Source organism: Vanessa cardui, chromosome 25 (genome assembly GCF_905220365.1).
Source record: "Vanessa cardui chromosome 25, ilVanCard2.1, whole genome shotgun sequence".
Lineage (NCBI taxonomy): Eukaryota > Metazoa > Arthropoda > Insecta > Lepidoptera > Nymphalidae > Vanessa > Vanessa cardui.
The window spans coordinates 9,562,568-9,634,656 of NC_061147.1; the positions used below are offsets into that span (position 1 = coordinate 9,562,568).

Genomic DNA, 72,089 nt, shown 5'->3' on the forward strand with positions numbered 1-72,089 from the left:
ATTAGACTATTTAATTGACAACAGGCCCACTACGTCCTGAATGCCATAACATAAACATTGGGTTGACAACAGGCCCCACTACTTCCTGAATGCCATAACATAAACATTAGGTTGACAACAGGCCCCACTACGTCCTGAATGCCATAACATAAACATTAGGTTGACAACAGGCCCCACTACGTCCTGAATGCCATAACATAAACATTAGGTTGACAACAGGCCCCACTACGTCCTGAATGCCATAACATAAACATTAGGTTGACACCAGGCCCCACTACGTCCTGAATGCCATAATATAATCATTATTTTGACAACAGGCCCCACTACGTCCTGAATGCCATAACATAAACATTAGGTTGACACCAGGCCCCACTACGTCCTGAATGCCATAATATAATCATTATTTTGACAACAGGCCCCACTACGTCCTGAATTCCAATGACCTTCCGCGTTGCATAGGTCATGTTTGGATTCTATATAACGTGTATTAATTAATTATTTTAAAATATTATCTAAATTAGCGATATTCTGACTGTAACATGACTTACTACGCGGAGGGTTATATTATTTAATATGGACGAAATGTTACTGTGGATAAAATGTTAATAAGTAATTCATTGAGTTAATCAGTGTCACTAATATCACTAGACGATGACATGTCTTCGGTATGAGGCCTCTTAAAATTAAGCCAAGGAGCAATTTTATCTATAGACACGATTGTGGTAAAGCGTCGACCACATTTTCTCGTTAGTGGAGTGTCTTCCACTTGAAAACGGTCATGGTCTAGAATAGCCGTAATTTTGTAAGGGCCCTGAAATCGCGGTACTAACTTTTTACTTTGTCCAGTGGCTGGTACCTGTCGTTCTACCCTAACTAAATCGCCCACTTGGAAATCAACGGGCTGACATCTTTTTTGTCATATGTGTTTTTCTGTTGTTTTTGATATGAGTCAACGTAAGTTTTGATTTCCTCCCTAATTTCGGATCTATCCCTTTTTAAATTATTATCAATGTCTTCGGATAATTCATTTTGTAATCTGCTGTCATTTTCTCCTAAGGGTCTTATACCGAACAACGCTTCGGCAGGACTACGATTAATGCCCTTATTGAGAGTGTTATTCATACCCCATTGGACTTCGGGCAGGAGTTCATCCCATTTATTGTCCGATGTTCCCACGCACTTGGCCGTAAGAGCATCAACAATAACTCTACTGTATCTTTCTACCTGTCCGTTGGCCCGGGGCGTAGCAACGGCGTTAAGTATATGTTTGACGCCCTTGTCAAACATATACTTTTTGAAGGATGTACTTGTAAATGACGTACCACGATCAGATATTAGTCTTCTTGGTACCCCAAATAACCCAAAATATTCTTTCAATACCTTTATAGAAGTATGAGATTTAGTATTCCTAACTGGTTTTAGGAAAATAAATCGAGTAAATGCGTCGATTATAACCAGTATGTGTATATTTCCCCGACTACTGCGGACAAACGGTCCCACATGGTCCACATGGATTGTATCGAAAGGGATGTCGACTTTCTTTATAGGATGCAAAAACCCTGGCTGCTTACCTCCCCTTGATTTGGCGTATGTACATTCCAAACATGAATGGACATATTTTTTTGACAAATTTCCTCATCTTAGGGAACCAGTAAGCAGCCATGATCTTTTATAAGGTTTTGTCAAAACAGAAATGGCCAACATCATCATGGTTCTGCTTGACAATCTGCCAACGAACACCTTTCGGCACAACCCACCTGTCTCCCTGTGGCGTAACTCTAAATAACCTATCACCCTTTAACTTGTAATTGGTTTTTATATCCATCACATTATCTAAGTCTGAGTTTTTGAGAATGCCAACAATCCTTTGAATTTCAGAATCTGCACTCTGAACAGTTACTAGCCAGTCTGATTGGGATCCCTTAATTGCGGAAATTTCAAAAACCTTATTAGGGGAACCATGTATTGGATTCCGACTTAGAGCATCGACATGCGCCATAGCCGCACCCGGCCTGTAGTCAATACTAAGATTAAACTCCTGCATTTGTTCCCACCACCGTGCGACTCGTGGGATCATATCTTTCTTTTGAAAGGTTGCGCGTAAGGAATTGCAGTCAGTTATAACCTTGAACGGGATGCCAATAAGATAAACCCTAAATTTCTGCAGGGCTGATACGACTGCGAGTGTTTCCAAGTCGTATGACGAGTAATTTTGCTCTTCAGGTGTTGTCTGTCTACTGTAGTAGGCAACGGGTTTTAGAACATCATTATCGTCACGTTGCAGTAGAATACCGCCAAGTCCTAGCTTACACGCATCCGTGTGCACTTCAGTCTGAGCTTTCGAATTGTAAAGAGCCAAGGTCGGTTTCGTTATTAACTTCTCCTTCAAAGTCCTAAAAGCAACTTCCTGCTCTGCTCCCCAAATCCAGGCCATATCCTTTCTCAGAAGATTTGTCAAAGGTTTAGCAATTATAGAGAACCCAGGTACAAATCTTCGAAAGAAACTAGCTAGCCCCAAGAATTGGCGAACGTTATGCTGACTGGTGGGGACAGGAAACTTCTCAACGGCTTCAATTTTTTTTGAACCAGGCCTAATACCCTCACTGGACACCTCAAAGCCCAGATAATCGACGGACTGTCCAAAAAACACGCATTTAGGTAGTTTGAGGGTAAGGCCTGCGTTAGAAAACAACATCAGAGTATTTTCTAATCGTGCTAAACCTTCAGCAAAGTCTTTAGCGGGGATTATTACATCGTCTAAGTATGCTAGAGCTTCTTTATGACGTGAAGAACCTAATACCTGATTCATGATGCGCTGAAACGTAGCCGGCGCGTTTGCTAGACCGAAAGGCATTCTATTAAATTCGAAATGTCCATCCGGTGTAACAAATGCAGTCTTGTACCTATCCGCTTCACAAATCGGTACTTGATAATAGCCGGAGGCTAAATCTAGTGTTGTATAAAAACGATGTCCCGAAAGAACATCTAATTGATCGTCTATAAGCGGCATGGGATAGTTTTCCTTAACTGTGCGCTTATTGAGGGCACGGTAGTCGATGCAAAGTCTATATTCACCCGTCTTTTTGCGAACAAGAACCACAGGGCTGGCGTAAGGTGACGTAAAGGGACGAATTATCCCATTATCTAACAATTCGGTGATCATGTCTCGAACTACACCCTTTTCGTGAATTGCTAACCTATACGGCCTGTAAACCACAGGGTCGTTGTCATTCAACGTTATGGACATTTCACCGACCGATGTGGTACCTAGTTCAGCTAAGTTAAAAGCAAAACATTTTCTGTACTTATTCAACAAGGCTACCAGTTGCTCCCTTTGAGATCGAGTGACTTGTTCACCAACGCGGACGTTTTCAATATCGATCTCCAACATTGCTTGTTCATTTACAGTTGACACTCGCATTGAGTGAGAGGAAGGGACTTTAGTGTCTTCATTAGCTACACGGGCCCGTGCCAATAAAGAACCCCCTTTTAATGTAACTGGCTGGCCCTTTGCTACGTTTACTACCAGTTTCCCTATTCCCCCTCTATCAACTTGAAATAACCCAGAATATACTGAATAGGTCGCGTTAGACTTCAATCTTAGACCACCTTCAACATATACATCTCCAACAAATGATGAATCTGTGTATATATCAATAATCGTAAGTCCGGAAATTACAACGTCATCTTTACAGAACAACTTTATCTTTTCGCTGGTTATGTCATCGCTTGTTTCGTTTAACATAAGTAACTGTTCATTATTTTTGTAGACAACCACATGTGGTTGTTCTGTGAAGGACTGTCCTATCATAAGGGGTACATCCATGGCACAGTCTGGAACTATATAAAGATCTACGTCACCCTCTATCTGATCAATAACAACACTAACTCTACACCGCCCTAATGCGTGAACGACAGAACCACCAAACCCCTTTAATGATGGTAGTGAGTCAGTATAGACTTGTTTATTTATGGTTTTAAAATCAATCTCCCTAATCATACAGCATTCACTGCCGAAATCAATAAACGCCCTAAACGGTATGCCGTCCACTTCGATCGTTTTCATATATTTACTCCCTGGACTATCAGTATTAGCCACGCAGCAGCGAACTGTTTTATCAGTGGCTGCTGGTGTTGTTACTTTAGAATAGCATTGTTCTGCATCGTGACCCAGCTTTGAACACTTAGAACATTTCTTTATAGGTAAGGTGCACTGAGAGGAAACGTGGCCATCTTGTTTACAGTTATAACAACGCGGCTTATTAGTTCGAGCTACAGTTTCGTGAGATCTCGAATTAATTGTATTTTTAGCTACTTTACGATCAGGAACTGGTTTTATATTTCGGGTGTTACGTAGGTATGCCAATAGCTTATCAGGATCATTGAATTGAGCTGCTTCAGCTCCTAATCGTATAGAACGATCGTCTATGCCGTGTAAAATACATTCAACAGCTAGCCTACCCGTTATTGGTTCGTTAACCCTATTAACGAGCGCTACTTTGTCGTAAAAATACTCCTCAAGCGAATCCCCGAAACGCGCTCGTCGGGCAAGCATGTCGCTAAGCATCTGTCCATAATTCTCCTTAGATGGAAAAGCTGCTAACAACTTTGCTTGCTACTCCTCCCAAGAAAACAGAACCGATGTCAAGCCCTCGTACCACCTCTGAGCTAGTCCCCGTAACTTAGGTAAAGCATAATGTACTAATTGCTTTTCAGACCATCCGTATATAGATGAACATTCATTAACTTTATGTAGCCACATAATCATGGTTTGTTCTTTCTTCGCGGGGTCGAACTCAGGGATGGTATTGTGCATATTTCCTATCTTATCTAAAGAATCATTACGCCCTAACGATTTCAATGCAGTAAGCAATAACTTAAAGTTATTACCGTCGGTAGTGGAAGAAGGCGACTCATATTTCTCCTTAGTGCTAACCTCTGGCTGTTTCGATCGACTGCGCGTACGTTGACTCGCCTGCCTGCGTGAACGGCGGCTCGTCCGGCTGCGCGAATGGCGACTCGCTCGGCTACGCGAACGACGGCTCGCCCGGCTGCGCGAACGGCGGCTCGCTCGGCTGCGCGAACGACGGCTCGCCCGGCTGCGCGTACGGTGGTTCGCCTGGCTGCCTGAACGGCGGCTCACGCGGCTGCGTGAGCGGAGGCTCGCTCGGCTGCGCGAACGGCGGCTCGCCCGGCTGCGCGTACGGTGGTTCGCCCGGTTGCGTGAACGGCGGCTCGCTCGGCTATGCGAACGTCGGCTCGCCTGGCTGCGTGAACGGCGGCTCGTTCCGCTGTGCTGACCCGATGCTCTGTGCATTGCCGGCCGCCTCTCAGGACTGTGCGACCGCAACGCGCCTCCGGTGGGTCGCGAGGGAGAGTACAAACCCAATGGACCGGAAACGTCTTCCACTGGAATTTTGAAAAAATCTCGAACAGTTTATCTATCAAAATAAATATTGAACAAATTAATAAGTACAAACAATTAAACAATGGTTGTAATTATTGATATATGTGTCACATTAAGTATTACTGTTATAATAAAAGCTGTGTGCTAGTGACATTAATTAGTTTCATTTAGTTATCCATCTAAATCATTTGTACACTATTTAATCTCAAAATCAAACTAGCAGTCTTGAGAATGAATGTCTTTCGCAATCAATACACTCTTCAATCGAGTGAGCAATATGTAATTTGATTTATGTAAAAAAAAATGTATAATTTCAAATGTAAGTAAACCATATTAAAGAAAAAAAAGAAAAGAAAAAAAAACAAGACGTTCGTTTGTTCTTAAATTCGTTTAACATCCCAGAATTAACAATAGGTTCATATCCCACTTCTGAAATGTTTACGACATTAGCCCCTTTCAATCGATAGCGCCTTTAAATCAAATTACATATACATGGTAATGCTTTCGTCTTACAGAGTTCGATTGTAAGAGGCTAACTGTTAAGCTACTACTCAAGGTGGCACAGCTTGAACTGATAAATCAGTGGAGCCCCGTGGACTAAAGTGCATTATTTAATATTGAAATAGTTTAATTTATATATCATTAAGTTAAGATCATTGAACTATAGGGGTCCACTTTTATCAGTTCAGATTGTGGCGGGAATCTTTTATAGCTAACAAAGAAAACACAATTTAAAATGTACTTACTCGTATATTATTGCAAACCTTTTGTTTTACAAATACACACGCCTCGTATATTGTTGTACACGTTTTATATTCTTAAGTTTTAACTGCGATTTTTACAAGTTTACAACAATAACCACCAAAGATGAACTTCCGAAGTTGACGCCATCCAGAATAATCATTTAACTTGCCCGCCAAGAAAAGAATTGGCGGCAACCGGAAGATTGTCTTTGGTATTACCATTTACAAAAATACATTACTTGCAGATTATTTATCACGTATTACCCAAAATATCCTAGATATTTAATAGATTATTTAACAATTGCTAACAGTTGATTTTTCAAATTTCTTATCAAATCTTCAGCAATTTATTAATCTGCTTGATCTTTACTATGGCTATGTTAATTCAAGCTCACAATGTTCCAATTCTAATACGTTTTTCTGATATTTAAAATAAACTTTAATAAATAGTAATAGACTAATAGGTAATTGCAAGACTTGCAAGACTCTTGCTGCAAGACCAAGACCAAGACCAAGACTGGGAGTGCAAGACCAAGACCAAGACCAAGACCAGGTGTATTGGCGCAAGACCAAGACCAAAACCAAGACCAGGTGTATTGGCGCAAGACCAAGACCAAGACTGGTCTTGGTCTTGCATTTGGGCAACACTATATGTCACTATATAAATTTACTAATCGATACATATATTATTTATCCGTTTATTGTATATAATTCTTTTACCGCCCATCCACGAATCTGGCTCTCTTCTGCCCTGCTCGTGCAAAATCCACCGCCTTTTGTTTTTCTGGTGCAGTACCAGTCGCCGCACCACGCCACGAGAGGAAGTGACGGGAGTCCAACAATACGGTGTCGATAACCGAATCACTAATAAATGTTACTTAAAATAAAAACGTATTTAAAAATTAAAGTAAAAATTGAATTAAATATTTTAAATTTCAATTCAAATAATTGAAGCAATTTAAAAATTCATGACACGTGATTCAGAAATATAAATAAATTTAAGAATGCCATCTAGGCGTCACCGATGAACTCAACATGACAATTTTATATTAAGAAAACTTTAACATTCACAAAAGAGGTGTAATGGTTTGCGTGTTTAATCCTGACGCAAATAATATTATTATAATAATAATTTGAGCCGAGGTGGTCCAGTAGTTAGAACACGTGCATCTTAAACGATGATTTCGGGTTCAAGCCCAGGCATGCACCACTAAATATGTATGTGCTTATTTTTGTTTATAATTCATCTCGTACTCGGCGGTGAAGGAAAACATCGTGAGGAAACCTGCATGTATCTAATTTCATTGAAATTCTACCACATGTGCATTTCACCAACCCGCATTGGAACAGCGTGGTGGAATATGTTCCAAGACCTCTCCTTAATGGAAGAGGAGGCCTTATATGCAAGGCCATTAGCCCAATAGTGGGAAATTTACAGATTGTTACCTTACTTTTTTTTATAATTTGTAATGTCATATAACCAAATAAATTCGCCGTTTGAATGATTTTTTTTTGTGTTTAAATTTTTCAATGCTATATTTAAATGTGCCGTACTATGTCAATTTTATCACATTTAAAATTTTCACAGAAATCGGAACATAAAAATAGTAATGTCTTTCACCCTTATCCAGCTCCTTTAATGCTTATATAAACAACGTATTTCCAAGACATAGGGCAATGCAAAAATAGTGGCAATGCCCCAAATTATTAAGAAAATAGCAGTCTCACGCGGTTTCGCCCGCGTTTTAGTGTGCTGGTTGTCATATTTCAAAAACAGTAGCCTATGTTCGTTCTTGGAGTTCAAGTTTGTTTCATACCAAATTTCATCTAATTTGGTTCAGCGGCATAGTCGTAATAGAGCGACAGAGAGTCAGAGTTGCTTTTACATTTATAATATTAATAATAATTAATAATATAGTTTGATTAAGAAATTACAAATATCCCTATTGGCCCCTGTTGAAGCTTATGTTAGGAGTGATCACGTACACGGTCAGGATCGTTTCTGTGACTTTTTAAATCGGTAGGCGCCCTCTAAACCATTGGGCCAATGAATATTTCCAAATTACTAGAAATATCTGAAAAATAAACACATCTGCATCAAATTAAAATCAAAAAGATACTTATACTTAATTCAAGTACATAGTTTTTTTACAAGCATTTCGTATTCGTCGTTTAATAGAACTGTAAACCAACCACCGTGTTCTAAATGTAGAATCAAAGAAGAACTGGGATGATACCTAGTAGATCCTCTTTTCCAATACAAATATTGGATACAAATATTCCAAAGAATATAAAGTAATGTCAATTAAATAGAATATTGACCTGACCTCAAGCTTGAGTCAAAGATAATATGTTTGTATATCAGCATGTATTGTTATCATTAATGAATTATTTTTCTTGTAATAGACCCAAATCATACATAGCCTTCTGATGTTTTGATAAATATTATAAATAAATATCAATTGAACAATCAAAGATAATAAGATTTAGACATAGACAATATATTTTATACTAATTAATACAACAACAACAACAGCAGGAGCAGCCTGTAAATTTCCCACTGCTGGGCTAAGGCCTCCTCTCTCTTTGAGCAGAAGGTTCAGAATATATTCCACCACGCTGATCCAATGCGGATTGGTGGAACACCCATGTGGCAGAATTTATATGAAATTAGACACATGCAGGTTTCCTCACGATGTTTTCCTTCACCGCCGAGCACGAGATGAATTACAAACTTGTAAATTAAGCAAATGAATATTCAGTGGTTCTTGCCTGGGTTTGAATCCGCAATCATCGGTTGAGATGCACGCGTTCTAACCACTGGGCCATCTTCGCTAATTAATATATTAAAAATAAAACAATAAAGGTAGTTTAGGTGACAATAAGGCTATAAACAAGCATGCTAGTAAGAAGCATACTCAGTTTCGAAGCAAATTGCTACGGAATCCGACTTACCGGACCGGGCACGTCCGAATTATTTATGGTAACCATTGAAGCGTCGGTTATCATGCTAGATGACAGACCAAGTGAATATTACGCTATTATAGACTATCATTAATCCCACCTGACATTGTCGAAATGATCTCTGCTCCCTGGATCGACTGAAAGCCATTAAGCAACTAACTGAATCGATTTTCAACCATTCACTTGAGTTTACTGAGCGTAGAAATAGGAAAATTATAAAATATATTATCATAAATCACACATCACATTAGAGTCTTGAAGATTGTTTCAATACTATATTGCCTATGTATTATATACAAAAACCTTCCTCTCGAATCACTCTATCTATTAAAAAGAATCGCATCAAAACCCGTTGTACAAATTAAAGATTTAAGCATATATATTATATATGGAGAGACAGCGGTAAGCAGCTTTGTTTTAAAATATGTAATGAAGAACTGACTCCATTTAATCAAGAGAATGAAAATCAAAATATACTTTATTCAAATAGGCTTTTACAAGCAATTTTGAATCGTCTCTAACCAAACTGTATTTAGTGAATCTACCACAGGTTCAGAATACAGATTCTACGGAAAAGAAACGGTCAGACACGCAGTAGTTACTATCTTCGTGTCATAAAAACAATTCTAAAGGAATTTTATATCAAAAATAAAAATCTTTACAGAATTTATACTTATTTTATTTTTTTTATTTTATGGTATAGGTTGGCGGACGAGCATATGGGCCACCTGATGGTAAGTGGTCACCATCACCCATAGACAATGACGCTGTAAGAAATATTAACTATTCCTTACATCATCAATGTGCCATCAACCTTGAGAACTAAGATGTTATGTTCCTTGTGCCTGTTGTTACACTGGCTCACTCACCCTATAAACCGAAACACTACAATACTGCGAACTGTTGTTTAGCGGTAGAATAACTGATAAGTGGGTGGTACCTACCCAGACGGGCTTGCACAAAGCCCTACCACCAAGTAAATACTATACGTATTATATCTATACGTACTTATAGAATCCATAGAATAATCTCTTATGGCTAAATTGAAATTCAAAACTACCATCTCATGAGCGACACGAAACTCATCGTTTGAATGAGCAATAATCCTCATATTCACCATTTCATATTTCCTTTGTATCGTATTGAACAGCTTACACTGCGGAATATATACGGACGATTTAGGACACTTCTAAAGCAAAACAGCAATGTATGCCACACATACAAGTGACTCAATGTTCTTGTAAACCGGTAATATATATATAAGAGGTCGTTAGCAATTTCCAAAACAAGTTGATAGAAGTGGGAAGCTCCTCATCCAGGTCTTGTTAACTAAAAACGGGTTTTGGGAGTTATATGTTCTTAATCTCTAATGTGAATATATTTGTAAACTATGTGCATGACGCTATCTTATTGTGTGTTGCCTTTTCTATACGCTCTCTAATTTATATTTGAATTTAAGAAAAAGTAAGGTACTCCTTATTACATGAGGTTTCTGCGGTGAAAATTTGGTCAAAATCGGCCTAGCCGTTCCAGAGATTAGAACAAACATACAGACAAAAATTGTAATTTTTTTTATTTTGTTGTAACGTGTACATATGCATTTGGTAATAAGCGGTTATTCTATGGTTCGTCCAAACTTACCTTTTCTTGCCTTTTCTTTCTATTGTCTATGATTTTATTTTTCATAATAATTTTGACAATGTCTTTTAATTATTATACTCATTAATTTATCTATTGGGATGTCATATAGGGAAAGCAACTTCGTTCCATAGGGGTGTCCCAAAACACTTTTCTTCTTAATTATAAATTTACGATAACGATTTACGTTATTGACACTGGCTGAACCGAGCTATTATAAATTAATTCAATGGCGATTTACGATATTGACAAGTGGCTGATTCGAGATGGTCACCATTTTTTAACAATCAATGAGCTCATGCTGATTTCTGTAGCAAATAAGTGTTACATACGGACAAAAGTAAATATGAGTTTTAAAGGCTTAAATGATGACATCGAATCACTGACCGTGAACTACATTTGGGCTAGAGGCAGAACTGTGGTGAACCCACATTAGTTTTAGTTTAAGATTTGCCGAGCTAGTGTGACATAGTCTTAAATCATTCATCGTGTAGTACTTTAATACGCCGTTGCCAAGTGAATAATAAATATTACAGAATTTTAACCCACTTCAAAAAAAGTATCAAGATATTTTTTCACTGTATAAGTTCTGTGTAAATCCTCATTTGCAATCCATCTAATCTATCATAACTGATAATTGTACAGGTTTCTGAAGTGATGTCGTGACATTTTTTGAGCCTACATTGCAAATACTTGCTGAACTCTACGAAATAAGTAATGATGTACTACACTATTTTACACTTAAAAAGTCAGCGATAGTATGTGTCTATTTCTTAGGGATAAACCACAATAACCAGTAGCGGATTTACCAATAGGCTAGTGGAGCCTAGGGCGGCAGATTTAGGGGGGCGGCAAATTTAGCCCATATTTGTTATTATCTTACAGAAATAAAAAAAAAACTTATAATTATATATATATACACATTACGTCTGAAATCTGTATACTCGTCACTACATAGCGGGTTGGAAAAATAATCTAGTAACTGACAGAAATATCATACCAATAACGGGAAAAAAGCGATGTAATGAGTACGATAGAACACAAATCATATATGCAAAAATAAAGTAGAAGCGGCAAAACTTGAATAGCCTACTAGGAGCTGATTTGTAAATCCACCACTGGCAATAACTATTTTTTATCCTTTATATATCCTACTGTTCTATATATATTTAGTATCTGTATTGCACCCGTGCGAAGCCGGGGCGCTGATATTCAATATAATGTTAATGTAACATATGTCATGTACCCGGAAGCTGGGACGCATAGTATATTATAATTACACACAATACCAGTAGACAAACTCAATGACAGGTTGAATGCACGACTTAGTTAAGATCAACATGATCTATTCACTAAGTCGGATGCTAATCGCTAACGAAATAGTAACCTGGTCAAATCTGTTCTGGATTAGCAATCAGCTGGATGAGTTAAGGCAATGTTGGCTGAGTTAATTTAAGACAAGATAGGACCGAAAATTTAACCCATTTCCTTCAGAATACTGGGTGATGGAAAAGTAACAACAAACAACAACAACAGCTTGTAAATTCCCACTAAAGGCTAAAGGCCTTCTTTCCCTTTGAGGAGAAGGTTTTTGGAACATATTCCACCACGCTGTTCCAATGCGGGTTGGTGGAATACACATGTGGCAGAATCACACTTACCTGGGTTTGAACCCGCAATCATCGGTTAAATGCACGCGTTCTAACCACTGGGCCATCTCGACTCTTTGATGGAAAAGTAAACAGTTTGTTAATGTTCCTGGTGTTCCTGTGTTGTGGTGTTCCTTATTCCACCATTCCACACGAAGACAATTTTACACGCTACACTGTGTTTAGCTTTCGAGTGAATTCAAATTCTATACACATTTTTTGTATTAGTAATCTTTATTGATAATGTAATGTAAAAGTATGTTTATCTTATCTTATTTATCTTGATAATGTAATCTTATTAATAATTTTCATCTCTGAGTACAGCTGATTTTTTAATGGTTTCCTTGATAGAATCTGTATTTTAAAACCGCGCTTTAAGAATTAGTAAATTGCCAATACATCTATATTTAGAACTAATGTCTTGCGCCTTTAGTTACATTGGCTCATTCACCCTTCAAGTCGAAACAATGTTGACTACTGTTTTTTTTATGTTATAGGTTGGCGGACCAGCATATAGGCCACCTGATGGTAAGTGGTCACCATCGCCCATACACAATGACGCTGTAAGAAATATTAACTATTCCTTACATCGTCAACCGTGCCACCAACTTTGGATCTAAGATGTTATGTCCCTTGTGCCTGTGGTTACACTGGCTCACTCACTAAATATTATATATGAATAGTATTAATATAGGTGTTAATAAAGAAGGCTTCAATGTAAGTATTTCTTTATAATTCAATTAACTTTTAAAGGATCTAAATCTAAATTTAAAACCATTAAAACGGGTAAAATCCTCGCGAATTTCCTTTAAGCCATAGATTTTTACCAGTTTAAAAATTCAACTTCAGCCCACTCGGCGCGATATGAGCTCGTTGAGAACAAAAGACCACGTTAATAGGATTTCTGTTATGAAAGAACTCAAAAAACTCTGCTTTCATTGCGAAGTCAATTACGAACTTACTTTTCTGGGTTGCTGAAGTGGCGCTGTTAATTGATTGAAGCGCTGCTTTGGCGAGACACGCGGCTCGAGTTTCGTGTAGCTTTGTCTTCCCAGATCTATTAACTGTTTCATTTTAATACCATCGAGGATTTAATGTAAGTTCGATGACATTGTCACTACATATTATAACTGTCTGTCTGTTTGTATGTTAGTGGTAAACTACAAAACTACTCGACGGATTTTCATGCGGTTTTCACTTATAGATAGAGTGATTCACGAGGAAGGTTTAGGTATATTATATATTAAGGTTTTTCGTGTAAATAAGTTAAAAAAGAACAACAATTGTTAAACATGTCGGAAAAAAGAAACAAAAATATATAAATATAAGTTCTAAAACAATCTTTTTTCCATTCGTACGAAGCCGCTAGTCATTTATATTTGTTTACGAGCAAAATCATCGCCAAACATAGTTTTGTTTGGTATTTCTTTTTCCTTTCACCGATGACTGGAAAGGAAACATAGTAATTATTGCGCATCTGATGCACAATTAATACTATTTTGGAAATTAGAACTGCATTAGTAGGATATATTATAACATGCTGCGAGCCGGTGAGCTGAAATGGCCCAGTGGTTAGAACGCGTGCATCTCAAACGATGATTTCGGGTTTAAGCCCAGGCAAGCACCACTATATATATGTGCTTAATTGGTGTTTATAATTCATCTCGTGGTCGGCGGCGAAGATAAACATCGTGAGGCAACCTGCATGTGTCTAATTTCATCTAAATTCTGCCACATGTGCATTCCACCAACCTGCATTGGAACAGCGTAGTGGAATATGTTCCAAACCCTCTCCTTAATGGAAAAGGAGGCCTTAGCCCAGTAGTGGGAAATTTTACTATTTTATTATAACATGAGATTTTACCCATGAAGTAATTTTGTTACATTTCACGGCTTACCCAAAAGGTATTTTAAATAATAGAACTAGTAGACTATCAGAAAACAACTGTCAATACTTGCTTTTGAGCTTTCAAGTATCAGTTGACTAAATTCGCAGAAGTACTAAACAAGACAATATTGAGAGTTTAAGGTGAGGTGACCCAGTGAGTGAAACCGTAACGATTGCGGGTTCAAACACTGGAAAGTACCACTGAATTGTCACGTGCTTATATAATGTTTTAATAATACATTTCATGGGCGGTGAAAGAAAACATCATCTATCTGCATGTTTTGTAGGAACTTCTGAGATATTTATATCAATTCACAATGGAGCATTGAAGTGTTAAAAGGTCGAAACGTTCTCTTCGAATTGAGAGAAGCTTTGAGCCCAGCAGTGGGATATACAGGCTGTTACTTTTACTTTACTTGATATAAATATCAGTGTTAATATAACTTTTTTAAAAAATGTCTGCTTATTATCCATATTAATGTGAAAGAAACTCTGTCTGTCTATCTGTCGCTATTTTACGACCAACACATCACATCACAATTACCCTAAAACGGAACCGAAGCCACGGGCGATAACTAGTAGGACATAAAACATAGTGTATGTTTAAAGTCCGCACGAACAAAGTCATGTAACTCTAAAATAGTATCTTTTAAAAGAAATAAAAGTATACGAGGACTGAAAGAAAATATCATATTTTATCGACACGAAATATCGGAACGTTCAAAAACCTCAGCCTGATAACCGGTATCGCTGACAATCGGGCTTCTTTCTGTTTGGCAGCATCTTTGTCTGTCTGTCTGGCGTGGTGCCAACCGATGCCAACTAATGGCCCGCACTCGGGATATTGAGTCGGACTCCTTCATGAAATTTAAATGTCTCCAATACAGTTGGCGACGGAAGTTGAAATCGGATTTGAAAAGATTTTAACAAGACCGTTACGGTTTATTAGGGAAACTAATTAGTTTAAATAGTTATATCAAACTAGCTATCCACCAGGCTTCTAATGAATGCAATTTATTATAATATTGACTGTTGACTTCCACGCAGGATATATTAATTTAAATAATTGTATTGACTAACATGACTTTGTATTTTTTAAATGTTGAAAAAGAGTAACTACTGAGTTTGTTACGCGTTCTTCTCGGTAGAATCTACTTTCCGAACCGGTGGTAGCTTCACTTAATTGTTAATTGACGATTCAAAAGTGCTTTTAAAAGCCTACTGGAATAAAGTTTATTTTGATTTAATTTTGATTTGATACAATAGATAAGCATTCTACCAGAAATAAAAAAATTAAAAATTGAATTGCATATTTTAACCTGTACCTACAGTGCAAGTTAAATAAAAACTTGTAATTAATTTTCAATTGGAAGTTATAATATATACCATCCGAATAGGATTTTTTTTAAAGTGTAGTTCGATTTGACTATTTAATTTATTTATGAGGAACTATTAACATTAAGTCCTTAAACATATACAAATATTTATTAAAAATAGTTGCTACATATTGTAAAACAAAGTACCCCGGCCGCGTCTGTCTACGGTATGTTAGCGATAAACTGCAAAACTACTGCGTGGATTTTCACACAATTTTCACTATTGGACAGAAGGATTCATAAGGAAGGTTATGTATAATTTATTAAGGTTTTTGTCTAAATAAGTGTAAATAGAACCTTTGAGAGTCGAGATGGCCCAGTGGTTAGAACGCGTGCGTCTTAACCGATGGTTGCGGGTTAAAACCCAAGCAAGCACCGCTGATTCATGTGCTTAATTTGTCTTTATAATTCATCTCGTGCTCAGCGGTGAAGGAAAACATCATGAGGAAACCTGCATGTGACTAATTTCATAGAAATTCTGCCACATGTGTATTCGGAGAGGAGGCCTTAGCCCAGCAGTGGAAATTTACAGGCTGCTGTTGTTGTTGTTGTTGAACGACCTTAAATGTTAATATATTTTTACACATAAGTATGTCATAAGTAGGGACGGGTTGCTGGTTACTGTACAAATCTTGACCGCGTGGAATGGCTGCAAGAAAAAAAACATAGATTTATTCCTTCACCAATTGAAAATCGAACAATCGAAGGCAGATCAAATTTATACAGAACCATTGCCTTCACTTGCTCTGCGAACCACGTCAGTGTAAGCATTAAAACATTTCAAACATCTGGCAATAAGTGAGAGTTTTCTGACAAAAAATCCAATTACTTTTTATTTCTCCAACTCCTACGCCATCTTTATCAGCCAATTATAAAATCATAAAGGTATCTGTGAAATATAAATTAACTTTAAATATGTATCTTATTTTTATTTGATGTAAGGGCTTTGTGCAAGGCTGTCTGTATTTAGTTCTATTGTTTTCCAGTTAAATGGATGAGTCAATGTAACTATTAAAACTTACATACATTTTATTTCCCAAGGTTGGTGTATTGGTGATCTAAGGGGGGGTGCATGTCAGTCACTTCCTCCGTGATGCACCCTGGGCAACGGGGCCGTCTTGAGCTTGCTCGTCAGCCACGGCTAAGACTGGCGGGAGGGAAGCCGGCTGCTCTTGGTACGTTCCTGGTCGGCATCAGGGCGGACCATGCGAGTGGCCTCGTTGGCTAGAAGGGAATGGGAGGGCTCGCTACTCGAGCGGGAGGCTCGGTGTTTAACACCGGCGGTAAGCGGCGGAGCCTACCATCTTTTCCACCGCAAGGCGTCAGTTTCGTTGACGCCAAGCCTCACATGAGCACATGGAGGATGAGGCGCACTAGGCGCGCTTTCCACGTTTGTCATTCAGGCGCCTCATGACGGCTGCCGCTGGTGGGGTCGCGGTTGCATGCTCTGGTTGATCCCGTTCTCACCACTCGGCGGCCTGGTGGAAACCCGAGGATGGTTTTAGTGGGTTGGACAGGGCATTAGGCCTTGGCACGGGGCCCTCATGGCTCCGGTTGAGTCCCACACCCGGTCCCCCGACCGGGCGGCATGCGAAAAGGTATTTCCTCCTCGTCACACACATAAAAAATTGGTGATCTAAGGGATGTTTAGATATTTTAAAATATAATTAAAGCCTTAAAGTAAATGATTATTACAAAAAAAAACTTTATTTCGTGGTAAGGCTTTGTGTACGCCCGTCTGGGTACAACAGTACTTAGTATTGTTGTGTTCCGGTTTAAAGGGTAAGTGAGCCTGTGTAACTTCAGGCACAAGGCATTATAGTTCCCAAGGTCATTTGCAATGTAAGGAATGGTTAATATTTCTAACAACACAATCTCTTTGGGCAGTGCTGACCATTTACCAGCCAATAAAAAATATAATTTCTGAATATGAATGTATATCAAATTTTTGTTACACTCACATACACAAATATGCTACGTTGTGTGCGTGGGACATATTATTTAGTATTTTCCGTTGGTCACTATACTACCCTTGTTGTAAACATCTTAACTTTTTATCATTAGTATTTCATTGAACCCGTATCTGTCTGGCCAAGATTAACCATATAACATACACAACTGAATATTGCACCTCATCTTTAACTCTCAAAAGCTGTTCTAAATTCAAATCCCGGACGAGAAACTGAAATAAACTGACGTCAATCAACATAAAAGTATTACAAGAATATAGTTTCTTTGAACGCAATAAAAAATATACACTCGTATACATAATGTTAGAAAAAAGTGTGCACGAGGAATAATACATTTCTTATAGGAGAACTTTTAGGGACGAAACCGATGATATGTGAATAGAGAGGTCCGACGGCGATTTTATTAGGTATTTCAATGAATATATTACTTTCGATGGCGTTATAAAGAATTTCTTTATAAGATACGCGCCGACTTTTTGCTGCCCGAATTTCACGGTCTTTATAAAAAAATTAGCGACGCGTGGACTTCGGTTCGCCTTTTAGTTGAATAGTTTGATCAGAACACTTTGATGGTTTAATGGACTTATAATCTATACATATAATAAAATTGGAGTGTCTGTTTGTAATATTAAAATAGCCCTTTTTTAATCAAGGCATATGTACATATACCGAAATAACATTTTTTACAATTTTTGTCTGTCTGTCTGTTTGTTCCGGCTAATCTCTGGAACGGCTGAACCAAATTTGATGAAATTTTGTATGAAGCAAACTTGAACTTCAAGAAAGATTATTTTTTTGGCCTGACATATGACAACCACCAGCCTAAAACTGTCTACTACTTGTCTTTACTAAATAATTGATTGAATAAGTAAAGTAAATATTTCAGATATTTCCTGTTACCTTCCATTAAGGTTTTCTCGTTGAGAAGCCATGAAACTTAGCGCCTTTACACCTTTGCAGAGCAAGCAAGTGTAGAAGTCCACACAGGATGAAGTAGATTTATTAGAAGAAAAAGACAAAAAGAGCAAACAGAAATAAAATGTGTGTTATTATAGAGGTTATACAATCTAGACTTTGTCAAGGATTTTCTTGGTAAGGTTGATAGTTTTACATTATCTGTGTCTGGAGTACATGTAAGGCTGTTAGTCCTGCAGTCGATCTCTCTTCGGTATTATCTGAATGTTGTGTATTACAAGAATAATAGTAAGGAGGAAAATAGTTGTCCCTATATTTACAAGTATCGATGTCATTCTATATCATAGTACATTTTATTCCAGGAAGTATTTACTGGAACTCTTCAATTAAAACAGTCATTTGTACCATACAAGGAAGTGCCTCAAAGTAGACTCATTCTTTGATTCATATCACTATTAATAAAGCATTTTTTTTATACACTTTACTTGTTCTAACTTACATTAATTTATATAAATTTAAAACCTCATTAACAGTTTAATATGGAACTGAAACTGATTTCATTAATAGAAACAGTTGAATCTATTTTTATTAGCCAAACCTGAATTATCAAACAAGTTTCCTCACAGCCTTAACCTCATCAACGTAACAAGACTAGCGCTGCTGACTAGCGCACTTGCCGCTGGCTTTACTCCAATGCGACTCTTTATTGTAGGACCCTTTCCACTCCTTGTGAAATAACGAAATTGATACTGACACTCTAAACGAAATTAGCTCTTATCTCTTTCAAATACGTAATGTATCGAACGCAAATGCTCTTCACCGGCAACTGACTTTCGAAGATTCAGTAAACTCGCTTAAAGTTTGAGGGATTTCGTGTCTTATATCTTCAAGTTAAAGGTGATAATGTTGTGGAGGTGTGTCTGAAATTGAATAAGAGATTTGGATCTGAGCGAAGTTATCGCGGATTGTATTACGACAGTGGAAAGTTTTTTAGTTGGAGGTGGATTTTGCATTTCAACGACAAATCGTTCGGAACGAGATCATTTTGTATTCCACCAGTCCGAGATTGAACTGGGTAGGTTGCGTTGGTAATTTTATTAACTGATTCAATTGAATGATAATATTTGAAGTTGGATCTTTTTACGTTTTATTTAAGTAATGGTAAGTAACTGCTACTTAATTTGCATTTTAATATGGAATCATACGACCAAGACTTCCCACTTTTTGAATAAATTCTTCTCGGTAAGGAATGATTTAAAAAGACAGAAGCCTCCTTACATGCAGTATATTTTAAATTTTGACTAAGAATGTTTCAGTGATATTGATATACATAGGTTATAGGGACCTTAAAATCGTTTATCTTTAAGGTCAAAATGTTCCTATTTATATGAAGTATGCATAACAAAAGAATAAGTAGACTTCTATTGTACAAAACCTTAATGATTTTCAAACTTTTCCATAATTTCCTTATATTCATGGAAATATACAATTTTTATATTCAATAAAACCTCCGTTATGTAGGCATTTTTCTCCGGATAAGGAAAAGGTTCAGAAATTATTCCACAACACTGCTTCAGTGCAAGTTGTTCGCTATACATTACAGAATTTCATTCGACGCATGCAGGTTTCCTCACGATATTTATTTACATCACCGAACATGAAAGTAATAAGCTTTGAACTTTCAAAGGACTGTAATGATAGTATTAAAATTTAAGTGTGCTTCTAAGAAATGATGTAATCACAAGTTATTACTTCTTCGAAAGTAATTTCGTACAATATTAAAATGTAAGTAAAATAAAAGTCATATACGGTAACATTATCAGCCGAAGTGAATTTCTAACTTTAAACATTTCAAGCAATATTTGCCAAGCTTAATATACCATATCTTTTACATAAGGATTCAGTTCATACCTTAAGGTTAGCTCGAAGACAGCTCAGCGGAAAATCTTGATTCTACTTTACATTTTTATGAGCAGAGTTCACTCAGTATATTTTTCTCTAGTATCAAGTTATTCATGTCTTTTGATATATTTAATCAGATTTGATAGATTTAATCAGGTTAAAGCTGGGAAGTGTTCCTGAACGGCTTGTAAATATCAGACTGTTGGAAAAGCCCTTGATGTGAAAAAGGTCCTTAGTTTAAGGAGTCTAGACTAAAATAGATTTGAAAGAATTGTCTATAATCGTAATGTCGAATATTTTACCGAGTTCCACTAACTTATAAGCCAAATAAAGGCAAGCCAATACCTTCTACAGCCAAACAGTATTATAAACGTAAATGGTAATGTAAGAAAATTGGAGTGCCTGATTTTAATTTTAAAATAACCGTTTTTTTTACTAAACGCATATGTATGTATGTATACATGTACATATAACAAAATATTTTTTACAAATTTTGTTTGTCTGTCTGTTTATTGCGGCTAATCTCTGCAACGGCTGGACCGATTTTGATGGGACTTTCTAGCTAATGTAATAAGGAGTAACTTAGGTTACTTCTATTTTAGAATTTTTTGCCTCGCGGACGGAACTAGTGTAGAATAATGATAGTTTGGTACTAAGGACCTAGAGTCTAGAATCTAATGGATCGTAGGTAATGAACTGTGTCGAGAGGTTTATTACTTGCACATGTTTCAAGATGGCCGATGATCGATGACCAGTGACTACTTACCATCACATTACAGTTTGCTTTTCTTCATTCACCAAACTGTAACTCGACACTATTTTTGAGCTTATCTTTGATCAAGCCGATCAAGATTTGAGTCATGCTTTGTAAGAGCCCCTTTACGCATTTGTAACTTTTTCCTTGTTACGAATTTCTTGCGTTTATATTTTCTAAACGTAAATCACGAGATGGCTCAGTGGTTAGAACGCATGTATATGTTCCAAACCTTCTCCTCAAAGAGATAGGAAACCTTAGTCCAGCAGTGGGAAATTTACAGGCTGTTGTTATTGTTGTTAATCACTATGAATAAATAAGTATAATGGTCATTGAATCAAAATTAGCTGCTATACAATATTTTAATTAAAAACTGAAGTATATTTTAAAGCTTTTTGTACATATAATAGAACTTCTTTGTAGTCTTTTTTATATATCATCTATATTTAAATTTTGTGTACGGAAGGTAAACATTTATGGCATAAATCTTCTTTTCATTTCATTGGAATCCCTAAATTCCCTGTCAAGTTTGACGTATAAAATGAAACAAATAAATTAGTAACTAATAAATTTATTTACATATTCACATATAGTATATTTAACATTGAAATAAGTATATTATATAATAACTTAAATCTAGTACACGCGGCAACACAGCTCATGTAACACATCAATAATCAAATTGACACTATTGTCATTTATTTATAGAGATTCACTCATGACGGGGCGCCCGGCGTTAAATCATCGGCGTGCATTAGTATGGGTGACTGTACTTATAAGACGCCTTAGTGTGCGTGAGATGACTGAAAGAGACAGCAAAAAAAGTTTTTTTTTTTATTAAAGCACGCCGATGCTTAAAGGAAGCACGAACCTTCTTGAGTGAACAGATCTATACTTGACAGAGAACATAACATAGAAATTGCTTCATTTACATTACTTTGGTTGCCGACTGTACATATCAACTATTATTACTCATTAGCGAAACCGATAGACGTTCAAGCCACATTTGATATCAATTAGGTGTAATGATGTTTAGTTTATGTCTAGATTTCATTAGCTGTATATTGCAGGCTGGTTATATCCGGTTAATTCCGGTTTGACACAAAAAAACAATTACAAGTACCGTTGACAAAACATAGTTTAGGTTTCATTTTTAAGTGTGCAACTTGGAACATAATTTTATGTTATGTTAGACATATAATTTTATGTAATATAAAGAGGACAAAAAGTGGATATATTATACTTTATATTTATTTTCAAGTGAGATATATCAATTGAATTGTATTTTATTTATATACCTACGTTATTTAATTGGTAATAAAAGTATTTAATTTTGAAATCAAAGAAACTTAAAACCTTTGGAAGCAGTTGGGACACTAAATCAGGTCTTTGCGTAATTTCTGAGTCTTTGAATTGTATCAACGACTTTCAGATTTCGGACTGCTAATGAATGCTTCTTTACAGAAAACCCTAACTCTTACTTTTAGATGGAATCGGCATTTGAATCCAAAAACTCGAAATCTGTGGCCTCATTAACAATCCACTAGACTAAGGACTAGTTAATCATATTATTGTAGCAACAAAATGGTTGTAATAAATCTTTCCTCCCATTTTATCTCTAACTAAATAATTCTTATCATGATTTGAAAAAGGCTTTTGAAATACCTCAAGTCATCGACCTGAAAAACCTCTTGCATGGACTTCGTAAATAAGAATAAGGATATTTAGGAGAGAACGAATGAAGAAAAATGGATAAACAGGACTCATATTTAGCTCCCAGCTTCGTTTAATGATATATTATTTGGACAATAGCAGCCGCCGATTTACTTAACGAAACAAGTGAAGAAGCACTTTACTTGGTGGTAGGGCTTTGTGCAAGCCCGTCTGGGTAGGTACCACCCACTCATCAGTTATTCTACCACCAAACAACAGTACTCACTATTGTTATGTTCCGGTTTGAAGTGTGAGTAAGCCAGTGTAACTACAGGCACAAGGGACATAACATCTTAGTTCCCAAGATTGGTGGCACATTGACAATATAAGGAATACTTAATATTTCTTACAACTTCATTGTCTATGGGTGATGGTGACCACTTACTATCAGGTGGCCTATATGCTCGTGCGCCAACTTATACCATAAAACAAAACATTATTTCGGAAACATTCCACTTTTATAATGAAGAGATTAATGAACGATCATTTATGACTTGGACACTTGTACCTTTGATGAAGGTTTTTAATTGTGTATCACACTTATTTCTCTAAGCAGAGCAAGGGTCAAGTAAGCTTGAACCAGCTTTAGATATAATTAAAATCATCATTACATAAGATAAAACAAAGTCAATTAAAACTAAATTGCTTACTGTTGCCTGTACTTATGTATGTTTTATTTTTAAAATTATGCAGGGGATTTAATGAGGTTATTTTTAATAGATAGAGTGATTGGAGAGGAAGTTTCTTGTATATAATACATTGACAATGTGGTAAAGAAACACTAATAATTTTAGAAGTTTCTAATTTGATGTAAATAAACAAATTCTATAGTATATTTAGTATCAGTCGCTAGTATGTTTATAACCATACTAAGTCAAGGTATATTATAAATGAAAGTACATACATCTTCTTTTACGAAGATATATTTCTTAATAGGCCAGTGCAGTTTTGATGTGAGAGAAATCTTTAAACTTAGCGCAGTACAATATCGTGAAAACTGAAAAGGTATTAATTGTCACGTATGGTTTCACTCGCGTTTTATGTCCTTTCTTGGATTTAATTTTGCTTTATAGCAAATTTCATCAAACTCAGTTAATTGGTTTGATCGTGAAAGAGCGACAGATAGAGTTACTTTCACATTTAAAATATTTGTATAGAGACTAGAAGACTTCTAACAATTTCAAGTGAGATTTGTAAAACGTAGTATACGATCTCTATATCGTGTAAAACAAAATCGTTTCCCAACATCTGTGCTCTTGGATCTACGCAACGGAATTTAATGCGATTTTCATGAATATACAGAGTGTTTCAAGAGGAAGGCTTACATGTATTATACATGCATATTGTAGTTGAGAAAAGGAAAGTCGACAATTCATAACTTTTATAGCAGGATTTAGGATAGGATTTTTTTATACTTGGTGATAGGGCTTTGTGCAAGCCCACCTGGGTAGTTACCACCCACTCATCAGATAATATCATCTTAGTTCCAAGGTTGGTGGCGCATTGATGATGTAAGGAATAGTTAATATTTCTTACATCGTCATTGTCTACGGGTGATCACTTACTATCAGGTGGCCCATATGCTCGTCCGCCTACCTATTCCATAAAAAAAAGGAAAATAGAAATTATTTTTGTGTTTTGCTTCAATCTTAAATTGGTATTGCACCTTTATTACACCGTTATGAGGCCAGGACGAGTTTTGTGTAACTTTTACTCCGTTTTAAGTTACAGCAATAAAACCTGAAGCAGCCTTGTGAAGGGATGATTCTGATTAAATCATATATATGTAATTATAATAATAAATTTTATTGTCAACATTATAATACATATGTTCAATAAATCAACTCAATTAATTGTTTAAAACTGGTGTATAATTCAACAACAAAATTTAATCAGCTTTTTAAGACAAGGTAATAAACATTGCACATGTCCTCAAACCTCAGCCCCAGTTTTTTATCAAATGTGACCAGATCATCCAAGGTTCTTAATGTCTATCACAACATTCAGTTTCCTTATGCTCTTATTATTCTGCAGTGCGATGATCATAACGCATGCAACAATATGGCGCACGCGCAGACGGTTGTAAGCATCATGTTGTGGTTTGTGATTGTACCTAGAACAAAGTTTCAAATGATTATTTTTATATATCATATAAATTTAAAAAATCTTGATAGCGTGATTTAGTATTTCGTCATTTACTAAGCATAGACTCCTCCTCATAGAGTCGAGATGGCCCAGTGGTTAGAACGCGTGCATCTTAACCGATAATTGCAGGTTCAAATCCAGGCAAGCACCGCTGTTTCATGTGCTTAATTTGTCTTTATAATTCATCTCGTGCTCAGCGGTGAAGGAAAACATCGTGAGGAAACCTGCATGTGACAAATTTCATAGAAATTATGCCACATGTGTATTACACCAACCCGCATTGGAACAGCGTGGTGGAATATGTTCCAAAACCTTCTCCTCAAAGGGAGAGGAGGCCTTTAGCCCAGCAGTGGGAATTTACAGGCTGTTGTTGTTGTTGTAAGCATAGTTGTTTAATTCAGATATTCGTGCTTTTTTAAACGAGGAAAAGGTTCACCTACTGATAACTCATTACCACTTCTCAAGAACCTTGGCCTTGCAGGTAAAAACTAACAATAGTTCCCACAAACCTGATGAGTCTTCCCCAGTTACAGATGCCGGATGAGGAGCGTCCTCTCTTATGTATGTCGGTTCGCTCTTCCGCGCATAGATGTCGAAAATGGTCGCCACGCAGCCCAACGTGAACTGGCCACTTGAAGGTGGTACCATGGTATACCTGTGAAGTTGTTAAAAGTTAAAAAAATCGTATTGTAATACTGTAATCTATAATTATAATTGAGTTCAATTATCATAAATATGAGTATACACATTTTTAATCGACTTAAAAGGAGGTTATCAATTCCACATGTGTGTAAACAATATTGTTAGGATGTAATTATATTTGACTGTACACAATCACGTGTGCTAAATTTCGTAAGTGTATTTTTGTATGGTTGTCCTTGAATTTTTCGTAAACTAAAAGTCATATTGAGATGATCATTTTTAAATTAAGTGAGATGCTATTAAACTTAGATTATTGATATACTGATTTTATTTATAATTCACTCGTTTTTTTTTATTTGGAATTTGTTTATTTTTTTATAAATTATGTTTATTTACTAACAACATAGATTGTGTAAATAAAGGATATTAATTTCACTCTTAGTAAAATGTCAATCGTCGTAAATAGAGTACTTATAGCTATGTATATACATATATGTATATAAGCTTCTTTTTGTAATATCAGCTTTTTGAGTCAATAAAAAATGTTATTTCCTAACATTTGCTTGTCACAAAAACTAATAATTATATCTTTAGTTTAGTTTATAACATTATATAGTTATGTATTGTTCAAAAAGATGTTGCTATCAGAAAAAAATATTTAATCAAAGAAATGCAACGTTGATTGCTATCGGACCATATATCTTGTCTCATAAATAATGGTTCGTTACGTCTATTTATCTCTGAGAGGAAAATAAACAAGAATCACTTTTATATTGCGGCCTTGAAGAGAGTGTTATTTACAAGTCTCAGCTTTGTATGATCATATTTTTCGTCTCGACATGTCTGAATATGAATCTGATGTATATTAACGAAATACCTCTACCGTGCGATTGAATACTGAAGCCGTTTAAAAATATAATTTATACACCTATGTCCCTGTAAACATAACGTGATGTCTCTAAATTATACAAGGTCGCGGGCACAGCTAGTATACTATAATAATAACTAGAGTTTAATTATGAAATAACACATCAATAATATGGTAATTTTTCATAAATGATATTACTAGCTGAGCCTGCGAGCTCAACTCATAATATGATATACCATACATTTGCTCAGTGATATCATATATTTTTGGTTGGTAAAACTGCAGTCTGCTGGAAATTTATAAAACTTTAGCTGTAACACTAAAACCGTCAATCCCTATTTACCCCATCGAAGCGTGAATTAAAAAAGTAGACTTTCTAGAATCTTTCTCGGGATTTCAAACTATTTTTATACGAAATTTCATCTACAAATAATTGTTACCTATTAAGCTGATTAACCGATATACTTTTGATTTTATAATTTAAGTATTATTTCTAATAGTTATTCCATTTAGACTGATATTACAAAAAGCTTATAGAATCATTTGGAGGTGTTTAATCATTGGTGGTAGGAGTAGCACCACCAAAAATACCTAAAGAGTATTTATATATGAACATTTCAATATTATGATTTTGACCTTGTATTTTAAAATGTTGAAAACTAACGTTTATATATTCCGAACTGGTAGTCGCTTCACTTAATATAAAAATGGATTATTTAAATTCTTGAATTTTTTTTTAATATGATGGTAAAACTGCTACAGTCTCAACCAAACTTTCTATATGTCAGGAAAATTTTGATATACTAAAAATGTACATGTTTTAAACAACTTACCTAACAACATCGCGATCGTCTTCCATTTCTCTGTCATAGATGTAGTGGTCTTGATAGACGCGGTTCAGGTTGGAGCTGGTGTAAGTCAGGCCCACCTTGTAGTGCTCCGCTTCCAGGATAGTCAGCTCCAGTTGGCTGAATGCCCCTCGTTCTTTAAAGTCCAAATCTGATGATCTCCAGGACACTGTCTCTGCTATCTATATCGAAACAACATTAAAAATATTAAAAAAATATATTGCACACAATTTTTAAAATTCGAATTTACAACTTTGTATTGATTTTATTATTTATTTAAATATAAGGTTAGGTTAGGTTAGGAAGGAGTAAATCTGTATGTGTCATTTCATCGAAATTCTGCCATACGTGCATTCTACCAACCCGCATTGGAACAGCGTGGTGTTATTCCAAATCCATCTCCTTAATGGGAGAAGAATGAGCAGTGGGAAATTTACGGGCTGTCACTTTACTTTACTTTTTTTTAAGATTAGGCTAGGAACTTTTAACTCCCCGCTCCGTCGAAGACGACCGGGGAGGAGAAAGAAGCGCTACGCGCACCTTCTCCCTCGCCTCGATGGGCGCCGTAGGGACCATCGGGGGTCTCAGTACCCAGGTAACCGCCCCTGGGTGTTGTAAGCCCGTATAGGCGGGCCGATCGTCAGGGCATCACTGTACCATGCATTAGCGATCCCGTGGCGCCCACCGAAAGACGGAGAGGGTACCGCTGGTTTTTTAGTGGGTAAACCCAGTGGACATAGACGCACTCGTCGTCCAGGGCTCCGGGGAGACCCACACACCCCCCACTTTCCATCACGTGGAGGAAGCGTGTTATGAGTTCCAGCGGAAAAAAGGAACTTCAACTCAAAGGGAGGGTGACCTGGGCAGCGCTATGTCGCACATCCCATGTCCATGTCCCTCACATATAGTGGGAGTATCCCACTATATGTGAGGGAAGCGCGTAATAAGTTTTTCCATCAACAAAAACGAAGGGTCTTTTTTGTTGCTTCAATGGAATTTGTCAGTTTATTAGTACCGAAAACAGAGCATACAATTTTCTTTATTTCAGTGCGCTTTGATGATAGCTTATGAGAATTTGATGTGATATTAGGAAAAGCTCATAAGATACGTATACCATTTGAAAAATAAATAAAACATTTCAATTTTTAGCAGGTTGCTCAACAATAAAACCTTCGTCTATATAACTTATTATAATGACATGTTTACTCTTAAAATAAACTTACTACCAAAAATGTTATCAAACTGATGCATAATTTCGATGTTATAGAGACTGCTATCACGCAGTTCAAAAGGTCCTATATTAAAGTAATTCGCAACGGACGGTAAATACAGAGCTCATTAAATGATATGAAAACTAAGAACAGCGTGCTTCAATTGCTCTGCAAACTCAAAGGTAAGTTCATAAGATATCGTTAGACAAACAGAAGTTGATACAATAGCAACAAAGAGAAAAAACCAGTCTATTTATTCGAGTTAAATTGAAGAAAAAAACAACTTTTGCTAACGAGTGGTCTCCGCTCAGACTGCGAAACGTAAACTGAAGTAAACGGTGAAAGTAAAAAAAGTGGTGAAGCCCGAAGCGTTTCGTAAGATCTTTCTTTATTGTTTTTTAAATTTTTCATAATTAAGTTCTCGGGAACAATAAAAACATTCATTTAAATATAAATATTATGTAATGACTTTAATAATTACTTTGAGGTTTCATATATATTTGGTTTTAAGATTAGAAAGTAAAGAAAAGAAAGTAACAGCTTGTAAATTTCCCACTACTCGGCGTAGGCCTCCTTTTCCATTAAGGAAAGGGGCTTGGAACTTAGAAAGATCAGTTAAATCATTTTTTCTGGAACGTTAAATCAAAATAGACAAAAAGCTGCTTAATTTTTTTAGACAATTGTTTTTTTTTTCAATTATGAGAATTATCGTGAAAATTACAGTGAAATTCGAGAGTCTCCAGCGTAGTTGTTTAGTTGGGTAGGGTTAGGAAAGCACCAGAGGAAACATGGATGTGCAGAATTAAATTCTATCACATATGCTTTGGAATTGAAAAAAAAGGACTGTTCACAAAATTGCATTCTGCAATTTCAAAAAGGTCATAAGCGACTAATCAATTACCTTCAATTTCAAAACGATCTGTCCAAAGGATTTTATTATTAAATATCTCTCAGCCGAACTCTAGTAAGTCTATGAATAACTCTCTTTCGGTCTTTGTTTTGAACCGGAGCGATTTCTTTGCAACGAGAACTTCTGTTCGGTATGTAAATGTCTTCGGATTCATGAGAACCGATTCTTCGGACTTCTGATTGTTCATGAATTTTAAATACGTCATGTTTTTGTATAATTTAACAGTCGTGGCTGCTTTAGAATTTTCATCTACGAAGAATAATGTTTAAATAAAAAGTTATTGGTCTTTGTGATTCGAGACTTACAAAAGAGATTTTTTTGTCGGTTGATTTAATTACTGACTTTGAGGGTACTGTGATTTGAAAACCCTTGTTTTCATCTGCAGCAAATCTATATTATATAATGAAGATTTTGTTATTTGCTAAACCTTTATGTATACATTATTTTATCGCTAATCACCCTTATCATCCTTATCAGTTGATTTTTTGAAGTTTGGGTGAACTAATTAAAGGCCAGTTTCAAGGGATATCAACTCCACAGTTCTCTAGCTTGTGCTCCAATTGAGAATATAAGGTATAGTTTAATTTTACAAAGATACGGATTATTGGTTTAACTCACCTTTGAATATGGAATAATAAAGTAAGAGATTTTGAAGTAAATTTCTCTGGACGTGGACATTTATAATCTTTATAACAAACCAGACTAATAAGAATAAAATATATAACGAGAGTCAGTTTATTGGAGAAACTTACACAAGTTATCACGACCTTAAGTTGAGAAGTGACAATAAACGTTGACGAATTTAAAACACTTTGCATTACTAAATTGCTCATAGCTTTTATGAGACAGAAATGTAAAATCCAAAATAAAGGCGGCTTAAACCTAATGATTTTGAGTCATGTCATTCCAAAAAAGGAGACCAATAAAAATATTGCGTACACAAGGAGCATATTCTCTGTTTTCAGAGTATGTATGGAGTGAGTTTTTTTATGCAAAAAATCATTTAAATACACGAATGACTATACCCAAAACATGCATATCTGATGCATGTTTTGGGTATGGTCACCTTGAGTGAAACTGTCTATTATTAGTCTAAATATAATTAATTCAGCTTATTCATGATTTTGCCTGCCAGGAGGTGGATGCTAGTAGCCGGCGTAAAGCGGTAAAGGCGTAAAGACCTCAGTGGCGTGCGCTTAGAGAGGCCTATGTCCACCAGTGGACGGAACGGGCTGATGATGACGATGATGATGATTTTTTAATTTTAAAGTTTTTAATTTCATTTATAATTGAATCAACTTAAATAGTACCTGATCCTTATGGATCTATGTAGTCCCATTCCACGTCAGATCCGTAATTTAAAACAGGAATACTGATCCAAACGATCTCGCTGTTCACCACTTATTTAGTCTAGACAGTCCTCGTCGATTACACTTGCGTGAAGATCAGTAAGTGCATCGCATTGATCCCTTTTTATTATACATAATGTCTACACGGATATTTGATTGGAATTTCAATACAAAATAAGAGTCAAAATATTGTACATTCCATGCCATGTTATATATGAGGAATTTTTATTCCTTCAAAAACTCTTCAAAATCATGCTATGATACCTTTTATGTTTACTCTTCAAAATATTTGGAATGATTTCGATATAAAAAATTGTGAGTATATTAATGGACCCTTGAATAGTTTTGATTAGACTCAGTGGGTGGTATCCAATCGGGAAGGAAATAATATTAAATAAAATTGTTTTAAGTAAATCCTTTGTTTTTCAATAAGTTTTTATAATAGTGAAAGTTTTTAAAGTGTTAAGATAAAAATATCTGTAGAATTTTTTTATAGAATCGAGTCTTCCTTCAAGACAGAATTATTATTTTTCAGGAGTCTGACCTTTAACTTTCATTTTATTGTTTATTTAATTATCAGTATTTTTATCGAAATAATGATGTTATGTATATATTTTATTTGTTTTTCATTGATTTTAGAGAGGTAGACTGGCATATAGTCCACCTTATAGTACTGGAATTAACTGTCCAAAAACATTCACTTTCCAAAAATATCAACTACTGCTTACGTCATCGATGCGCCATCAATCTTATTTATACTATAACACTGGCTCACCATTTGAGCCCAATCACAAACATGTAACTTATGTTTCATTTTAGAGGTAACCCAGACAGGTTAGCACAAAGTAAACACAGCATAGTTATAAATACAAAATCCAAACTCGTGTGATACATATTCAACTCAACGATACAGTAATGGAACGACTACCAAGAACTATTTACTTAGTAGCAATCCAAAAATTACTTACGTCTTACAAAGGAAAATATGTTATAAATTTGTGTAAGCGTCAGACGGCGTCGGCGAAGATATTACAAGTGTTTCGTAGTCGCGTCACGAACGTCCTTTATTTGATAGTATTTCATCTGTTCTGTTTGTAACTCAAATTATAATATGTGTAATAAAAGTATAACAAAATACACTTTATAAGTAAGGCATTACTTTTTTATGGGATAGGAGCAGGAAGTTCATCTAATAGAAAGTGACTTCTACCTCCCTTGCAAATCTGTAGCTCTAAAGGTGTAGGCGTTTTCTAAGAGGTTCCCAAGTCGTATCTGTTCGGAAAAACCTCCTTGGTGGAAGGGCTTTGTGCAAGCCCGTCTGGGTAGGTACCACCCACTCATCAGTTATTCTACCGCCAAATAAGAGTACTCAGTATTGTTGTGTTTCGGTTTGAAGGGTGAGTGAGCCAGTGTAACTACAGGCACAAGGGACATAACATCTTAGTTCTCAAGGTTGGTGGCACATTGACGATGTAAGGAATAGTTAATACTTCTTACAGCGTCATTGTCTATGGCTGATAGTGACCACTTACCATCAGGTGGCCTATATGCTCGTCCTCCAACCTATACCATAAATAAAAAAAAATAACATATCGTAGGAAACACTTTTGAAAATCCTTTGGAAAGGCTTTTGTTTTGATACTCTGTTGAGCTGTTTTAAACATAACATAATTATCTATATTAAATCTTAATATTACAAATGTGAAACTAACTCTCTCTATCTGTATGTCGCTCTTTCATAATCAAACCGCCTGAACTGATTTTAATAAAATTTGGTATGCAGCAAACTTAAACTCCAATAGAGGAGAGACTACCTTTTTTGTCTGACACATGAATACCTACACCCTAAAACTGAAGCGAAGCCGAGGGCCACTGCTTGTTATTATAATTAAAAATATTAAACAATTATAACAATTCACAGTTTGAAATTTAAATGTTTTTTTGAATCTCCACCAAACCAATCACAATTAAATGATTTTTAACTCGGTTTAACTGCAAATAACGGTAAACGTTTAGAAACAATTCCATTTATAAATTTGAATCAGTAAAAATATTTGTCTTTCGAATTTTCAATTATAAATTCATAATATATATGAATGTTATCGAAATTATGCACAATATTTGTTTGGTTTTGTACTTCATTTTTACTCGGTTTAAATCCGTCGCGGCGAAGACAATTCTAGATTTCCCCTGGGACTGAACTCCAATGTTGGAGCCGATTCAACGTTCTGTTTCTAGATTTTACTATTAACACCAGACAAAAATCTTACAGTACTTCTGTTGCTGTAAAACTTTAAAGTCTTCCTCGTACCACGACTTCAAAAATCCATTTTCATTTCATAATAATGTAAATAATTACTAAGCTTTCTTTGTTCTAAAAATGTATTAAAATATAATTATCATCTGTTGACATTTTTTCGACGCAATTAATCTTTACTTCTAATCTAATATTAGAAATGTGAAAGTAACTCTGACTGTCTATCTGTCGCTCTTTCACGAAAAAACCTATGAACCGAATTTGATGAAACTTTGTGTTAAGCAAACTTGAACCCTAAGGGAGGACTTATTATAAGGTACTTTTTTGGCCTAGCACATGAAAACCAAGCTTTAAAACGCGAGCCAAGACGCGGGTGACAACTAGTACGAAAAATGTTGAAGTTTATTCCTTAAGAGAACATAGCTACGTATTTAGAGAATATTATTTTGTAATTGAAATCTATTTTTGCCATAAAATTCCTGAAAGATTTAATGAACGTGCCAGCTTGCGACTCCATTTTAGCCAAATATATGTAACTACCCTCTAACATAACAATTTAAACGAACATTTCTAGAAGTCCGCGATTTTACACACCGAATTAAATTCCTCGCAGGTTCTTGGAATATCAAGTCCCAAGCGATCTGCGTCGTTCAGACAATTTGTAGCTTCCTAGACTAGTCTAGTCTGAGAGTTAAATCTATTTATACGTCCGCCGAGGACTCGGAGGAGTGTGATTTTATGAACGAGGAGTGAGCACCACAGGAGAGTGCGCATTTTTTCACATTACTCGATATATATGTAGGAAGGAAATCCTTTGAGAGTTATTGTTTCAAGGTGTTCTCCAAGTTATTTTGTAACTTAAGTTTTGAGCAATGACAAAGAACTAGTTGGATTAAGGAAGTAGCTAGCTAATACTGTCTAGGAGAAGACTTATTGCTCTTTCCAAAGCACATGTGTAGGTACACGTACACCTCATCTTTACGTTAAATCTCACACGTTCCAAATGTCAAGTTATCTTGGTTCTTTAAGAAATGTTCTATATAATATCGTAATACAGATGCTAGATCATAATAATAGTTTCTATGGTGGCTGGCAAATTAGAGAGGTAAGTATTTCACAAAATGTTAATGGTCTGACCGGCCTTTTAACAGGAAGTGACTTGTTTGTTCGAATACCTTTTTTAATTAAACAGAAAGCCTTTTTCAATATATTTTTGTACTATAATTGAGATAATACAAAAGATTGATTATATTGTGAAAAAAAAAATACGTTTGGTTTGTCTCTCTAAAGACTCTAAGGTTATTTTGCATATATGTTTTTATTCAATTTTTGATGCTATTTTGTCCAGTAGATATGAACAAAGTATAACTGAGCTCTGCTACTCCTATTTCCTATTTTAAGGAATAAAATAAGGACCCTCCAATAAGGCTTAAAACGTACGTAAGAAATGGACACAACAATTACCCAATGGATCAGGGTCAATCATCTGATACCTTGGAAAACTTCAAGAAAAGAGCGTATAAATCTCTTAAAAGCCACAAAGCACCTGCAAACCCAAGTATTACAGATGTTCATAGCGATGGTTGTCACTTACCATTAGATATGACTCTTGCTCATTTGCCAAATGAAATAGCTGATATTGTAATGAGAGTCGAGATGGTCCAGTGGTTAGAACGCGTGCATCTTAACCGATGATTGCTGGTTCAAACCCAGGCACCGCTGATTCATGTGCTTAATTTGTCTTAATCATTCATCTCGTGATCATCGTTGAAGGAAAACATCGTGAGGAAACCTGCATGTGACAAATTTCATAAAAATTCTGCCACATGTGCAATCCAGCAAATTGCATTGGAACATCGTGATGGAATATGTTCCAAATATGTCTTCTCCTCAAAGGGAGAGGAGACTTTTAGCCTAGCAATGGGAATTTACAGACTGTCGTCGTTGTTGTTGTTGTTTGTTGTATAATAAATCATGAAATTGAAAACAAAAAAAAAACAATATAGTTTTAGAGTTTTACCAAATGGTAATACAGATACCGTTATAATAATCTCACAAACCTTATGGTCATCGAGGATCCACGTGATGTTGGGCGCGGGATACGCTTCGTCGATGGAGCAGTTCGCGCGTATGACGTCACCTCGTGCATAGCTCCTCTGGGAGACGGACAGCCGAGGTGCTCGGAATGGTGGATCTGTTGACGTTAAATAACTTCTAATAAATACTTTCTTTCGAGTCGAGATGGCCCAGTGGTTATAACGCGTGCATCTTAACCGATGATTACTGGTTCAAAACCAGGCAAGCACCGCTGATTCATGTGCTTAATTTGTGTTTACAATTTATCTCGTGCTCAGCGCTGAAGGAAACCATCATGAGGAAACCTGCATATGTAGTATAACAGCGTGGTGAAATATGTTCCAAACCTTCTCCTTAAAGGGAGCCTTTAGCCCAGCAGTGGGAGTTTACAGAATGCCATTGTTGTTATTGGTGTTGGAAAGGCTATGTGTGAGGATGTCTGGTTACATTTACAGAAGACCACCTTTATATTCTAATGCCAAGTAACAATATTTAGTACTGATTTTTGACACTGGTAATTATGGTCAGAAGAGACATTACGTCTCAGTAACCAAAGTGGTAACGGTGTAAGAGGTGGTTAATATCACTCACGGTGCCAATGTCTATGGTCGGTGGTGATCACTCACCATTAAGTGACCGATTAATATGTACACATATAATAAAATTGGAATGTCTGTTTCTAATTTAAAATACTTTCTACTAAATACATTTTGTACTAATGCTTTTTTTGTCTGTTATTTCGGCTAATATCTGATCCTGCTGCACCGATTTCGACGGGAATTTCACTGGAATAAAGCTCGTATAATAAGGAGTAGCTTAGACTACATAAATAACTTTTTGTTAAATTCAAACGCGCACGAAACCGCGGGGACAGCTAGTAAATAATAAAATTTAGCACATGTTTTTTTTTTTTTTTTTATCGTATAGGTCGGCGGACGAGCATATGGGCCACCTGACGGTAAGTGGTTACCATTGCCCATAGACATTAACGCTGTAAGAATTATTAACTATTCCTTACATCGTCAATGTGCCACCAACCTTGGGAACTAAGATGTTATGTCCCTTGTGCCTGTAGTTACACTGGCTCACTCACCCTTCAGACCGGAACACAACAATACTGAGTACTGTTGTTTGGCGGTAGAATAACTGATGAGTGGGTGGTACCTACCCAGACGGGCTTGCACAAAGCCCTACCACCAAGTTATAGTAAAATAACTTGCAAATAAAGTATATGATTTTATACATCCAAAACATACGCAGTTAAATATATATTATACATATACTCTTTCATTGTAAATCAGACAACACAAGTGATACAGAAGTAGGTACTTATCATAATATACACGTTAGTACGAAAAGGGTCTAATATACTTATATTTATTTCGATACATGTTCGCTTATGTACCTATATGTATTTTATTATATATGAAAACGCTATCGTCCTATAATGAAATGGATTATTGTAGATGCTATATAATTATTGTAGATATCTGTGTAACTGTTTTTTCTTAAGGCCTAATATTATATATGTTAGGTACTTATTATAGAATACCTATTAAACAAAATACAAGTATCACGTGTGTTTAATTAGGATGTATATTATTTTGCCTCCTTGTTCTAGTAACATGTAGCCGCAGATCCAAAGAACCCGGGTACGAGTACCGGGTCGAAAGATAAAAAAAGTTTTTCTGTTATAAAATTCTCAGTAACGAGGAGTCTGGAAGTTGATAGTATGTATGATCCCAAGTCTCCAAAAGTGCATAAAGTCTGGTCTTTCAACTGGACTCTTTCTGGTTCTGTGGAATTGCCGAACCAACAAATGTTTTTGTGCACTATAATTAGTCTTAAGTAAATGACTTGTCTTTGTTATTATTAGCCAACGTTACCAGAATCAGTACGGATAATCTAGATACAAGTAAAATAATTAATTATAGTAAAAAAATAAAGCATATACATAAAGAAGGAAAATATAGCATAGGTATGGCCTGCCCTTAACACTTTTGAGAATTTTGTTCTGAAGATGGCTGCGTTTATAATAAAAGCAGCTTCATACTTGTACATATATCATCAAGTTATGTATCACAGTATCACTGGTGAGTGCTTTGTGGAATTATTCTCTCAAATTCATGATTCTTCACAAATTTACGCGTGCTGGCTCGCGAGGTCACTATCTGACTATGACTTCGATTCCGCACGAAGAAACTTGGCAAAAGAAACTCTTTTCTTTATCGCACCGCTAAAAAATTGGTATTCTCAGCCAGCACACGTGTTCCCCACCTCTTATAACCTGGGTGCCTTCAAACGAGACGTGAAGAGGCTTGCGGTCCGGCATGCGGGCGACTATTGCAACACATTCTTAATGACTGTACTGATCGTCTTCGCGTTGGGACTCCACTTCCACTTACCATCAGGTGGAGTGGAGACATATGCCTTAGTATTAGTTAAGAATTAAATAGTTGATTTCATCGTGACTATATTAAAAATACGTTTGAAGAAGTTTATTTATAGACCAATTTATGCAGTTTATCTTAATCCAATTCAAATAATTTGATTCAAATCCAAATACAATCAAAAATACGAGACGATACAAGAATACGATGAAATATTAAAGTCTTAATTAAACTTTGCTTTTAATAGTTGAGCTGATTCATAGCAAAATAAAAGTAAATTCTCCCCGTTGAATAATGTATAAAGCGTTTTCTGAAATTATGCTTTATGCTGAGGATTCATTTGTTCTAATTAAGTTGGTTTCTGCTATTGTCAATAAAATACTTAATATACATAGTTGGAATACTTAATTTTATTCGCTGGTCCTTGTGGATTTGCCTGGATGTAATTTAGCTTTAATTGGCTGCTTGTAAAAATTTCATAGTTATTTATGGCGGAACGTTGCGCGTTGCTCAAGAGTGGAGCTGTATTAGGTCTTATCAATTATTTTGTCTACCTTCCTTGATTGTTTTATTTCATTTCAGCTTGGCACAGTCAGTTGCAACATTTAAAGCAAATATAGAAATGCAATTGAGTTCAATCTATGTTTGTTATTGTTTTTTTTTTAAATACCTAATTACTTAATCTTCAGTGTTGTTTAAGATCTATTCAATTACGAAGTCAGCGCTGAATTACTGTAGATAAGTGATCAACACTTGTGCTAACCATATGTCTTGATATACGCGAGAAAATTAATTTTAGACTAATATTTTGAAGAGCAAATTTCTAGCTGCCTTTACGCTGGCTTTTATGAAGTACGTTAAAACACATGGCAGAAATCAAGCAATGCAATACCAGATACATTTATATTTGATTATTTATAGTGATATTTTAACGTTACGTAGTTTACGTTGAATAAATTTGATTTGAATGTAAAGAAATAAATTATTATTTAATGTCCTTTAAAATTATGGGTAGCTTATGATCAAAAGGACTTTACGTTGATTTTATTAAACCTTACTTTGATTCCACTTACCCACAACGGTGAGGGGTGCAAATTTGATGTCAGTGTGGAAGAGAGGGGCATCAGCAGAGACCTCGCACTGGTAGTCTCCACTCAGCCGTCTGTTCAGATTTACAATCCGTACCTGCTGGTGGTCTGACTGAGCTAGCTGTTGGTAAACATTTACCGTTACATTCCCATCATATCAATCAATTCATATTGCGTTTTGAAAAGGTGACAGGTAAGAGTCGAGATGGCCCAGTGGTTAGAACGCGTGCATCTTAACCGATGATTGCGGGTTCAAACCCAGGCAAGCACCGCTGATTCATGTGCTTGATTTGTCTTTATAATTCATCTCGTGCTCGGCGGTGAAGGAAAACATCGTGAGGAAACCTGCATGTGACATATTTCATAGAAATTCTGCCACATGTGTATTTCACGCATTGGAACAGCGTGGTGGAATATGTTCCAAATCTTCTCCTCAAAGGGAGAGGAGGCCTTTAGCCCAGCAGTGGGAATTTACAGGCTGTTGTTGTTGTTGTTGGTTGAAAAGGTATATCTTCGTTACTTACATCGACCGATGCTCCAGGTAATGGGAAGACCATCGTCGGTGGCATTTCCCTCGGCACATATCGATAGAATTCCGTTTCAGCTCGATACCAGCGGATGGAGTACAGCGCGGCTCCTTCAAGGTCGTACGAGCAGCGGAGGACGGCTGACTGACCCTCGCCAGAGAGGACAGCCCGTGGGACGGAGATGGAGAGGTTCCGAAGGGACCAGACACCGCCTGTGACAAAAATTAAAAAATATACATATTAAATGATATATATCTCTATGATTTTGTAAGATATATTAATTAAGTCCACTTATTATTATACGTCATTAATATTTAACCCCTCAATATCGAGAAAATAGCTCATATAAGTCCAATTGCTACGTCAAAGAATACCCCCCAAAACAAGTAAAGAATATGATCTGACAAGTTTAATTAAAACATTATATAACACATAAACAATACATGGTCTGATGTAACAATGTTTTGGAATACTTTAAATATATTACGAAAACTATTTCGATAATGCGAGAAGTTTAGCGCGAAATTGTTAAAATCACGAACAATTCGTCTCTCGTCCCCCGGGTGGTGTAAAACTTTGCAACACATCGAGCCTAAAAAATGCCTCTGGAATTATTTACTAAACTTTCCTCACAACAAAAATCCTTTAGGACTACCCTCGAGAAACCCTCCGAAAGTAATATTACTAAGAAAACGTAATTTTGTCAGATATAATTTAATAACGGTACGAAACAAAGGTGTCTATAAATGTAATTAAGACAAATATAAATCAAAATATATTTTATTCGAATAGGATTTTACAAATTTAAATTGTCATTTAACAACTATATTAAGTGGTACTGTGTGGCTTACTTTGTGGTAGGGTTTTCAGCAAGCCCGCCTGGGTAGGTACCACCCACTCATTAGATATTCTACCGCTAAACAACAGTACGCAGTATTTTTGGGTTCCGGTTTGAAAGGTGAGTGAGCCAGTGTAACTACAGGCACAAGGGACATAGCATCTTAGTTCCCAAGGTTGGTGGCGCATTGACGATGTAAGGACTAGTTTATATTTTTTACAACATAAATTATTTGAATTTATAACACAGTAAAGTTAAAAATGTCTGCGGGATTTTCTTATACAAACGGAATTATTTAGAAAAATAAATAAAGAAATAATCATTCTTTGGCATAGTACCAATTCACAAGAAATTCTAGCGCAAACATCAATAGTACAAGACACAAGTACATTCAGACACAAGAGTCAACTTAGATACTGGTGGTAGGGGATTTCTGGTATAAAAAAGTTTATTTTGAGTCTTAAAGTGGCTATAAGTGATGAAATTATGAATTGTTGCAATTGATCGCACCCCAAAGATAATAGAAAATGTTCATTAGAAGGTTTGAAATGTATTTGAGTATGCCATTTTAAAACAAAAATCCTTTGTAGAATAAGATGTTTCATATGTCATTGACTGTAACGTATCCATTAAATGTATGTATCTGGTAAAGCTAGCTTACTCCATTAGAGATATAAATTATTAATGTGATCTTATTTTTTCTTCACGAGTTAAAACTCTATTCCTTAATGCTGTTCATAGGCTAATTCTAGGAGTAATTATTCTGTTATGAGAGTTTCTTTATAAAAATGATAATATAATATCTGTGTATTTTTATTATTATTAAAGACTAGCTGCGCCCGCGACCTTGTACGTTTAATTTATTATATCAGTTATCAGCCAGGCAAAATCGGTCCATCCGTTTCAGAGATTAGCCGGAACAAACAGACAGACAGACAAAAATTAGTATATGTACCGTGTATAAATACATATGCATTGAGTAAACTAGGACTATTTTAATATTACAAACAGACAATCCAATTTTATTATATGTATTGATTAACTGATGGGTTAGAGTGGTTATTTTACATAAGTGTCTCAAAACTGCGGTCATACTAAAATGGTCTTTACGAAATTCAAACTTTGGACTGCCACTGAGTATTTCTAGTCTAAAGTACGGTATATATACACTTATTGAAAAGCCATTGTTTTTACGCCGAAACTTCGAAATAATAACTGTTCAGATTTACTGTTCCACTCCATATAATACGGCTTGATAAGCTCCTAGCAAAAATTTGCTGAAATACCATTGGTCGAAAAACGACGGATTTTTGAGAAAAATATATAACTGGCTCCTTTAAAGATGTAGTTCTTCACGTTTTAATCAGTTGTACTCTCTGTATGAAATTTCAAACTCAAAAGTCTAGCGTCTTTTAGCAAGACGAGGGCACTCACATTAGCGACTAAGTTAATTTATAAAATAAACCTGTCTTTTAATTCTGCTTTTATGTTAAGACCGCTGTCTGACTCAAAGTTTCTGTTATACTTACTGATCTCATTTGTGTCATCTTCAGTTGGAGTTTTTTTCATTTGTAGTTACTTCGTGCAAAGATTAACATATCACTTTATTATTGTAAAGTCTTAAGTCTCTTAATAAACTTTTATTAATAACGACGTTTCTTGTAATATTAGTGGTTCATTAAGTGACGTCATTGAAATTGAAAGGATAATGTCCCTATTTTTAAGGAGAATGTTTGGTAATCATTCCAACACGCATCTTCTTAACGAGTTTGTATACACGAGTATCATCTCATCATTCCTTTTATTGTTAAGCAGCATTCTATACTAACATTATAATCGCTCTTTCACTAACAAAGCACAGAACCGAATTTGATGTAATTTGTTATGAAGCAAACTTGAAAGGACAGAGGCTATTTTATTATACTTTATTTTTTTATTTTATTTTATTTTATTTGGGAAACAAACAGTACAATAAGTCTTAATATTAACGAATACAAATTAAATCACAAGCCAATCAAGTTTCCACTCATAAATTAATATACAATATTAGAGCAACAAGAAAAAAAGGAGGATATTACAAATTACAATAGCAGCAATTACAATTTTGTTTTAATTTAAAGGATAATTTATATAATTGATAGAATGAAACTAATCTGAGTTTGTCTATAAGATAAACTATGAAAACAATAAGCAATTATCAAGATAATAAACATTAAATCAATTATGTAAGATACAAAATTATAAATTAAATTAGTAAATTAATAGAGGCAGCAATTTTAAATTATAACGGATTTAAAAGAATAACAAAAAATTTATATACCTATATTATTAAATTATATATATATATATATATATATATATATATATATATATATATATATATATATATATATATATATATATATATATTTTGACGACCTCCATGGTCGAGTGGTGTGTACGCCGGTTTTCATGGGTACGCCACTCTGAGGTCCCGGGTTCGATTCCCGGCCGAGTCGATGAAGATTACCATTAGTTTTCTAAGTTGTCTTGGGTCTGGGTGTTTGTGGTACCGTCGTTACTTCTGATTTCCATAACACAAGTGCTTCAGCTACTTACATTGGGATCAGAGTAATGTATGTGATGTTGTCTCATATATATTTATTTATATTTATACATTATTATTATTATCATTAAGCAATTGCAATATTTTCACTTTCAATTTATTAGCATTATCTACTTCAAACAGATCAATGTTATTAAATTTTTCGTTATAATTATTACATGCACGATTAATAAAAACGTTTTGAGCATATTTACTTCGTGTTAAAGGCACATTAAACAGTAAATGTTTACGAGCAGCTAACCTGGGACATCGAAAGTTTACACAATTCCTCGAACCTCGAACCAATTTATACAGAAACATTTGGTCCCTTACGATTCTACGATCAGCAAGAGAGAGTATACTAGTACTTTTATTGAGCTTATGAGTGTAGTCATCAAATTTAAACTGCAGGTGTTTTAAGTACTTCTTTTGTACACTTTCCAAGCGGTTGATGTGCAATTTATAGTGCGGATTCCAAACAATGGATCCATATTCTAATATGGGTCTCACGAGGGAATTAAATAAAAGAGCAAGTGTGGAGACGTTTTTAAAGTCCTTAGCAGTTCTTATTACAAAACCAAGCACACGGAATGCTTTTGCTACCGTCAGATTAATATGGGACTTAAAAGTGAGCTTTTGATCGAGATGTATCCCTAGGTCTCTCACCTCGGTCACACGATTTATTATCGTATTATTCAGACAATATTCATGTGTAAAAAGACTATGCCTCCTCGTGAAGGAAATGATGTTGCATTTTCTTACATTTAAGAATAAAGAATTATTCTTGCAATATGCGCATAGGTTATTAAGGTCATCTTGAAGAAGTAAGCAGTCCGTAGAAGACGTAATCCTTTTACAAAGCTTAATATCATCTGCATATAGTAGGATTGAGGAATGCTTAATAATTTTTGATATATCATTTACATACAAGATAAAAAGAAGAGGACCGAGGTGAGACCCCTGAGGTACACCTGAGGGAACTGGAGCAAAAGATGAACAAAAACCTTTGATGGTTACTGCTTGGCTTCTATTATTAAGGTATGATGTCAACCACCGAAGAAGGTCACCATGTATACCGATTCCTCTTAACTTGTTAATTAATATGTTATGTGAAATTTTATCAAATGCTTTAGAGAAATCGGTATACACGACATCCGTTTGGAACCCTCTATCCATGTCTGAAGTGACTTCATGGATAAGTTCACAGAGGTTGGTTTCAGTAGACTTCTTACTAATAAAACCGTGTTGTTGATCAAGAACTATAGACCGCAGCAGAGGAAAAATTTGATCGTAAATTATTTTCTCAAATAATTTAGCCAAAACGCATAATTTGGAAATCGGTCTATAGTTCTGAACGTTGTGTTTATCACCTGATTTGAACACTGGAACAACATACGATTTTTTCCAAATTAGTGGGATTTCACCGCAACTCAAAGATTTGTTGAATAGTAAGTAAATTGGATAGGTAAGAGACATTTCACATGATCTGATAAATAAAGGATACAACCAAACTACTACTTTATTATATTGAGTTTTCGTTTGTGGGATGATACAGTATAACAAGCGTAAGGGATATAACATCTGAGCCAAGGTTAATGCTTAGGTAATATGAGCAATGATTAATATAGCTCATATCGGCAGTTGTGATTCGGTTCGCCAACATTCAAATAAAAAATTTTTCGAATTACCTTCATCCTCTTATTTAAGGATTTTCTTGAGATTTACTTGCTACATGTGATCAATAACTTTATTGATCTAAAATACATAAGCACTATTGGAATTTGAGAGCTTATTTTAAAGGACATTAATTATTCTGTTCACATTGCTGAACAACACGTCTGCGATCACAAAAACAAAGAAAAATACTGGTCTTAGAGACATGATGTTTAATCTCATAAATATTATATATTGATACTACTCCCCGACTTTGTCCTAGGGAAATAGGAATTTTATTTACGTCTTAATCGCCGTGCCACCTACTGAGTCCAATCAAAATCACCCAGTGACCCAAAAATATACGGAAAAAATATATCGAAATGGGTTAATCATTAGGAGTACTAATATGACATGATATGATTTTAATTTATCTAGGTTTGCTTAGTCTTAGGCTTAGGCTAAGGCCTTCTCTCCCTTTGAGAAGAAGGTTTGGAGCATATTCCACCACGCTGCTCCAATGCTGTTTGATGGATACACATGTGGCAGAACTTCATTGAAATCATTCAAATCCTAGCAATGTTATCCTTCGTCACCGAGCACGAGATGAATTATAAACACAAATTAAGCACACGAAAATTCAGTGGTCCTTGCTTGAGTTTGAACCCGCAACCATCGGTTAGGATGCACGCGTTCTAACCATTGGGCCATCAGTACGAGGTGAAATTAGAGGTAAAGAGGGCAATGCTCCTATTAAAATTAAATCGTAATGAAACCTCTACGCTGAGAGACGAAGGTGTCTTTCAGATTTCAAGCTCACCTTTTATTAAGCTGTCATAGTCAGATTCGGTCGTTGCCTCTAAATAAGTTGGATTACGATATCATTTATGAATAATGTATATTTAAGGTAAGATAAATATGATATTTCAATCCAATTGCTTTATATTTGATACATTAATAATTAATAATAGATTATTTCGTACATTCTATAAACCCTTTAACACATTTTTCTATTTACTAGTGAATAAATAATAGGGTATATTATATAGTGTGTACAAGATTTTTTTACTTCTTGTCATATTTGTAGTTTATTGTGTAGTTGTATTTGTAGATTTTGTAGATGATAAAAGAGCTTGTAATTAATACCTGTTGACTTCCAGGCAGGATACATTACATACATATATACATATATAATTGTATTTAACTAATATGTTTGTATTTTTTAAATGTTGAAAAAGAGTTGCTTGCCAGTTCTTCTCTATAGAATCTACTTTCCGAACCGGTGGTAGCTTCACTTAATTGTAAAATGACGACTCAAAAGTGCTCGTAAAAACCCACTTGAATAAACTTTATTTTGATTTTGATATTTGTGGACTGACTGACAAATATTCAACTTGATGGCAAATGGTTAGCAAGGGCCATATATACACATATATTGGTACTTTAAGAAATATTATTCATATCACCAATGGGTCAGATTCCAAGCTTTAATTGAGAACTTTTCACCGGTAAAACTAACTTTTCATTGAGGTTTGAACATAAGACCCTGGGAACTACTGTCGTTTATCTAGCATCTGCACCAAATAGACATTTCGTGATACGTTTATATTAAAAAAGAGTCTAATATCTTTGTTTGCTTGCAAATTTTCAAATAATCTATAGAATATGCAATTAATGACCACAAAATCCAATTGACATAAAAGACTTTTTTTATCTATTCTGGTAAAATAAACGTTGCAATCAGTATCGGTACGGAAACGTAATTTAAATAAATAAAATTTTAACAAAAAGAAAAACCGACTTCAAACAAAACACTATTTTAAAACAAATGAATATGCACGAAAAAGTAATAAAAATAATTGCGTATTCAACATATTTTTTAGAGTCTTCCTAAGTTAAATGAAATGAAAAATATTAGACTACTTAAAAGTCGATTAACGATTATATCATGTAGTTATAGTTATTGGTATATTTGGAGCTGGTGTCAGCCACGGTGCCCTTGCCCCAACAATCAAAAGAAAGAAGCGATACGAGCCCCTTGATTGATCCAGTATATTATTGTGTAAAAGGTAATTTGTAAAAAACATATTTGTTAAAGTATTCTCGTATTGTTTTTTGATAGATATACTGTAGGGTTTTATTGGCTGACACCGACTCCAAATATAACAATAATTATAACTACATGATATAATCGTTAATCGACTTTTAAGTAGTCTAATATTTTTCATTTCATTTAACTTAGGAAGACTCTAAAAAATATGTTGAATACGCAATTATTTTTATTACTTTTTCGTGCATATTCATTTGTTTTAAAATAGTGTTTTGTTTGAAGTCGGTTTTTCTTTTTGTTAAAATTTTATTTATTTTTTGATTTTAAGTGAAGCTGATGTTGACTAACTAATTTTTTTTTAATATGGATAGATTAAGCGTTCCGTTTATATGAGTCAGAAACTACTTCGAGGACAATTTCAAAGGAAACTTGCGAATAAAGCAAAAATAGACTTTCGAAAATGCGGATTTAATACGTCACGCGGCGTAAACTACAAGGATCCCTCGAAAGAGCTGTAATCGAACTCAGCAAAAAAACTTTGAAAAAGACCAACTATATTTCGTACATCATATGACATCACATCACATACACAAAATTTGATTAAAGATAGTAAGAAATTCTGCCCCATATCGCACCCTAACTGCGAGCCGTTTAGGAGTTCCATCACTACATAGTATAAAACAAAGTCGCTTTCTCTGTCCCTATATCTTTAAATCTACGCAACGGATTTTGATGCGGTTTTTTTTAAAAGATAGTGTGATTCAAGGTGAAGGTTTGTGTATATAATACATGAACAATATAGTAAAGAAACACTGATAATTTTAGAAGTTTGCGATGTGATGTCGTATATAAACAAATTCTGTAGTATATTTAGTATCAGTATTGCACCCGTGCGAAGCCGGGGTGGGTAGCTAGTTGATTATAATATATAATATTCGACTATGATAATTACATAAACATAACCACATTACGGAAGGTGACTCAAATATCCAAATAACCTATAAATAAAAAATTCGACCGAGTATCGCTCCTCAGAATTGTTCCGTTCCCTTCAGTTCCGTTACTTTGACATGGATCCTGTGCTCAGAACCTTGCCAAACTTTCACCAAATTACCCTTGAAGTATATATTTTATAATAAAAAAAGAATTATCAAAATTGGTTAACGTGATTTTCAGTTATTCACCTATTTGTCGCGCATATACATAATGCAAATTTAAGACTTATGTCGTTTTCACATGGATACCGTCATCGGAAAAAAAAATAAAAAAAATGGGACCCCACGGGAAGCACTACCTTTCAAACAAAAAAAAAATTATCAAAATCGGTCCACCCTGTGAAAAGTTATGAGGTAACAAACATAAAAAAAAAAAAAAAAAAAAATACAGACGAATTGATAACCTCCTCCTTTTGGAAGTCGGTTGAAAACAATCATTGATGTGGAACACCTAAATCTACATACGTACGGAACAACTCATGTATTCGGAAGTGACAAAGAAAAGGGTTGCCACTTAATCACCAGACACCTGCTCACCCCGACTCGAGGGACGAGCCCTGAAGTGAACAAGTAAGTGTAACAAATAAGCTCACTGAGAAGGCTCACCTCATGGGAAGATGATTACGAGCCCCTACAACATCAAGAGCTTTCCTGATCTTTAAGAAATATAAGTTTACTTAATTTGAGAAGATGTCAAACTAATCTAGTTTTACAATTCGAACCAGCAGCTTTACGTATGATGCTATCCCGTCAAATTATAATCAGATATATAATGTGCTAGTACACGCCTGCGGCTTTGTTCGCATTTTAGGATGTTGTCATGTGTTTAGCAAAAAGTAGCCTTAGTCCTTTCTTGGAGGGTAAGTTACTTTCACATTTATAATATTAATATAGATTGTATAGGCATTCATACGAGTGAAATAAGAATTGTTTATTTTATTTTGTATTAAATATTCTGGTATCCGATCGTTCCAAACCAATTTAACATATCCTATTTAATCAATAGTAATTAAATAGTAATTCTAATATGTATTATAATATTTAAAGCAGTTTAGGAATATTTTATTAAATTGTCCTGATTTTGTTATACACAAAGTATATAAGCATGTAGTATAAGTGTCTACTTACTTAAATTAAATGTTTAAATCCATTCTTCCATACTAATATTATAAATGCGAAAGTAACTCTATTATTAGTATTAACTCCACGCTTTTTTATCAGCTATACTTACTTCTGATATTCCATAACACAAGTGCTTTAGCTACTTAAATTGGGATCAGAGTAATGTATGTAATGTTGTCTCATATCTATTTATTATTTGTATGTTGTGCACGCCAAAATCACTTGACGGATGAAATTTGGTACACAAATAGTCTAGAGCCTAAGAAAAGACTAGAGAAGATAGGCTTTATATACCGATCATAAACGTAATATTTTAAGCTAATTTATAAATACGTTAATATTTTACGCAAGCAAAGCCGCGGATAATAGCTATTATATTTGCAATTAGCATTAAACATAATGATTAATTGAATTAAGCTTTTAATTTAAACAATGCATTACTAAATGGACTTGAAAATAACTTATAATATTAACCAATTATATTGCGTAATTAGTTGCAATAATAATTAATTGTATCGTTTTAGTTATAGAGTCCAATGTATGTAATTGGTTAGTGTGATATAGACACACACATACATACACTGCATGCATCTGTGGTTGATATGGATATGAAACATCAATGGGCGGTTTTGTAAGATTGTACCGTCACTACCAGTGTAAGCTGAGATGGCCCAGTGGTTAGCGTGCATCTTAACCCATGATTGCGAGTTCAAACCCAGGCAAGCACCACTATACATATGTGCTTAATTTGTGTTTATAATTCATCTCGTGCTCGGCGGTGAAGGAAAACATCGTGAGGAAACCTGCATGTGTCTAATGTCATCGAAATTCTGCCACATGTGCATTCCACCAACCGGCATTGGAACAGCGTGGTGGGTTATGTTCCAAATCCTTTCCTTAATGGAAGAGGAGGCCTTAGTCCAGCAGTGGGAATGTACAGGCTGTTACTTTACTTTTACTTTTTTACCCCCCACCACCTTACCAATCTGCAACCACTTTATACTCACCTATATAGTGTCATGCTTGTTATGTAATTATTTATTATATAAGATAAAATACATTGATGAGTTACCTTTTATTATAACTTTTTTATATAAATATCAATTTTGGTTTTTTAGTATTTTTCGGGTCTGGAGCGGTCCCGTAACCGATACATATATAATATTATAACAATCTTTTATATATAAAAAATCATATCCTGACTAACTAATTTATCATCGACGAACGTAAACTATATAAAGTTAGACATAGGATTTTTTTTAAATATTTTTTTTTGCTATTTTCCCACACATTTAGTAATAGTCTCGACTTATTTAATAATAGTTTCAACTTATTAGCACAAAAACCTTAATAAATGATGTATTTAAACATTCCTCTATCTATTAGTAAAAATCGCATGAAAATCCGTTCAGTAGTTTAGGAGATTATCGCGAACATGCAGACAGACAAACGCGGCTGAGAGACTTTGTTTTATAATACATAATGATAGTTTTTTTCGAGCAGGAGGCTCATCTGATGGAAAGTGACTACCACCACCTATGGACATGGGATTGCCAGGTGCGTTGCCGGCCTTTACGAAAGGAGAACGCTCTTTTCTTGAAGGTTCAATTTTAAATTTACTTCTCCTGTTACACATACGTATTAGTATGTGCCCGTGGTCGCAACTGATACTGTTCGCATACGCGCGGTTAGCTGTCACCACGACAGTATCACTGTAATTACAATTACCATTGTCAGATTAACAAGATCTTCGCTTCAAACAATCCGCCACACCGTCTTACAAAGGACTTAATATCCTCGAGGATGACCACAAGTAAATTGTTCCTCGCAAACCCTCGACACCCAAATTATGCACGCCCCCTCTTCACACAAGGCAAGATAATTTATTGTTAATACTTAAGCGATTCTATATCTAATGATGTAGTTATAGAGTCCAAAGTCGCTTGGGTATATATACTCAGCTTTGTGATTGTTCAGGTCAGACATGTAAATGAGACCAATGCAGATGGCGTTTCGAATCTGATTGTCGTTACAATGTAATAATGGAGGAGTCGTTTAAATTAAATTTATGTTAAATTACCTACGAATGCTGTAATTATTAAACATTTAGTACTTAAAAGGGTATTACATTTCGACTGCCTTGTTCTCGAAGTCTTGGGCTTAAACCCTGGATTAATTCAATACGAAATTATTGGGTGTTTCTGTGAATAAATTCTGTACCTAAGTGAGGAAAGAAAGAGGGCACTTGTGCAGACACTTGTGCACATTATCATATCCTGCACAACTGGTTTGTGTGTCTCTGTGAATAAATTCTGGACTGAAGTGCGGAAAGAAAGACACTTGTGCAAATTTACAAATCCTGCGCAACTGGATAGTTTCAATTGATAATTGTTCTGACCGAAATCAATATCATCAAAATGACTTATCACAATTTAGAGCTTATATGTAATATTTATAAAAGGAAGACATATAGGTGCTGATCACACTGCTCTAAATCATCTTCGAACCTCATCTGAGCGTGATCATAATAATATCTTATGTGGTTCTCGTCAAACTGCTATCGATTATTTTTAAAGCATCAAAGAAATGGCTCATTCTGGCCATTGCGCAAATAGCGATTAACAAAAGGAGGCTGGGGATAAATACGAATCTTCCTCGATATGATCACATTTTCCTTAATTCAGCAACTAAGAGAGTAATAAAGCGAGGAAGTCTCCCTGAGTGGTTTCATGCATTTGTCTGTCTATTTGTTGCTCTTTCATGGCTGAACTTCTGAAAAGATTTGTTTTAATTTACTATGAAGCAAGCTTGTAGTCAAGGAAATATTGCCTATGAATTTTTTCATGTCTAACTTTTGACGAACTATTACTAAAGTGCGATTAAATCGCTATCAAAACAAAGTAGGATACAAAGCAAAATATTTTTACGCTTTCATATATATTAGTGTTGATGATTTTTAAAGTTCTGGCGTTTATTTGTTTAAAAAAATGATGAAATATCTGCATATTTATCGAAGCGAATAATGTCAAAGCAGATCAAAAATAAAAAGAATATCTTTGGGTATGCAGTTGAGTTCTAAAATTCTTGATACTTTTTAAAAACTTTCAGGAATTGTAGAACGCTGCTGCATGCTAATAGAATAATAATACATTTAAGTTTGATCTCCTTGAGAATCTTCTGCTAAGTTTATCTTTATGTAGTTTTTGCCAAGCCATGCCATTTTTCCATTAACAGACTTAACTGTCTCTTTCCTATCACACTTATCATTGCGTACGTAAAGCGCTTAATGAAACATCTGAAATAACAAGCGTTTCATTAAACGCATTTAGGAAATAAACGTACCCCAATATATTTATCTGTATTCCCGCATATTGCCATTCATGGCAAATTGATTCAACAATCTTCTTGAAACTCTTTGATGTTGGTAATTTCCTCATGTCAAATCGACACACTCCATCATTGCGCGTTCGCTTGGAGCTAATGAAGGTAATAAATGTGTTCGTATGTGCGTGGGAGCAGCGATGTATAGATGCCATTGAGATAATGACACTCCAGCAATAAGGGAATGGGCTGATAATGTCGATGATATGTTCTGTTCTTTTGTGATGAAAGTACAACGAGATCATTTGTTTTGATAATATTTTGTATCTGCTGTTTATGATATTGAAATTAATTTGTGTTTTCTTTTTCAATTTATAAGATTGTAGATGTTTGCTTGATTGAACTTAATGAAAACCAAATTATTTTATCGCTTATCGGTAATATGTCTATCTACCAATAATACCTACAGGGGATATACTATCTGAGTGCTTATGGAAGCGAATAGATATGTAATTGAAAATCATTATCTATTTCACTTTGACTTAATGTTACAAACAATTTTGAACTATCATGTTCCAAAAATAAATTAACTATTTTATCAACACCCGAATTCAAATTCCTAAGAGATAAGCAAATTATGAAAAGCACAACGGCGCTGTCTATTTCGTCAAGCTCATAAGGTACTGTATCGATGACTTAAATTGCTTATTAAGGCAAGGACACACTTGCAATTTCGAATTAGTTCTTTTACTGTTTTTTTCTGGTCAAAAAAGAAACACAGGATACAGTCCAAATAATTAAGGAGACAGTTTCTATTCCATTTATTTCATTACAGCAACAACAGCCTGTAAGTTTCCCACTGCTGGGCTAAGGCGAAACGTGGACACTCACGACAAGACTGATCCACCAGTTTAAAGTCGCTCAGGGTGCTATAGAAAAGGCTATGCTCGGCGTTTCTCTGAGGGATCGAATCAGAAATGAGGTGATCTGTCAAAGAACCAAAGTCATCGAAATAGCCCACCGGATTAGTAAGCTGAAGTGGCAGTGGGCTGGTCATATTTGTCGTACAACCGACAACCATTGGGGAAAACGTGTTCTAGAGTGGAGACCGTGTCTCGTCGAACGTAGTGTAGGACGTACTCTGGCACGGTGGAGTGACGATAAACGGAAGGCGGCAGGCAGGAGCTGGATGCAAGTAGCCGGAGAAAGACCACAGTGCACTTGGAGAGGCCTGATGGCCTGGGCTGATGATGTGATATGTGAAGGCCTCCACATTGAGGAAAAAGTTATGAAAACATTCCACCACGTGGTTTCAATGCGGTTTGGTGGAATACACATGTGGCAGAATTTCTAAGATTTTAGACACATGCGGGTTTCCTCACGATGTTTTCCTTCACCGCCGAGCACGAGATGAATTATAAATACAAATTAGGCACTTGAATATTCAGTGGTGCTTTCCTGGGTTTGAACCCGCAATCATCGGTTAAGATCCACCCCTTCTAACCACTGGGCAATCTCGGCTTTATAATTATCATTGTTCTAAATGTAATGATTCATGAAGTCGTAGTTTCTTTATCATTATTACCAATATCAAAAGCTGAATTGGAAAAATAATTCTGATTTAGTGAATAAAAATGTTTAGCATACAAAATGGGTTTCGATATTTCTAAAAATGAGAAAATTATTCGAATCTTGATAGCAGCAATAACTTCTGATAGTTGGAAAACGTCAGAAAAATAATGTTTGAAATGAAACCATTAATTTAATGGCGGTTATATTTACTAAAATAATATCATTAAAACGAACGTCGTTATAAGTTATATTGTAACTGGTTCTAGTTAAAACTTTGTATTCGCCATTTTGTTTTAACAGAACAAATGTACTCTTTACTAATAGCATTACACAGTTATTATTTTACTAAAGCCGACTGTTAGGAGTTTATATTATATAGCTGCATATAATTTTGCGTCATTCTTGTTTGTTCGTTTGGCTTCTATTTCGCTCCGTTAATTGAGAATATTTAATGCATTATATAAAATTATGACAGCGGTCAATTGTATATCTCTTGCTTTTAATATTTGCTCATTTTAACTTATAAACACAGATATCTAATTGAAACTGTATCTGTATTTTTGGCGTTTTTTTTTAATTTATATCTATTTTTGTATCATTTATTATTTTTATTTGAAAATGACATGATACATTATAACGCCATCTTAATATTACATCATCACATATAATGGTCACTATTATAATATTATTATTTTGCTTCATTGTATTGACAGCTTTTGATCCCGTGCCACATATGTACATCAGTGTAGTATACTTTACGTTGGGAGATTAAAATATTTTTCTAAAAACATCGACGTGAAAATCCGTAAATGTCATACTTTTTTAAAGTTTTATCAAAAACACGAGCCGAATCAAACACTCTACTCTGCTTCAGATTATGGAACAGTTTTTCGATTCGGTGATTTTACAATGTTTTATTTCGACCTCAAACACAGAATGAAATGGTAATTTAATACTGCAATGAATTGGTATTATCTGGAACTCCTTTCCTCAAAATTAACTGGAACTGCTACATATACATTATTATTATTTTTTGTAGCACTGATTAATCAGTGCTACAAAAAATAACAGACTGCTTAAAATTTTATAACATAATTTTAAAGAAGGCACTAAATATGCAACTAATACTTAAATGAATACGCTTATACAAATCATTTTAAAATTATCACGTTAGAGGATTAAAGAGAAAATCAAATTAAAAACAAAACACAAGACTTTAATTAATTTCAAGTAGCTTGGAAAACACAAAAATAATAAAAGACTCAAGAATAATCTAGATTGAAAAACTAAAGTGGAAAATTCAATACGTCGAGGTAGGTAACGTTTTGAAACAATATAGCAATCTACCAAATCTCAATTTTCCGAGTGAAAATAAAGCAGATGGAATGAGATTTATTTCTCTGCGCTCGCCGCATAGAAAAATTGCTTTTTAACAATTTCGAGACGGCCACAATTTCACCGCTCATTGTCCCCACATCTTAAGCACACGCTTTTGTATAGACAGTATTTTCTAAAGGATAAAGCGATTACGTCTCTCGAACCTAATTCTAACATTTCTACGTCGACTCCGGAACCGAGTTCCTCTTGTTTTGACAATTTATTATTTTCAGATGATTTCGGAGACAAAGAGAGATAATGCATTTCGGGAGTATTTATGTCACCACGTTGGCAAAATTTATCTACCGATTTATAAGCCATTAGGTGCTAGTTAAAAAATAAAAACGTATTAGTTTCCCATCACGCGGCTACAATTTGGAATTCAATTGTAACTTAGTTTCATCTGACACATCTCTAATAGCCCTTGATGATTACTATCACATATAAATAAATCAAATATTCAGTACTATTACCATAGCTACCCATCTAAAATACTAACAATTTTCTTCACCAGTAATTACCTAAAATATTATTAGGTTATTTATTTTGAAAAATTGTGCAACAAAACTAAATTTCTGCTGTAAGTTATAATATTAAATATAGCTTAAAGCTATTGCGGACTCTCCTGTATATATTTGGGCGATCTACAAACCTTTTATACAAAGTTTTCACGTATCTGTTACAGTTTTGGCAGCCTCCGCTTGGTAAGTGCTCGGACCGATAATTTCCTTTCCGGCCTCGTTGACATTAAAGAAAAAGTTCCCAACTATTGAATTATGTTTCAAATTATTAGACGCCTAAGTTGATTCACTTACTCGTATTATCAACTTAAATATATACACATATGAACTAGTTACTTTAGAAATCTTGGCCGCGTGGTATGGTGTGAAGAATGCTAGCAGCATTTCCCCGTTGAATCGCAATTCCGATTCTCTGGGCAAAAAACGAACCAGCCTTCCTGTCACCAGTGGAGTCAATGAGGCGAGGTGATATACTTTTGATAAAGCTTTTTGCATCACTACTCTAAGGGCCAAGCTTTTCAACAGCAAATGGAACAAAAAAGTAATTTAAAATACTTACTCGTATATTTAATTCACTCAAAATTCCACTCCATAATCTCCACTTAGACTTAGACTCAATTCAACTATTTTCTCTATGAAATTACATAAACTGTTATATGAATTTTCCATTTATAGAATTTAATCAAGAGGATGCTAAAAGTTTATTTCTGCTTCTGTTGAAAGCTGATTGCAGTTTCCTTGAGTTTTTTATTATACCATAGCTTTTTTAGAGTACAAATTCTATCCTCAGGGTAGACTTCCCCAACACTCCGAGGTTCATTTCCGTTACGCTTCAACAAAGGCATTCGTTTGCTACGACTGCTACGAACGTATTGCTTTCAGATACACGATTGTATGCTTTATTCTTCTGTTAATAAAATCCAAAATTGTATAATTCAATAAAGATTTGTGTAATCAGTTTATTTTTTTCGATTTCTTGACCGGAAATTTCTTGATGCAATATTCATTTGGAAAGAATACAAATTTGGAATTTTTAATATCTGATTCGAGTGCAGAGTAATACGTTTTTATACGGATTGAAAATGTAATGCAATTAAAAAGCAATAAAGTCAAACTATTATCTATCAAACAGTTTGAGGAGGAAAACCCAAATAAAGTATCATATTTTAGAAAACAAAACAAATAACTTTGTCCATACATTTTTTTCGGGAGTAACAGCCATCGAATGCCTTACCGATGAGTCTTCTTCCCTTTTTAGAGAATATTGAGAGTTGCTCAGATGTGGTTTTTGAGGTTGTTTATTTTCTGAAGATGTTTACTTTCATCCGAGCATGAAATTAACTAATCTAGGAACATTTTCGACTCTTATCTAATATATAAATGAAATGATTATGATGAAATTAAATCTATCTGAAATATAATTTGATTTCTTTTCCCAGTAAAATTAAATAATTTATCAAAAAGGTAATTCGATTAATTAAACATTGAACATAGGCTAATAACGTTCAAGGGTTATATTACAATTAGATAAGGGCTTAAGAGGAAGTTGGAGCATTTGCGAGATTCCGTTAATTAATGGTTATTGTAAACAGTCATTGAAGTGAAATTAACCCAGACTGTGAGAATACTTAATGCGTATGGAATGATAATATTATGAGTTTAAATCATATATTTATAACGATGTACCAGTGTTGTATTCGGTTGGATATTCTGTTATAATAGTTAAGGGTCAGTGCACTCTCATCGGGCGTCGCATATCCGCTCAATAGTATGTTTACCGGTTAATAATAACCGTATTTAGTACAATGTAGATTAAATTACGGATACATTTAGGGCTTAAGATTGCCTGAAGATTATCTTTGTAATTGCTACTGAGGTATCTTGTACAGCCAATTTTGACACTAAGAGTCTTCTCGCTACTTTTTTATGGGATGGAAGCAGGAGGTTCATCAAATAGAAAGTGACTTTCATCTCCCTTGCAAATCAGTAGCTCTTATTGTGTAGGCTTTTTCTAAAAGGTTCCCAAGTCGTATCTGTTTGGAGAAAACATAGACAATAGCTGGTTTTGTTAAGGCTGTGCGAAGTGAAAAATGTCTTAAAAATTGTGGTCTGGCAGTTTGAGGTAGATGCGAGTAGCCGGATAAAGACCACAGTGGCGTGCACTTGGAGAGGCCTATGTCCAGCAGTGGACAAAAACGGGCTGATGATGATGATGATGATGATGCCTAAGTGACTGGGTTTTTTACTGGCATGAACCGCGTAAACCAATGAAGTTATGAACATAACGATATAAATTTTATGTAGACTCCTAAACCCGATCGGGTAGCTATAGTTACACATTTTTGTTATAGGGTGTAGCAGCATTTAATTTAATAGCAGGTATTTTTAAGTAAGTGTGAAAGTATATCAGAAAATCAAAATCAAAATATACTTTATGCAAGTAGGAAAATTAAAATTTAATTTTAACAAATACTTTTGAATCGTCATTTTACAGAACTGTATTAAACGTAATGTTATCGTTTCAGACTAAACATTCTACCGAGATGGCTAGAAACTCAATAGCTAGTCTTTTCCAACATTTCAAATACAAAGTCTTGTCAGCTAAATACATTTATATGTAATAATATTTCCTGTGAATCAAAGAGTATCAGTTCCACGCTTTTGTGCTCCTATTAAATGATGTGTTATAAAAAGGGTTATAAATATAAATAAATATTAATAATTACAGCCAGTAAATTTCCCACTACTCGGCGAAGGGTACTCTTTTAAGGAGGTTTGGAGTATATTCCACCACGCTGATCCAATGCGGGTTGGCGAATTCACATGTGGAAAAAAAATGTTGAAATAAGACACAAACAGGTTTCCTCACGATGTTTTCCTTCACCGCCGAGCTCGAGATGAATTATAAGCACCAATTAAGCATATGAAAATTCATTGGAGCTTGCTGGGGTTTGAACCCGCATTCAACGGTTAAGATGTACGCGTTGTGATCACTGCGCCGTCTCGGCTGAACACAAATACAAGATACAAAGTCCCATGTAATTCAGCTCTTACTCGTCCTATAATCATTGGCTTATATCCACATGTTCTAACCACTGAACCATATTAACATCTTGCTTTAAAACAGCGTCAATTTATCGGACTAATTACAATTTAACATATAGGAAACTCTGTGTCAGAAACCGACTATTCAAATGAAGCACAAACAACCAAAATTACGACTAACGATTCTACGTTCAGTGTAAACATTGCAAGTTGCAGTTATTGAAACCGCGAGTGCAAATTGCGAAATTCACTTATAATATAACAACACCAATCACACATTCTGACACATGACCCGAATTGCATTTCATGTAAAATATCTTCGAAGGTTTCGGGACTTAGATTCGCTTGGATGACGACTATCTTTTTTTTAAGATATAAGTAATCAGGCTTGTGAGCCAACCAATGGTGAGTGGTTACCACTGCCTATATACAATGATACTGTAAGAAATATTAACCATTCCTTCCATCACCAATGCGACATAAACCTTGGATACACTGGCTCACTTACACTTCAAGCTGGAACACGACTATTGACTGCTATTTGGCGTTACATCTGATGAGTAGACGTATCTACCCAGATGGGCTCACAAAGTTACCAAGCAAATTATGATGAGGAAAACATTTACATACATTCTCTTAAGCTACGTCAAGAACGTCGTACTTATCTGGATTAAAAAAAAAATGGATACATTCCCTTACGCTACTCCATACGCTAACGTCAAGTACGGTGTATTTGCCTGGATTTGAAACTGCAGGATCTGACTCCGTGTTTGACCCACCAGGCCGGGTTACCGATAATCTGGTCATAATTTTTACATTTGCGATATTTACATCAAAACCACACTGGCCATAATTCGTGTTGCCAGTTTAGGTGACAACTGCGGTCACGTCGCCGTTATTATGTGTATCCTTGTTATTACGACGCCAATTAGCTTTTGCGGTTAATTAGTCGTGTCATACGCGATTAAGCCTTGTTTAATTGTCGTGGAAGACAAAGTGTGTTCTTATGATTATAATTAGGGACCTTCCACACGACACATACATTATCGTTGATAAATTAGATCTATGGTTTTAAAATTATGTAAAGAGATGATTATTTAAACGATAGATTATAAATTTTAAAATAAACTTGAACCTTATTGTGGATCATGGTCGTTAAATAACAAAAATTATAATTATAAGATTTTAAGTTATTCTACATACACGCCTTTTCTTAAAATTGCGTTTCACGGTAGCGTATCCAATGACGCACCACTATTAGGGATAATTGCTAAATATATCTGTCAAATAGAATGTTTTATTTGACAACAGGAACGATTAAAAACGCATAGTCCATTTCTATACCTTTAAATTATTCTGAGCAATTAATAATTACCTTGTATTATTGAAAGAACACTGTCTATCTTAGATCACTAGAAACAAGATGACTCAGATAAATTACTTGATTTCAAGTTAATGAAACGCGTTCAAAGTGGGAATACACATCTGATCTTCAGCTCAGCTGTGAACAAAAATATGTGAATGCTAAAAATGCCCCATGAAGACAGGAAGCCCTTTTCTAACAGTGGAACACTTGCATGTTAAGTCGTTTAAGATTAATGTCTTATACTAAAATACGTCGGTGCTAAAGATTCTTAAAAAAGCATATTTTGATTCTGATTCTGTTCGTAATGACAGGCAGACCCGAGTCAACATTAATCATATTTAAAATGAAAGTCAGTTTCTGTTTGACATATTTTTACACGAAAGTCATTTTCAAACTTCACCTCTCGTGAAATGTAATTTTACATTTATTTTCAGAGGTATAAGCTTACAGGATATTCAATAATTAAACTTTAGATTTTTTTTTTTTTTTTTTATGGTTTGCGGACGAGCATATGGGCCACCTGATGGTAAGTGGTCACCATCGCCCATAGACATTAACGCTGTAAGAAATATTAACTATTCCTTACATCGTCAATGTGCCACCAACCTTGGGAACTAAGATGTTATTTGGCGGTAGAATAACTGATGAGTGGGTGGTACCTACCCAGACGGGCTAGCACAAAGCCCTACCACCAAGTAAGTGGTGTTTTAATTTTAATTTTAGTAATTAAGTTTTGGAATGACCTGGGTCTCATTTTATTAACTATTTAAACAAAAAAGTGCCTATTTGAGATGTAGTTTACATAATTAAAGCGCTTAAAATGTAACCTATGCTACGATTATTTATCTTAATTTTTGGGTCTCTTTTCGACTAGCATAGATTGGTATTTCGTTTATTACTTAGAGCATATAACATAGCCCCTTTATAATCGCTGAGCTGAGATGGCCCAGTGGTTAGAACGCGTGCATCTTAACCGATGATTGCGGGTTCAAACTCAGGCAAGCACCGCTGATTCATGTGCTTAATGTTAATTTGTCTTTATAACTCATCTCGAGCTCAGCGGTGAAGGAAAACATCGTGAGGAAACTTGCATGTGACAAATTGCATAGAAATTCTGCCACATGTATATTCCACCGCATTGGAACAGCGTGGTGGAATATGTTCCAAACCTTCTCCTCAAAGGGAGAGGAGGCCTTTAGCCCAGTTGTGGGAATTTACAGGCTGTTGTTTTTGTTGTTGTTGTTGTTGTTATAATCGCAATTCCAAGTCCAATCTTGAAAAATGTCTCGGCTAATCAAGAACAGATATATTACGTAGCCAAAATTTTCTTCAACGTCCCACGCCTCTTTGTTCCACCTTATTTACCATCATGATGAGCTGGAGTTGTTCCATTTATCAGCAATTTCCTTGCCTTTTGACAAGCAAAAATAAGTAAAAAGGCTGAAAAATGGATCAATTAATAAGAAGTTCTATCAATATATGGCAAATTATGATAATCATCATCGACAGTGGACCACCAACTTTGTATACTGTTGTGAATATACCTATATCTGTTCCTGTATTAACGTCAGCTTATTTCCTTCAACCTGGAGCACAATATTGTTATTTCATAGTATAATATTTGGTACGACGATTGAGTGGACATAGATCGTTCACAAAGCCCTACCAGAAGTGCAAGTAATGTGAATTGGGCTGACTGACATTAGTTTACGTTAATTCATAATATTCGGTTAAATCAAATTCACCATTATGTCTGGACTTGAGACGATCATTCCGCACTAAGCTGTTAGACGATGAATTATTACCAAAACGGAATGGTCAAATTCAATCAAACGTTTGTTATTATATCCCCAGATTTACCTCAGGACTTAGTCAGGATTCTACTAATTAAACTTTTCCGAGAATCTCTGATTGCAGAATGAACTATGATAACTATTCAAATGGCAAAACTCGGGAGAAGATTTTATACATATTTTTTTCTTAAAGATATGATCAGATTCAATTCATAAAAATCAGATTCAATGTTGTTTACACCTATAAAGATGTATCACCTCGAATGTCACCCATATTATATATTTTATTTTTTAAGTCGTTGGTGTAACTTTTTAATAATAAACAATAAATAGATTCTAATCCTAATTTCAAAATTCACTGTACGAGCAGTACGAGAGGATATAGTTCAATTTATCCCCTTCGGAAATTCGTCATTTCTGATAACACAAATATGAATCTGGATATTGGTTTATGTATAAAAGTTAAAGACAGATTCTTGAAGCCTTATCGCCTAATCGCCTAGGGACTAGCGAAATTATTATAATATGAATTAAAGTCGAAACTTTTGAAAGTTATAAATGTTTCGATCGATATTTAGGTTTCTGTTTATGAGTCATGTTATAACTGATAAAGCGTCAATAAAATATTATTTTATTAATGTCACCCAAGAGGGCGAAATTAGTACTGTTTGTATGTATTTTTAAATTATAATTTAATTAGAAAACTATATTTTGCTTACTTCATAGACGATCTTTATTCATAGGAATAAAGATTAGGTCCTTATTTTGCTTACAAAACCAGGAGAAATATATTTTTTTATGGTGTAGGTTGGCGGACGAGCATATGGGCCACCTGATAGTAAGTAGTCACCATCACCAATAGATAATGACGCTGTAAGAAATATTAACTATTCCTTACATCATCAATGTGCCACCAACCTTGGGAACTAAGATGTTATGTCCCTTTTGCCTGTAGTTACACTCGCTCACTCACCCTTCAAACCGGAACACAACAATATTGAGTACTGTTATTTGGCGGTAGAATAACTGATGAGTGGGTGGTACCTACTCCAGGGCTTGCACAATGCCCTGTCACCAAGTAACTAGGGAAACAATTTTTTATGAAAGTTCGTAATTTTGTTATTTTAACAAATTCCGGTGTCGATCTTCTGTTTATAAGTAAAATACCACTGTTGGAGTAATTTCACCAGAACACGTCTTCAAGATAGATATAAATAATAAATAAATATTTGACAACATCCCATACATTACTTTGATCCCAACGTAAGTAGCTAAAGCACCTGTTTTATAGAAAATCAGAAGTAATGACGGTACCCCAAACACCCAGACCCAACACAACATAGAAAAGTAATGAACTTTTTCAACATCGACTCGGCCAGGAATCGTACCCATGAAAACCGGTGTACACACTACTCAGCCACAAAGATCATCAGAATAGAGTGAGAACATGGATGATTGAGTATGAATAAAAGACTAGGTTGCTCAGTAGTTAGAGCACCCCTTGTGTTCTTAGTCAGAGAAAAGAGATTTGAATCCAAATCTTACAGTTAAATACGTAAAAATATAATATAATTCATATAGTAAAGCGAAGTTATCTTGAGGAAATGAGTTAGATGAAACTTTACTGCGTTTCAGTTCCATGAAATTTTGGATCAATCTCCAAAAAATATTTCCAGAGTATCATAAGGTCTTAAGTCTACAACGAACAGTCGATAAGAAAATTTGATAATAAAAACGCAACTTACAGTATAAATATATTCTCACATCAGCTCTTAAGTAATAGAAAATTCAATTAAGAGCCTGTGTTTAATCTTCAATAAGCTGTGGACTCAATGTATTAACAAGGGAACGAAATGACCCGGTAAATCAAGTTGCCATAAGGGCTCAGGAGACCCGAAGTTGATCATAAAATTAGGTTACACGACCCTTGTAGTTATGAACTCGCAAAAGTATTGGATTGCTAAGGAACTTAAAATTACATATATTTATCAACTTAAAAGCATATATATCACCGAGATAATGTAAATTTTAAAAAAATATGTTAAAAAGTTTCCAATTTTTATTTTGGAACAGTAATTCATTCATTCATTCCACAGACATTTTTATCTTTTCCGTTTCATAAATTTAAATTATTTGTAAAAAATACATTGGTAAAGATGGCATATTATTCTGTACAAGATTATGCAAACGATAAAAAATCGTGAAATGTATACTTGTTTATTTCCAGGCAGGATAAATTACATACATATATAATTGTAATTAAGTAACATGCTTGTATTTTAAATGTTTAAAAACTACTGAGTTTCTAGACGAGTCGTCGCTTCGCTTTTAATAATTGTTAAATGACGATTCAAAAGGGCTTGTAAAAGCCTGCTTAAATAAAGTATATTTTGATTTTTATCATTCTGATCCTTATACTACTTATAGTAACAGTTAGAGCAGAGATGTGCAAGTGGTTGGAACGCGTGAATTTTAAATGAAGAATACGGATTCAAATCCATATTCGCATGAGCTTCATTTTCGCTTATACATAATCCCTTACTCCGCGTACTTCACCACCGAGCACCAGATTAAGTACGTATTAATTAGTAATAAATACGTTAGAAGGACGTTTCAAAGCAAACTGTTCGTGGAAATCCTGCGTATGGCGGATACATGTGTATGCACTACGCATTGGAGCAACATACATGGTGGAATCAGATCTAAACCTTCTCCTTAAGACAACAAGAGATCTGTGACCGGCACTAATAAAATATTGGGATTAAAGTAATGTGAAAATTTATATCAGAAATTATGCCCCAACCTTTGCGATTATGAAAAAAAATAATTTGTTAAGTAAAATTACTATTCTTTAAATAGAAGTAGATTCATTAAATAAAAATCAAAATATTCTTTATTCAAATAAACTGACAAAAGAACTTTTGAATCATAACACTACAGTGATGATTTAAATGTAAAGGAAGCAAAAAAGATTTTATAATAAACTCAGTACTAACAAATTCGACTATTTCAGTTACAATATGTCAATAAAGAACAATTACATAATCATATAGGCTGGGTCCAAGCATTTTTACCTTTAATATAATGTTGTATTGAGTAGCATGCCTAATTTATTAATGCTTTTGTGACATGAGCCTTAAATTTTTTAATAGAGTATCGGATAATTTTGTTAATAAATTCACTCACAATGATTGTCTTTCTGGGATTTGTGCCATAAGATTAGGTTACCAAGGTTCTCCAAACTCTGACAAATGTTAGTAAATCCTTATTTATATTATAAAGAAAATAAAACATTTTCGACAATAACACAACATTTGTTATCGCGATTAACTCAACAAAAACTTTATCCAAACGAAAGAAACTTACCAAAGCAAATGGTAATGAAATCACTAAAACCAATCGCTCCGTCAGCGGGATTGAACGGTTATCGTAGTGATTGCGACCGCTGACATTGTTACGAATTAGCGTTTTCCCGGAGCCCGGGATAGACGGGATTCGTTAGCACAATGTGATTAACAACACTATTTATTTCGTTGATGAGAGCGTAAACATGTTTGGTTTCGGTGCTGTCTGTTTGATAGTGTTTCGATTTTTATTTAGATTAACGGATCGCTTTGGGTTTCTTTATAAAATTTGCTGTTAGTTCAACTTGCGTTGTCCTCTTAGACTATGAATATTTAATTTGACTTATTATTTTTCATATAATTTATGACATTTGAAATTCTTATTTTCTTTAGCGTATATGAATAGGCTGGTTGGTTTTCAGACTTAGGAATATTCAACTCAACTAGCTATGTAAAACACTTGGATTTTGAAGATTGATACCCTAAAGGAACTACCCTTATGAGTCATGTGTCGGCATTACGAATGCCGACTACGAAATGTGCAATAAGTAATTGTAAATTAATTCTTTTATCAATGTACTCCTGGCCAACGCATTTTATTAAATGATATTCAATTAAATTCTTAGCTTAATGGCTTTTAGTTAGCCGACAGGGCATTTCGCTAATGTACAATTTCGTAGGATGATGAAAACACGAAAGAGTTAAGTGATGTGTAGTCAATCTTACCTACTGTCAAACAACTAACAGTTATATCAAACGTAATAAGTTTACATTACAAAAGTTGATATGCTCGCTAAGATAATTTAGTCATCTAATCTAGGCAATTTCCTAAATTCTATTAAAACGGAATTTGCAAAAATGACCCAGCCGATTACAGGCTTCAGGATTATAGGCTTCCATAATAGTAGGCTTCCATTTTCATCTAGATTAATTGTTAAATTTAAACGAATTTCCACAAGACTAACAAGGTCATTGCCACTAAAATTAAACACGTGTAAAACAATCAGCAGACCCTAATTAAAATTAACGTATAATTTTTTAATTAACATTTCGCAGTTTTCAATTTTAGCTAGTACATATATAGTTTTCTTGCTTTATTATTAAATTAAGAATAAAGGTAAATAAAGAGTTTTAGTCTTTAAATGTGAAAACATCGTGAGGAAATCTGCATTTATTTAATTTTATAGAAATTCTGCCATATGTGTATACCACCAACCCGCATTGGAACAGCGTGGTGGAATATGTTCCAAAACTTGTTGATTGAGAGACTCAACTGTATCAGGTTTTCATCTAACCTTGCAGGTTCAAGCAAAATCAAAATAAACTTTATTCAAGTGGCCTTTTACAAGCACTTTTGAATCGTCAATTAACAATTAAGTGAAGCTACCACCGGTTCTGAAAGTAGATTCTACCGAGAAGAACCGGCAAGAAACCCAGTAGTTACTATTTTTCAACATTTAAAAAATACAGTCATATTAGTTAATACAATTATTTAAATTAATGTATCCTGCGTGGAAGTCAACAGGTATTAATTCCGCACTTTTTTATCATCTACAAAATCTTGTAGCAATAACATAATTATTATTAAAGTAAAACAATATTGTACTTATTAATAATTACGAGTTAACGTTTCAATAGGCTATCGCGACTCAATATGAAGTGAAAACATTTTAGACCAAATTTCCGGACATAAATAATACATGTGTAATAATTTTATATGCGTGAATTTACCATAATTTATATAGCGATTTATTAATTATTGTAATGATGCATTAAGTGACGCGAATAAATTAAACTATAATGTAATGTTGTCAATTTAATGATAATTTATAAAGTGTATAAATAGATTTTAACTAATTAATAATATGTCAATAAATAAACACACAAGACCATAACACTTGCACCTAAAATGGAAGGTAATATAAATTAAAGCATGTTTGTTATTTCATTACCATCGTTTTCTTGTTCATCTTTATCATATAAATTTTATATAACACTAATTAGAATATGGAAAAAGACGACCTGTTTTTCACGTAAATATCTAAAATATCATTAACATATAATAGGTAAAATACAGGTTCCAAAATCGAACCCTGTAGGACACCAACTCGTGTCTTAAGTTCTCGAATTTATTAGCGGTAAGGAACAATTAAACGACGTAGGTTAATTCGGTGTAAAGACCGTGCAATGCGACCTTTATTGGGCTATTAAGGCTTAGCACAACTTTGGCCATTCTCGGTTTGAATCGCTGTTTCTAATGAAGCGTATTGGGTATTAGCGGAGGATAGTTCGGAAGCGGTTCACATAATTATTGGTATAATATGAAACTACAAAATACTATTTAAATAATTGTGATTTTGCGTTATATTGTGTAAATTCTGCTATATCATATGGTGAGTTTCTTAATTTGTTATATATTAATACTACTTAACTGGTCCTAACTACTTAATCGATCGTTTTGGATATCGCAAATTAAAAAATACAAAGACAACATGCTTCAAACATGGCCTTAACTACATAATTTTGTATATTATAAACATAGGTTATCATGATGGTCAAACAAACTATCATGATTTTGATAACTTTATAATATTATTGTTATATTTTTAATGGTTACCATTAAATACATTTTTACATAGTTGAGTCTATTTGGTAAAAAATTGAGATTAAGTTTAAATAAATATGATCATTACTCACAATATTACTTATCAAATATACATATACTAGCGACCCGCCCTGGCTTCACACGGATGCAATACTGGTACTAAATATATACGTACTACAGAATTTATTTATTACCGATATCACATTGCAAACTTATCCGTTTGTTAGTAGTTAGTCTACATCAGCTTCACTTAAAATCAAAAAATAAATAAAAAAATTCACAATAAATAAAATTTTAACAAAAAGAAAAACCGACTTCAAACAAAACAGTATTTTAAAACAAATTAAAATGCACTAAAAAGTAATAAAAATAATTGCATATTTAAGATATTTTTGAGAGTCCTCCTAGGTAAAATGAAATGAAAAATATTAGACTACTTAAAAGTCTATTTACGATTATATAACGTAGTTATAGTTATTGTTATATTTGGAGCCGGTGTCAGCCACAGGCACACGCTTCAACAATCAAAAGAAAGAAGCGATACGAGCCTCTTGATTGACCCAGTATAATATCGTATAAAAGGTAATTTGTAAGAAACATTTCTTAAAGTATTCTCGTATTGTTTTTTGATAGGTATAGCATAGGGTTGGCTGACACCGACTCCAAGTATAGCAATAATTATAACTACATTATATAATCGTAAATCGACTTTTAAGTAGTCTAATATTTTTCATTTCATTTTACCTAGGAGGACTCTCAAAAATATCTTAAATATGCAATTATTTTTATTACTTTTTAGTGCATTTTAATTTGTTTTAAAATACTGTTTTGTTTGAAGTCGGTTTTTCTTTTTGTTAAAATTTTATTTATTTTTTGATTTTAAGTGAGGCTGATGTAGACTAACATTTTTTTCTTAATATGGATATATTAAGCGTGCCGTTTATATGAATCAGAAACTACTTCAGGAACAATTTCAAAAGAAACTTTCGAATAAAGCAAAAATAGACTTTCGAAAATGCGGCTTGAATACGTCATGCGGCATAAACTACAAGGTACCACCCTTCAATTAGCTGTAATCGACCTCAGTAAAATAACTTTAAAAAGAGCTATTCGTATGCTATGTCATACATCATATGACATCACATCATATACACTAAATTTAATGAAAGACAGAAAGATATTCTGCCCCAAATCGCACCCTAACTGTAAGCCGTTTAGGAGTTCCGTCAATACATAGTATAAAACAAAGTCGCTTTCTCTGTCCCTATATCTTTAAAACTACGCAACGGATTTTGATGCGTTTTTTTTTAATAGATAGTGTAATTCAAGGGGAAGGTTTGTGTATATAATAAATGAACAATATAGTAAAGAAATACTGACAATTTTAGAAGTTTGCAATGTGATGTCGTATATAAACAAATTCTGTAGTATATTTAGTATCAGTATTGCACCCGTGAGAAGTCGGGGCGGGTCGCTAGTTGATTATAATATTCGATTATGACAATTACATGAACATAACCACATTCCGGAAGGTGATTCAAATATCCAAGTAACCCATAAATAAAAGATTCGACCGAGTATTGCTAACGTGCTCCTCAGAATTGTTCCGTTCCCTCCCGTTCCCTTGATTTGTCATGGATCCTGTGCTCAGAACCTTACCAAACTTTCACCAAACTACCCTTAAAGTATATCCTTTATAATAAAAAAAGAATCATCGAAATTGGTTAACGTGATTTTGAGTTATTCACCTATTTGTCGCGCATATACATAATGCAAATTTAAGACTTATGTCGTTTTCATACGGATACCATCATCGGAAAAAAATTAAAAAAAATGGGACCCCACGGGAAGCACTACCTTTCAAACAAAAAAAAAATTATCAAAATCGGTCCACCCAGTAAAAAGTTATGAGGTAACAAACATAAAAAAAAAAAAAAAAAAAAAAAAAAAAAAAAAAATACAGACGAATTGATAACCTCCTCCTTTTTGAAGTCGGTTGAAAAGAGAAACCGACTTCAAACAATCCACTATTTTATAACAAATGAATATGAACAAAAAAGAAATGAAAATAATTGCGTATTCAAAATATTTTTAGAGTCCTCCTAAGTAAAATGAAATGAAACATATAAGACTACTTAAAAGTCGATTTACGATTATATAATGAAGTTATAATTATTGCTATATTTGGTGTCGAGTATTTGTGGTAAAAAATAAATGACAAAAAAATGTTAATGTGGGTTATAACTAACAGATAGACAGAAACTATCGCGGAATTTTTAGTAGACATTTTTTAGTACATCGTGTACAATTCTGTAGTATATTATTTTAATCTATCTCATAGTATTCAGCCAGCGTTTGCAATATATGCGCAAAAATGTGTCTTTTTACAAAATCACATTAGAAACCTCTACAATTATCAGTGTTTATCTTCTGTTTTGTCTACGTATTATGCATACAAAATCAATGTCTTTAAATTACTCTATCTATTAAAAAAACCGCATCAAAATCCGTTGCGTTGTTTCAAAAATTTAAACGTACCAAGGGACGTAACAAGCGACTTTGTTTTATACTATGTAAAGAAGCACATATACAAATTTTCCATCAACAAAATTGCTTTTGAAATTTAAATTATTACAGTAATACCTTTATACATATTAAAGTAAGAAATATTTATTTATGGCTATAATATGCTTAGTTATATACCTACATAATTGAAACTGCATTTTAAAAATATTTTCCTAATAAATATCTTAAGTGGTATGAAAATAACTAATGACGAAAATATAATCCTTTTATGCCTTTCGACGCTAGATTTATATCACTTATGTCAATAGAGCGGATAAAATATACGAAGCCTTCACGGTTGGAAAGAAATCGTATCATGTGTAATATCATAAGGTCGTTACATTTTTATGTTCTAATTTTTCTGAAGATTTAACAATACATCAAAACCGTTCAACATATATGAAATTGATAAAATATTAAGTAAGAATTTTGCAAATATACATACTGAATATAAATGATTAAATTGACAACGAACATATGTTCTACTATGACATTTAATAAACGAGAATTAGCGTAAAAAATCCTCATTCATTAAACACTAATTTATTAACATAAGAATAAACAACATTAAATGCTTAAATATATATACAAATATGAACTAAAACTAGTGACTGTATAAATCTTGACCGCGTGCAATGGTGGCAAGAATGCTAGCAGCATTTCCCCGTTGAATCGCAATTCCGATCCTCTGGGCATTCTGTCACCAATGGAGGCAATGAGGCGAGGTGTTATACTATTGATGAAGCTTTTTGCCACTACTCCAAGGGCCAAAAAATTAAAAATTAAATACTGTACTTTTATATCGAAGGATCTTATAACTATCATTTGTTATAATCATTTCATCCAAGTTAAAAAAAAAAAACAGATAATTTCAATCGTAGATGTTTTAAGTGGTCTAAATTTTTAACAATTCATAATATTCAATCAGAGTTTTCATAAAAGCGAATTATATAAATAATTAATTTTACGGGTTTGTTCGTTAGAATTCAAACGTGTTTCGTGCAAAGTTTAACAAATTCGGCGCAGTGGTTTAGCAGTGAAAGCGTAACAGACATAGAGACACCTACTTTCTTAATTAGAACATTAGTATAGTATATTAAATGAAAATATCTTTCAGCTAAAACTTATAGGTATCTCTGCTCATTAGAATAAGATCAATCGATAAAGAATCTGCGAATACCTAAGAAGTTTGGTGATTTTCTTATTTATTTTTAGTATAATAGCAATGAATTTTATTAATTTCGCTAAAGTTAGGCAGACTTTATAAAAAAAATCTAAAGTTTCATAGACTTTTTACAGAAAAATGACGAACTCAGTCTGGATAATTTTCATCCTTAAAATATTTTTATCTTAAATAATTATTAGTTAGCATAGGTATTTATTTCATCAGGACTCTTAAGGTTTCATTTATAAAAGTTTCACTTGTGGTAATAATTATATATATATTTTTTGGAATAGGTTGGCGGACGAGCATATGGGCCACCTGATGGTAAGTGGTCACCATCACCCATAGACAATGACGCTGTAAGAAATATTAACTATTCCTTATATTTATAACCTTGGGGTAAGATGCTATATCCCTTGTGCTTGTAGTTACACTGGCTCACTCACCCTTCAAACCGAAACACAAAACTGCGTACTGTTGTTAAGCGGTAGAATATCTGATGAATGAGTGGTACCCAGGCAAGCATTAAATATATATATTTAAATTTTCTATTCAGTATTATAAACTATCAATAGGCATAACCTTTTATGTCCTTTCAAAATTCACAATCTGCAATATCTAGTACATAATTTAGTGCAGAAGTCTGCGCGTCCGTCTCATAATCCGATGGGAAGGCAAATCCTACACGACAGGTAAGAGTTAAGACGCAGGATTTATGTATTTTCCAGGTGCGAGGGTAAAAATGCAGTTTTCAAGCACCAAGTTTTTACTAAGAACTTTACAATAAGATAGCAGAACTAACCTCGATTTCTTCCTGACTTTAGTCACGACGACCAATGACAAGGAGTAACTTTACCACTCAGTTGTTAAAGAAAACTTTTAGAAAAAAAACCCAATGACTTTTCTTCAGTCCCATGTAAGCCTTAAGCCCAGAAAATGAGGA

The 72,089-nt window shown here is 34.5% G+C and overlaps 1 protein-coding gene across 1 annotated transcript; it reads right to left on the minus strand.

Moving 5' to 3' along the window:
- Positions 1-24,500: 24,500 nt before the first annotated feature.
- Positions 24,501-55,006, minus strand: LOC124540392. Its single transcript, XM_047117894.1, has 7 exons — positions 54,907-55,006; positions 39,224-39,442; positions 38,689-38,820; positions 35,210-35,343; positions 27,408-27,604; positions 25,574-25,719; positions 24,501-25,032 (listed from the first exon to the last, which is right to left on the minus strand). Exons 1-7 carry the CDS (start codon positions 55,004-55,006, stop codon positions 24,962-24,964), a joined length of 999 nt encoding a protein of 332 aa, XP_046973850.1. The 3' UTR covers positions 24,501-24,961.
- Positions 55,007-72,089: the final 17,083 nt, after the last annotated feature.

Coding starts and splice junctions, on each gene's coding strand:
- LOC124540392 (XM_047117894.1), bottom strand. CDS start 55,006: ATGCATTATCTCTCTTTGTCTCCGAAATCATCTGAAAATAATAAATTG. Junction 27,605..35,209: donor GGATCCTCGATGACCATAAG/GTTTGTGAGATT, acceptor GTTTCGATATAG/ATAGCAGAGACAGTGTCCTG. Junction 25,033..25,573: donor AACTGGGGAAGACTCATCAG/GTTTGTGGGAAC, acceptor ACTTTGTTCTAG/GTACAATCACAAACCACAAC.